This window comes from Lactuca saligna, chromosome 3 (assembly GCF_052625555.1).
Source record: "Lactuca saligna cultivar CGN05327 chromosome 3, ASM5262555v1, whole genome shotgun sequence".
NCBI classification, from domain to species: domain Eukaryota; kingdom Viridiplantae; phylum Streptophyta; class Magnoliopsida; order Asterales; family Asteraceae; genus Lactuca; species Lactuca saligna.
In genome coordinates this window covers 174,159,118-174,231,206 of record NC_136419.1, presented here as the reverse complement: position 1 = coordinate 174,231,206, position 72,089 = coordinate 174,159,118, and positions in this window count along the sequence as shown.

Genomic DNA, 72,089 nt, shown 5'->3' with positions numbered 1-72,089 from the left:
ACTTGTCTGACCAATACTCGAGTGCCACCAGTCGACGCACGCAGTGACGTCAAAGTACGCCCCGCGTAACCCGAGTATGCCCCGCGTACTGAGTACGCCCCGCATAATTTGAGTACGCCCCGCGTAATCCCAGACCCAACAGCCTATAAATAGAACTCGAATTCAGCCATTTTCTCTTGTTCAAACTCTTCCCTCTCTCTAAGTTTTGCCTCGATTTGCGTGCCGTTTATACCCCAAAGCCCCGGTAATATTCCCGAGCCCCGAAGTAAGATCCGAAGCCCCGAGGATCCCGAAGAGCGTTATTCCCGAGCCGAAACGCTGCCCGCGAGGAGCCCGGTTTTGTGAAGATCTTCCAGATCTACGGAGAAACACCTCTTCTGCAAGCCGTAGTGCTGCCCGATCATCTTTTGATCAAGTGAGTGTGTAGTTATTTTCATTCCAACGCAATATTATGAAGTATTTCATATAAAATACGTGTTAGGTGTATATATTTGGTTGTTATACGTGTGAGTGTATATTCACTCTCTTCTATCTTATAGATATGATGTATTCTCTATGAAATACGTGTTATGTGTGTATGCCTCATCTGTTATGTGGAATATGTATTGCTTAAAGCATGTTATACAGGTTTTTAAACTATGTATAAAAAACGTATATTTTTATCTACTAATATGTTGGGTAGAACATGGGTAGATAATTGGTGTGTAATAAACAGATGAGAGGCCTCGGTGTTATTGGTGTTATTCTAGTCATTCAGCAGAGTATGGATGACGACCACGGACTATTCTAGACTGTCCTGTGGAACACTAGCAGGCTCATTACCTGTAGGTGTTGTGAACGACGTGTTCACCGGTGTACTCTATCCCCCACATGGTTGCCTTTAGGACACTTATTGTTGAGGAAGCCCCTCTGCAGTGATGTCCGTCCCGACGAAAAATCCTGAAATAGGTTCCTTATAATAGACGTTATTTTTAGGAACGTAAGGTGAGGATAATGGGAATGGGTAATCGGGTTTATTGTTTATTGTTGAAATTAAATATAATTATTGTGGGTTGAAAACCCTATATGCTCACCAGGCTCCCAAGCCTGACCCACTCAGTTGATTTATTTTACAGGAAGTGGCGCAAGAGCTTAAGATGGGCGAACATCAAGTTGTTTTGTTTACAAGTCTGTATATGTATATATTTGTTGAATGACTTGTAATGCTATCGTTTATGCTTTATGATCTGTATCGGAACATGACATCCCGACTTTTGATTGTGAAATGAAATCATATTTCTTTATGAAATGTTTTGATAAATATCTATTTTATCATGTTTTGTTTTTGGGAACAAATTCCGCACCTCTTTTAAAATTAAAAGGATTTACTCTGAAAATTATTTTAAAAAGCATAAATGAAATCGGACTTTTCTGGCCGAGATTTTGGGGATGTCACAGTTGGTATCAGAGCATTAGTTTAAGCGAACTAGGAATTTGTAGGATTTCTAGACTTAAACTTAGGATTCTAAGTGGAGATTGCGAGGTGTGTGTCTATTGGATCTTAGACACAAGCACTAGTTTATTTTAGGAAAGTTGCCTAAAATGCTTTTATGTGCTAAATGTTATATGTTGCCATATATGATATTATTTGTTCGGATCTATGGTTTGTTGCCAACCGGATCTGAAGGTTTATGTGTTTAGGATTCTAAGCGTATGTATACGATATTAGAACTAGCATGTAATCGTTTGGAGTAATAAGGTGAAATTATTCGGTGTATAGATCAAAATGGTGAGAACAAGAAGCGGAGTTGGAAATGCTAATGAAAACAGGAATCAACCGCCTATAATCGAACAAGTACCTGTCGTAGCTGCTGCACCTGAGCCGATAACAATGGCTGGTGTACAAATGATGTTGGATCGTCAGATGGAAGAAACAAGACGCCTGCTTAGGCAGAATCGTGAAGAACCGTCAATTCAAGCGGAAGAGCCCGAGGAGAATGGAGGGCAGTCTGAAGGAGAAAACTTTAGTGGGATCATTGGTCAAGACGAACAACCAGTGGTTAGACGCAATAACCAGTATGGAGGAAATGATGGTCGTGGGTGCAAGTATAAGGATTTCATGGCATCCAAACCACCATGCCTATCCGGAAGCCCGACGCCGGTACAAGTTATGGACTGGGTCTCTGAAATGGAGACTATGTTTGAAAGTTGCGAATGCAGCAACAGGCAGAAGACCGCTCTTGCGATCCCTCTGCTAAAATCTGGCGTGTTGAGTTGGTGGAAGCTGTTAGTTGACTCTATGCCCAAGGGAGAAGCAAGCAAAATGTCTTGGGAAGACTTTCTGGAACAACTAAAACTGCAATACTGCTCCGAGCAGGACCTTCTGGAAATTTGTAATGAGTTTCAGAATTTGAAGAAAGGAAAATTGAGCGTTACTGAATACGCTACAAGTTTCACGGAAAAGATGAAGTTTATCCCATATTTGGTGCCTACAGAACTCTCTAAGGTCAACAAGTTTTCCCTTGGACTACCAGCGGACTATGGTCCAATGGTTAAGCAAGCAACCACATTGAAAGCCGCCATCTGGGCTGCTAGAAATGTTGAGACCCAGATCAGGGAAAAAGGTCTAGAAAGGTCAGAGGTTGGTGAGAAAAGGAAAATCGATGGATTTTCAGGGTCCAGCAAGAAAAGTAAATTCTCGAAGTCTAGTTCGAGAGGAAGTGGAGGAAAGGTAGAGGCGAAATGGTGCGACAAGTGCAAGAAGAAGCATCATGGGAAGTGTGGCGGGGAAACCACATGCTACAAATGTGGAAAGCCAGGGCATTATGCCAACGAATGCACCTTCACCAAGAATGTTTGTTATGGTTGCGGTGAGGAGGGGCACATCTCAAGGGATTGTCCAAAGAAGAAGGAGGCAGCAAGACCCAACATTCCGCCAAAGCCAAAGGCGAGAGCATTCCAGATGACACTGGAAGCTGCTAAAGATGAAGCTGATGTCGCTTCAGGTACCTTTCTCGTTAACAAATTGCCTGCCCAAATTTTATTTGATTCTGGAGCCAACTACTCCTTTATATCGCATGAATTTGGTAGAAAACTAGCTTTGCCTATTGTGAGACTAGATAATGCTTTATTAGTCGAAGTTGCTAGTGGCAAGATTGTACCTGTTAGCCATCGTATGAAAAACATTTTAATTGATTTGAATGGGAATAAGTTCCACGAGGAATTATTACCTATAGAACTTAATGGTTTCGACATCGTTTTGGGAATGGATTGGCTTAGTGCCAATGATGCCGAAATTTTATGCAAGAAGAAAATAGTGAAAGTAAATCCGCCTGGAAAGGAATCGTTTATGGCGTATGGAGATAAACGCAGAGTAAATTCTGGAATCATTTCTCTAATGAAAGCCAGAAAATGTTTGACCAAGGGGTGTACATCATACTTAGCATTCGTGATCGATGCTAAGAAGGAAAAGAAGGTGATGCAAAATATTCCCGTTGTGTGTGATTATCCGGAAGTATTTCCCGAAGATCTTCCTGGATTACCGCCCGATCGACAAGTAGAATTTCGTATTGACTTGTTGCCCGGAACAACGCCAATTGCAAAAGCACCTTATCGATTAGCACCGACGGAGATGAAGGAGCTAATGATGCAACTTCAGGAGTTATTGGACAAAGGTTTCATTAGACCTAGTTCATCACCCTGGGGAGCTCCTGTGTTATTCGTAAAGAAGAAAGATGGAAGCATGAGGATGTGCATTGATTACCGAGAGCTGAATAAGGCAACAATAAAGAATAGATATCCGTTGCCGAGGATTGATGACTTGTTCGATCAGCTACAAGGTTCAAGTTATTTCTCAAAGATCGACTTGAGGTCAGGATATCATCAGCTAAAAGTAAGAGAACAGGATATAGAGAAGACCGCATTCAGAACCCGATATGGACACTATGAGTTTTTGGTTATGTCGTTTGGACTAACCAATGCTCCAGCAGCATTCATGGATTTAATGAACAGGGTTTGTAATCCGTTCCTTGATAAATCTGTGATAGTGTTCATTGATGACATTCTGATTTATTCAAAAAGCCAAGAGGAGCATGGCAGACACTTGCGAGAAGTTTTGGAAGTCTTGAAGAAGGAGAAGCTGTATGCGAAGTTCTCTAAATGTGATTTTTGGATTCGAGAAGTCCAATTCTTGGGTCACGTGGTCAACCAAGAAGGTATAATGGTTGATCCAGCAAAGATTGAAGCTGTAATGAAGTGGGAACAACCGAAAAGTCCCACGGAGATTCGAAGCTTTTTAGGATTAGCCGGATATTACCGAAGGTTTATCCAAGGCTTTTCTTCGATTGCTAGTCCATTAACAGCTTTGACCCACAAAGGAGCTACTTATGCTTGGAGTGATAAGCATAAAGAAGCATTCGAGAAGCTAAAGAAGAAACTATGCGAGGCACCGATACTTTCTCTACCCGATGGAGTTGAAGACTTCGCTGTTTATAGCGATGCATCTGGTGTTGGATTGGGTTGTGTTTTGACCCAAAGAGATAAGGTGATCGCGTATGCATCTCGACAGCTGAAAGAGCATGAAAAGAACTACCCGACTCATGATTTGGAGTTGGCAGCGATAGTTTTCGCTCTGAAAATATGGAGGCATTACCTCTATGGCACGAAGTGCAAACTTTTCACTGATCATAAGAGTCTCCAATATCTCTTTAGTCAGAAAGAATTGAATATGAGGCAACGACGCTGGCTGGAACTACTTAAAGACTACGACTGTGAGATACTTTACCACCCCGGTAAGGCCAATGTTATTGCTGATGCTCTCAGTCGGAAAGTCAATCTTGAAAAGCGAAGGCCAAGAGCGTTGAGAATTGAAGTTGTCTCAACCATTTTAGAAAGTATAAAGAAAGCTCAAGAGGAAGCTTCGGAGAAGAATGACCGGAAGGAGGAACGTTTGGGCAAAACATTGGTGTTCGGTGTAAACAGTCACGGACTGAAGGTGTTCCAAGATCGGATTTGGATACCTAAGACAGGAGGAGTCAGAGATCTTCTGATGGGAGAAGCTCACAAGACCATGTACTCAATTCATCCCGGTAGCACTAAAATGTATAGGGACCTGAAACCCTATTATTGGTGGCCGACGATGAAGCTCGACATTGCGAAGTATGTGGCCGAGTGTGTGACTTGTGCAAGAGTCAAGGCACAACATCAGAAACCGTACGGGAGTTTAGAACCATTGCCTGTGCCTATGGGTAAGTGGGAAGACATTACTATGGATTTTGTCACTAAACTGCCCAGAACAAAGAATGGTCACGACATGATTTGGGTGGTCGTCGATCGATTCACTAAGAGTGCGCATTTCATAGCAGCCAATGAGAAATGGTCTATGGAAAAGCTTGCGAATTCTTATGTGAAGGAAATTGTGAGACTTCACGGTGTTCCGCTAACAATTGTGTCGGATCGTGATAGTCGTTTCACCTCAAGATTTTGGAAAAGTCTACAAGAGGAATTGGGTACCAAGTTGTGTTTAAGTACAGCTTACCATCCGCAAACTGATGGTCAGAGCGAACGGACGATACAAACACTTGAAGATATGTTGAGAGCGTGTACCTTGGAATTCCTAGGTAATTGGGATGAACATTTACCTTTGGTAGAATTTTCCTATAATAATAGTTTTCACTCGAGCATAAAGATGGCACCTTATCAAGCCTTGTATGGACAGAAGTGTCGTACGCCGTCTTGTTGGCTTGAGGCTGGGGAAAAGCAGTTTATGGGGCCAGAGATAGTCCATCAAACTGCTAAAAAGTTGAAAATAATTAGGGAGAGAATGTTAGCAGCTCAGGATCGTCAAAAGAGTTATGCTGACAAAAAGCGAAGACCGGTGACTTTTGAAGTTGGAGATTCGGTTTTGCTTAAAGTCTTGCCGTGGAAGGGACTTATAAGATTTGGAAAAAGGGGAAAGTTAAGTCCAAGGTTTATTGGACCGTTTAAAGTTCTTCAGAGGATTGGGAACCAAGCTTACAAGCTCGAACTACCAGAAGAACTGAATGGAATTCATAACACTTTCCATGTATGTTATTTGAGGAAGTTCACGGGAGAAGTTCCTGACATAATTCCACTTTCAGAGTTGAGAATCGACGAGAACAAAAGGTTGATTGAGGAACCGGAGGCAATTGTTGACCGAAAGACTAAGAAATTGCGACGTAAGATGGTGGAGTTAGTGCTTGTCCGATGGAAACACACGAATGGGCCAAATCTCACCTGGGAGACGGAGAGTGACATGATGAGTCGCTATCCGCATTTGTTTGCTGGTGTGTGATTCCGGGGACGGAATCATTCTAAGGTGGAGAGAATTGTAACGCCCGTGTTTCTAGGCTTGCCATTTTTAGCAATTTAATAGTCTAGGTTAACCTTGTAACTCAACTTGAAATAATAAGAATGTATTATTTGTGAATTATGTGTTTATTTTCTTGATTTTTATAATTTAATGAATTAAGAATAAAATAAGCATTAAAATTAAAGTGTGAGATAATCCCGATATCTTTGCATAAAGTTGTAGTGGTCGAAACAAGGATTTCGGAGATATAAGGAATGCCAAAATCCGAGTTATAACGAAGAAGTTATGACCTGTCGAAGTTTCGCGACAGAACCGACATGACGCCGAGTGACGTAAAATATGAATTTAAGATAGAGCGATATTTAGCCTTAGCGATCTAAACGAAAGTCGTAGATTTCGTTAAACCGAGAGCATGCATAAAAGGAACGCCCAAATCTGACTTCGTATGAGGAAGTTATGATTTTATGAAGTTTCGACTTAGCAGTATACAGCCCGAATACTCGATTTGAGATCGAGCGGTTTTTAGCTGAAACAATCTAAATGAGAATCGAAGATCTTGTTGTTAGTAGCGAAACGATGAAAAGTTAGGTGAGAACGGACGTCAGACGAAGAAGTTATGAATTTATAACGAAGTTTTTCTGTCCCGGCCTTCTAAAAATAAATAATAAAAATAAAAGTCAAAATTTGCCGACGGAGTCTAAATGAAAGTTGTAGAGTATGGTTTGACCTTCACGTGGATATAAAGAACGTCGAAAACGGAGCTCGTATGCGAAAGTTACGCAATTTAGAAGTTTGACAAGTCAATTACGCCCCGCGTAATTTGAGTACGCCCCGCGTACTCAGTCGGATGCAACTTGTCTGACCAATACTCGAGTGCCACCAGTCGACGCACGCAGTGACGTCAAAGTACGCCCCGCGTAACCCGAGTATGCCCCGCGTACTGAGTACGCCCCGCATAATTTGAGTACGCCCCGCGTAATCCCAGACCCAGCAGCCTATAAATAGAACTCGAATTCAGCCATTTTCTCTTGTTCAAACTCTTCCCTCTCTCTAAGTTTTGCCTCGATTTGCGTGCCGTTTATACCCCAAAGACCCGGTAATATTCCCGAGCCCCGAAGTAAGATCCGAAGCCCCGAGGATCCCGAAGAGCGTTATTCCCGAGCCGAAACGCTGCCCGCGAGGAGCCCGGTTTTGTGAAGATCTTCCAGATCTACGGAGAAACACCTCTTCTGCAAGCCGTAGTGCTGCCCGATCATCTTTTGATCAAGTGAGTGTGTAGTTATTTTCATTCCAACGCAATATTATGAAGTATTTCATATAAAATACGTGTTAGGTGTATATATTTGGTTGTTATACGTGTGAGTGTATATTCACTCTCTTCTATCTTATAGATATGATGTATTCTCTATGAAATACGTGTTATGTGTGTATGCCTCATCTGTTATGTGGAATATGTATTGCTTAAAGCATGTTATACAGGTTTTTAAACTATGTATAAAAAACGTATATTTTTATCTACTAATATGTTGGGTAGAACATGGGTAGATAATTGGTGTGTAATAAACAGATGAGAGGCCTCGGTGTTATTGGTGTTATTCTAGTCATTCAGCAGAGTATGGATGACGACCACGGACTATTCTAGACTGTCCTGTGGAACACTAGCAGGCTCATTACCTGTAGGTGTTGTGAACGACGTGTTCACCGGTGTACTCTATCCCCCACATGGTTGCCTTTAGGACACTTATTGTTGAGGAAGCCCCTCTGCAGTGATGTCCGTCCCGACGAAAAATCCTGAAATAGGTTCCTTATAATAGACGTTATTTTTAGGAACGTAAGGTGAGGATAATGGGAATGGGTAATCGGGTTTATTGTTTATTGTTGAAATTAAATATAATTATTGTGGGTTGAAAACCCTATATGCTCACCAGGCTCCCAAGCCTGACCCACTCAGTTGATTTATTTTACAGGAAGTGGCGCAAGAGCTTAAGATGGGCGAACATCAAGTTGTTTTGTTTACAAGTCTGTATATGTATATATTTGTTGAATGACTTGTAATGCTATCGTTTATGCTTTATGTTCTGTATCGGAACATGACATCCCGACTTTTGATTGTGAAATGAAATCATATTTCTTTATGAAATGTTTTGATAAATATCTATTTTATCATGTTTTGTTTTTGGGAAAAAATTCCGCACCTCTTTTAAAATTAAAAGGATTTACTCTGAAAATTATTTTAAAAAGCATAAATGAAATCGGACTTTTCTGGCCGAGATTTTGGGGATGTCACAGTTGGTATCAGAGCATTAGTTTAAGCGAACTAGGAATTTGTAGGATTTCTAGACTTAAACTTAGGATTCTAAGTGGAGATTGCGAGGTGTGTGTCTATTGGATCTTAGACACAAGCACTAGTTTATTTTAGGAAAGTTGCCTAAAATGCTTTTATGTGCTAAATGTTATATGTTGCCATATATGATATTATTTGTTCGGATCTATGGTTTGTTGCCAACCGGATCTGAAGGTTTATGTGTTTAGGATTCTAAGCGTATGTATACGATATTAGAACTAGCATGTAATCGTTTGGAGTAATAAGGTGAAATTATTCGGTGTATAGATCAAAATGGTGAGAACAAGAAGCGGAGTTGGAAATGCTAATGAAAACAGGAATCAACCGCCTATAATCGAACAAGTACCTATTGTAGCTGCTGCACCTGAGCCGATAACAATGGCTGGTGTACAAATGATGTTGGATCGTCAGATGGAAGAAACAAGACGCCTGCTTAGGCAGAATCGTGAAGAACCGTCAATTCAAGCGGAAGAGCCCGAGGAGAATGGAGGGCAGTCTGAAGGAGAAAACTTTAGTGGGATCATTGGTCAAGACGAACAACCAGTGGTTAGACGCAATAACCAGTATGGAGGAAATGATGGTCGTGGGTGCAAGTATAAGGATTTCATGGCATCCAAACCACCATGCCTATCCAGAAGCCCGACGCCGGTACAAGTTATGGACTGGGTCTCTGAAATGGAGACTATGTTTCAAAGTTGCGAATGCAGCAACAGGCAGAAGACCGCTCTTGCGATCCCTCTGCTAAAATCTGGCGTGTTGAGTTGGTGGAAGCTGTTAGCTGACTCTATGCCCAAGGGAGAAGCAAGCAAAATGTCTTGGGAAGACTTTCTGGAACAACTAAAACTGCAATACTGCTCCGAGCAGGACCTTCTGGAAATTTGTAATGAGTTTCAGAATTTGAAGAAAGGAAAATTGAGCGTTACTGAATACGCTACAAGTTTCACGGAAAAGATGAAGTTTATCCCATATTTGGTGCCTACAGAACTCTCTAAGGTCAACAAGTTTTCCCTTGGACTACCAGCGGACTATGGTCCAATGGTTAAGCAAGCAACCACATTGAAAGCCGCCATCTGGGCTGCTAGAAATGTTGAGACCCAGATCAGGGAAAAAGGTCTAGAAAGGTCAGAGGTTGGTGAGAAAAGGAAAATCGATGGATTTTCAGGATCCAGCAAGAAAAGTAAATTCTCGAAGTCTAGTTCGAGAGGAAGTGGAGGAAAGGTAGAGGCGAAATGGTGCGACAAGTGCAAGAAGAAGCATCATGGGAAGTGTGGCGGGGAAACCATATGCTACAAATGTGGAAAGCCAGGGCATTATGCCAACGAATGCACCTTCACCAAGAATGTTTGTTATGGTTGCGGTGAGGAGGGGCACATCTCAAGGGATTGTCCAAAGAAGAAGGAGGCAGCAAGACCCAACATTCCGCCAAAGCCAAAGGCGAGAGCATTCCAGATGACACTGGAAGCTGCTAAAGATGAAGCTGATGTCGCTTCAGGTACCTTTCTCGTTAACAAATTGCCTGCCCAAATTTTATTTGATTCTGGAGCCAACTACTCCTTTATATCGCATGAATTTGGTAGAAAACTAGCTTTGCCTATTGTGAGACTAGATAATGCTTTATTAGTCGAAGTTGCTAGTGGCAAGATTGTACCTGTTAGCCATCGTATGAAAAACATTTTAATTGATTTGAATGGGAATAAGTTCCACGAGGAATTATTACCTATAGAACTTAATGGTTTCGACATCGTTTTGGGAATGGATTGGCTTAGTGCCAATGATGCCGAAATTTTATGCAAGAAGAAAATAGTGAAAGTAAATCCGCCTGGAAAGGAATCGTTTATGGCGTATGGAGATAAACGCAGAGTAAATTCTGGAATCATTTCTCTAATGAAAGCCAGAAAATGTTTGACCAAGGGGTGTACATCATACTTAGCATTCGTGATCGATGCTAAGAAGGAAAAGAAGGTGATGCAAAATATTCCCGTTGTGTGTGATTATCCGGAAGTATTTCCCGAAGATCTTCCTGGATTACCGCCCGATCGACAAGTAGAATTTCGTATTGACTTGTTGCCCGGAACAACGCCAATTGCAAAAGCACCTTATCGATTAGCACCGACGGAGATGAAGGAGCTAATGATGCAACTTCAGGAGTTATTGGACAAAGGTTTCATTAGACCTAGTTCATCACCCTAGGGAGCTCCTGTGTTATTCGTAAAGAAGAAAGATGGAAGCATGAGGATGTGCATTGATTACCGAGAGCTGAATAAGGCAACAATAAAGAATAGATATCCGTTGCCGAGGATTGATGACCTGTTCGATCAGCTACAAGGTTCAAGTTATTTCTCAAAGATCGACTTGAGGTCAGGATATCATCAGCTAAAAGTAAGAGAACAGGATATAGAGAAGACCGCATTCAGAACCCGATATGGACACTATGAGTTTTTGGTTATGTCGTTTGGACTAACCAATGCTCCAGCAGCATTCATGGATTTAATGAACAGGGTTTGTAATCCGTTCCTTGATAAATCTGTGATAGTGTTCATTGATGACATTCTGATTTATTCAAAAAGCCAAGAGGAGCATGGCAGACACTTGCGAGAAGTTTTGGAAGTCTTGAAGAAGGAGAAGCTGTATGCGAAGTTCTCTAAATGTGATTTTTGGATTCGAGAAGTCCAATTCTTGGGTCACGTGGTCAACCAAGAAGGTATAATGGTTGATCCAGCAAAGATTGAAGCTGTAATGAAGTGGGAACAACCGAAAAGTCCCACGGAGATTCGAAGCTTTTTAGGATTAGCCGGATATTACCGAAGGTTTATCCAAGGCTTTTCTTCGATTGCTAGTCCATTAACAGCTTTGACCCACAAAGGAGCTACTTATGCTTGGAGTGATAAGCATAAAGAAGCATTCGAGAAGCTAAAGAAGAAACTATGCGAGGCACCGATACTTTCTCTACCCGATGGAGTTGAAGACTTCGCTGTTTATAGCGATGCATCTGGTGTTGGATTGGGTTGTGTTTTGACCCAAAGAGATAAGGTGATCGCGTATGCATCTCGACAGCTGAAAGAGCATGAAAAGAACTACCCGACTCATGATTTGGAGTTGGCAGCGATAGTTTTCGCTCTGAAAATATGGAGGCATTACCTCTATGGCACGAAGTGCAAACTTTTCACTGATCATAAGAGTCTCCAATATCTCTTTAGTCAGAAAGAATTGAATATGAGGCAACGACGCTGGCTGGAACTACTTAAAGACTACGACTGTGAGATACTTTACCACCCCGGTAAGGCCAATGTTATTGCTGATGCTCTCAGTCGGAAAGTCAATCTTGAAAAGCGAAGGCCAAGAGCGTTGAGAATTGAAGTTGTCTCAACCATTTTAGAAAGTATAAAGAAAGCTCAAGAGGAAGCTTCGGAGAAGAATGACCGGAAGGAGGAACGTTTGGGCAAAACATTGGTGTTCAGTGTAAACAGTCACGGACTGAAGGTGTTCCAAGATCGGATTTGGATACCTAAGACAGGAGGAGTCAGAGATCTTCTGATGGGAGAAGCTCACAAGACCATGTACTCAATTCATCCCGGTAGCACTAAAATGTATAGGGACCTGAAACCCTATTATTGGTGGCCGACGATGAAGCTCGACATTGCGAAGTATGTGGCTGAGTGTGTGACTTGTGAAAGAGTCAAGGCACAACATCAGAAACCGTACGGGAGTTTAGAACCATTGCCTGTGCCTATGGGTAAGTGGGAAGACATTACTATGGATTTTGTCACTAAACTGCCCAGAACAAAGAATGGTCACGACATGATTTGGGTGGTCGTCGATCGATTCACTAAGAGTGCGCATTTCATAGCAGCCAATGAGAAATGGTCTATGGAAAAGTTTGCGAATTCTTATGTGAAGGAAATTGTGAGACTTCACGGTGTTCCGCTAACAATTGTGTCGGATCGTGATAGTCGTTTCACCTCAAGATTTTGGAAAAGTCTACAAGAGGAATTGGGTACCAAGTTGTGTTTAAGTACAGCTTACCATCCGCAAACTGATGGTCAGAGCGAACGGACGATACAAACACTTGAAGATATGTTGAGAGCGTGTACCTTGGAATTCCTAGGTAATTGGGATGAACATTTACCTTTGGTAGAATTTTCCTATAATAATAGTTTTCACTCGAGCATAAAGATGGCACCTTATCAAGCCTTGTATGGACAGAAGTGTCGTACGCCGTCTTGTTGGCTTGAGGCTGGGGAAAAGCAGTTTATGGGGCCAGAGATAGTCCATCAAACTGCTAAAAAGTTGAAAATAATTAGGGAGAGAATGTTAGCAGCTCAGGATCGTCAAAAGAGTTATGCTGACAAAAAGCAAAGACCGGTGACTTTTGAAGTTGGAGATTCGGTTTTGCTTAAAGTCTTGCCGTGGAAGGGACTTATAAGATTTGGAAAAAGGGGAAAGTTAAGTCCAAGGTTTATTGGACCGTTTAAAGTTTTTCAGAGGATTGGGAACCAAGCTTACAAGCTCGAACTACCAGAAGAACTGAATGGAATTCATAACACTTTCCATGTATGTTATTTGAGGAAGTTCACGGGAGAAGTTCCTGACATAATTCCACTTTCAGAGTTGAGAATCGACGAGAACAAAAGGTTGATTGAGGAACCGGAGGCAATTGTTGACCGAAAGACTAAGAAATTGCGACGTAAGATGGTGGAGTTAGTGCTTGTCCGATGGAAACACACGAATGGGCCAAATCTCACCTGGGAGACGGAGAGTGACATGATGAGTCGCTATCCGCATTTGTTTGCTGGTGTGTGATTCCGGGGACGGAATCATTCTAAGGTGGAGAGAATTGTAACGCCCGTGTTTCTAGGCTTGCCATTTTTAGCAATTTAATAGTCTAGGTTAACCTTGTAACTCAACTTGAAATAATAAGAATGTATTATTTGTGAATTATGTGTTTATTTTCTTGATTTTTATAATTTAATGAATTAAGAATAAAATAAGCATTAAAATTAAAGTGTGAGATAATCCCGATATCTTTGCATAAAGTTGTAGTGGTCGAAACAAGGATTTCGGAGATATAAGGAATGCCAAAATCCGAGTTATAACGAAGAAGTTATGACCTGTCGAAGTTTCACGACAGAACCGACATGACGCCGAGTGACGTAAAATATGAATTTAAGATAGAGCGATATTTAGCCTTAGCGATCTAAACGAAAGTCGTAGATTTCGTTAAACCGAGAGCATGCATAAAAGGAACGCCCAAATCTGACTTCGTATGAGGAAGTTATGATTTTATGAAGTTTCGACTTAGCAGTATACAGCCCGAATACTCGATTTGAGATCGAGCGGTTTTTAGCTGAAACAATCTAAATGAGAATCGAAGATCTTGTTGTTAGTAGCGAAACGATGAAAAGTTAGGTGAGAACGGACGTCAGACGAAGAAGTTATGAATTTATAACGAAGTTTTTCTGTCCCGGCCTTCTAAAAATAAATAATAAAAATAAAAGTCAAAATTTGCCGACGGAGTCTAAATGAAAGTTGTAGAGTATGGTCTGACCTTCACGTGGATATAAAGAACGTCGAAAACGGAGCTCGTATGCGAAAGTTACGCAATTTAGAAGTTTGACAAGTCAATTACGCCCCGCGTAATTTGAGTACGCCCCGCGTACTCAGTCGGATGCAACTTGTCTGACCAATACTCGAGTGCCACCATTCGACGCACGCAGTGACGTCAAAGTACGCCCCGCGTAACCCGAGTATGCCCCGCGTACTGAGTACGCCCCGCATAATTTGAGTACGCCCCGCGTAATCCCAGACCCAGCAGCCTATAAATAGAACTCGAATTCAGCCATTTTCTCTTGTTCAAACTCTTCCCTCTCTCTAAGTTTTGCCTCGATTTGCGTGCCGTTTATACCCCAAAGCCCCGGTAATATTCCCGAGCCCCGAAGTAAGATCCGAAGCCCCGAGGATCCCGAAGAGCGTTATTCCCGAGCCGAAACGCTGCCCGCGAGGAGCCCGGTTTTGTGAAGATCTTCCAGATCTACGGAGAAACACCTCTTCTGCAAGCCGTAGTGCTGCCCGATCATCTTTTGATCAAGTGAGTGTGTAGTTATTTTCATTCCAACGCAATATTATGAAGTATTTCATATAAAATACGTGTTAGGTGTATATATTTGGTTGTTATACGTGTGAGTGTATATTCACTCTCTTCTATCTTATAGATATGATGTATTCTCTATGAAATACGTGTTATGTGTGTATGCCTCATCTGTTATGTGGAATATGTATTGCTTAAAGCATGTTATACAGGTTTTTAAACTATGTATAAAAAACGTATATTTTTATCTACTAATATGTTGGGTAGAACATGGGTAGATAATTGGTGTGTAATAAACAGATGAGAGGCCTCGGTGTTATTGGTGTTATTCTAATCATTCAGCAGAGTATGGATGACGACCACGGACTATTCTAGACTGTCCTGTGGAACACTAGCAGGCTCATTACCTGTAGGTGTTGTGAACGACGTGTTCACCGGTGTACTCTATCCCCCACATGGTTGCCTTTAGGACACTTATTGTTGAGGAAGCCCCTCTGCAGTGATGTCCGTCCCGACGAAAAATCCTGAAATAGGTTCCTTATAATAGACGTTATTTTTAGGAACGTAAGGTGAGGATAACGGGAATGGGTAATCGGGTTTATTGTTTATTGTTGAAATTAAATATAATTATTGTGGGTTGAAAACCCTATATGCTCACCAGGCTCCCAAGCCTGACCCACTCAGTTGATTTATTTTACAGGAAGTGGCGCAAGAGCTTAAGATGGGCGAACATCAAGTTGTTTTGTTTACAAGTCTGTATATGTATATATTTGTTGAATGACTTGTAATGCTATCGTTTATGCTTTATGATCTGTATCGGAACATGACATCCCGACTTTTGATTGTGAAAGGAAATCATATTTCTTTATGAAATGTTTTGATAAATATCTATTTTATCATGTTTTGTTTTTGGGAACAAATTCCGCACCTCTTTTAAAATTAAAAGGATTTACTCTGAAAATTATTTTAAAAAACATAAATGAAATCGGACTTTTCTGGCCGAGATTTTGGGGATGTCACAGCACCAACATCGGCCCATTGAATTACGTCATAGTGTGTTAGTTGTCCTTGTGACTCTTGCATGTATTATATGTGTTTGTGTGTATACTAGGCGGGGCCTGCTGGATGTACCTGGATGTACCAGGCGGGGTCCAATGTATGTATGGTATGAGGTATTTTGGGGAACTCACTAAGCTTTATGCTTGCGGTTTATGTTTAACGTGTTTCAGGTACTTCCAATTCCAAGGGGAAGGGTTTGGTTTGATCACATCGCACACACCCATGATTTCTGCATGTTGACACTGATGTATTTCTAGATGATTGTCGTTATACTTTGATTTTCACTAAATGGTTATTTGTAAACGATGAATGGTTGTTAGTTTTATCTAACTTAAAAACGAAAATTTTGTTATGAATTTTTGGGACGTTACAAGTTGGTATCAGAGCATTGGTTTGAGGGATTCAAGCATACTCTCGGGTGTGTCGGAACTCAAACTGAGGGTTTGGAAAAGTTTTCATAAAAAGAAATGTTTTAATTAAAGAATTACCTAACAAAAGAAGAGGTGGGGTGCATGCAATCAACCGAGCTCAAGTAAGTTTTCCCAAAATACCCATACATGTTCTATATGATATGTTTTGAATTTGTGAACTACATGCTAGAACAGGGTTAAGGATCTGCTCATGACTTTGCATTGTATAATGTTAGGTGGGATGTCTTTTATGCCTATTGTATGAACTTGTAGACTTGTATACTAGTAAGGATCAGTCAGTGATAACATAGTTGGGCCTTGATGATTATGAGATACTGGACCATCAGAATGGCAATTGTTTGGACTATAATAAATGGTTGGGCCTTAAGGTAATACCATGTAGAGGTTTGGGCCCAATTTGGAAAATTGGGCCATATGTTGGGCCTTGGTTCATTGATTGGTTTTTGGGCCTTCAGGGTGTTTGTTTGGACCTTGGTTTTGGACCAAGTTAGGTTAAGGGTAAAATAGTCTTTTTACCCCAAGCATAGACTTATTGTTATGTATTGGAACCCAATTATTAATTAGGTGTTGTTTTGATGTCGAAAGTTTGGGAATCTCTAAACCAACACTAGAGTTTTATCCGCGGGACTTTAGCAGTGCGAGGCGAGTCTCCTCACCATACCAATGGGTCGATGGCGGTAAGGTCGGCCCATTCAGTTAGTTGAGATGATTATTGTAGAATCATTATTGATATGCCTAATATGTATGTGAATGTGGTAGTACTTTGTTGGTTAGGCATGAAAGACCCCGAGGGGAGCTCGTGGCAGTTGGATATTAGACCATAGGGGGAGCCCATGGCATTCCAGGTAAAGACCATGAGGGGGAGCCCATGGCATATAGGTATAAGACCCTGGGGGGGGGGGGGGGGAGGGAACCCACGACATCCTGGAGTAAGACCTTGGAGGGAGTCCACAACATCCCTATATGTTTAGATATGTGTTATGTAGTATGATATTTATTTATGTGATGTATGGTATGCCTGTTGACTCTGTGTCATTTACATAGAAGACCCTGGGGGGAGCCCATGTCAATTGGATATTAGACCATGGGGGGGGGGGGAGCCCATGGTATTCTAGGTAAAGACCATGAGGGAGCCCATGACACATAGGTATAAGACCATGGGGGGGCATGACATCTTGGAGTAAGACCTTGAAGGGAGTCCACAAAATCCTTATATGTTTATATGCATTATTTATGTGATATGTGGTATACTTATAACATCCCAAAAATCATGTGACCAAAAATTTTGTTTTTAATTGTATTTCTTATCAAACTTTTTTATTGAAAAACATCATCGATAACGTATCAATTCATAAACTCATAAATCAAAAGTCATAAAACATGTCATGGAATAATAATAATATATCAGAGTACAATCCCCATGATATCATAATGCGGAAATCATGTGTCAGATGCGGTGCTATAGTGTCGGCTCCTTCCCCTTCGATGAAGAGGTACCTGAAAAAAATTGAAAACTGTAAGCAAGAAGCTTAGTGAGTTCACCCATCATACCAAATACCATACATAGTGCATACTGTCAGGCATATCTGGGTGCCGGCCTCCCTTCGCTCTATTCCAACCGAATATCTACCTAGCATATCTGGGTGTTGGCCTCCCTTTCAGTCAATTCCAACCGGATAACTGCCTAGCATATCTAGGTGTTGGCTCCCCTTCGGTCTATTCCAACCAGATAACTGCCTAGCATATCTGGGTGCTGGCCTCCCCTTCGGTTTATTCTAACCGGATAACTGCCTAGAATATCTAGGTGTTGGCCTCCCCTTTGGTTTATTCCAACCGGATAACGGGGACTATTTAACCCCTACCACTACCACATAGCATCATAGTATACAAGCACATAGAACATAACGGATAGTGGCATACCAAAAAATTATCACACAGACAATCATCTAACTACAAACTCTTACTAGTGGGCCGACATTGTGGCCTTTGACCCATTTCTACTAGAAGGTAACTCACTTTAGTGTCATGAAGTATCTGAACTGTCCTCGTTGTCGGGATCAACTCCTCTCAAATCCTACATATAATTATCTTCATGAGTTACCATTTCATGCTTAACTTAGGTCAAAGTCAAAGTCAACTTTCGGTTAACTCGCCGAGTTGGTCCACCAACTCGTCCAGTTCCATGATACAGATTCAGGACCCTTCGTAAGAGACTCGACAAGTTTATCCTTTGACTCGTCGAGCCCATCTTCATGATAGTTGGGACATTTAGTCCTTGACTCTTCGAGTTCCTCACAAACTCTTCGTGTTCATCTTCATGCAAGGTGATGTTCTTAGTATTGGACTCGCCTAGTTCTTCCTTGACTCGCCGAGTCCATCTTTATATTCTTGGGCCATAGCCTTGAACTCGTCGAGTTAGTTCATACACTCGTCGAGTCCCATGATTTCCAGGTCGTTAATGAGCTCAACTGACCGAGAGTTCTTCTAAATTAACACATGGTCCATTAACAGAAGGGATTTGGTGGGAAATGTGACCTGAATCGTCGAGTCACATGAGTGACTCGCCAAGTCCCTCTACGTCCAAAACTAGACAATCGATTTCAGTTCGTCTTAATGTATCCAAAACATATATCTGACCTCCTAGGGTCCATAATACACGTAAAGTCCCAAACTTGACATCCATGCACGAGGCATTTGGCCCAAATGGCCCTAAAATGGGGTCTACAAGATGCATGGGGTGCTTATGGCAATAAAGTTGGCACCTTTATGCCATAAGAATCCTCAATGGTTCTAGATCTGAAGTCATGCCCTCATAGAACCACACAATCTCGAATATGACTCTATAAAGTTTAGAAAATGAAGGAATGAACCCTAACTAGAGATCTAAGAGCTAAATGGTCAGGATTGAAGCTTTTTACCTCTAATAAGCTAGAAATGGGACACAAAATCTGTATCTACTAGCTTCTACTTGAACTCCCAAGCTCCTTCTTCCTTCTCAAGCTTCACAACCACCGCAAACACACAAAAATGGCTCAAGAACACCCAAACAATGTTGGGGATTCAATTTAGGGCTTTCTGGACACAGGGAGGCAATGAGGGAGACCAAAACTGGAGAGTTAAGGCATTTAAATAGGGTGCACACCCTTAAATTAGGGTTTCATCCAGACAAGCCTACTCGTCGAGTTAGGGCATCCAACTCGTCGAGTAGGTTCTTCTTCTCGCGTCCAGATTTAACCTCTACTCGACGAGTTAGGGCCTCCAACTCGCCAAGTCCCAGAAAAAATGTGAAAATTTTATATATTTAAATTACATACTAGGAATCGGGCATTAAAATCCCCCCCCCCCCCCACTTATTCTAAACTTCGTCCTCGAAGTCTGCCACTGCATAAGGAAAAGCTCGGGGTAGTGCTCCCTCATCTCTTCATCTGGACCCCAAGTCCATTTTGAGCCCTTGCGGTGCCGCTATTGCACCTTCACCAGCTCAACCCTCTTGTTCCTCAGGTTCTTCGACTTCCTATCGAGGATAGGTACTAGCCACTCGATGTAGTTTAGACTGTAATCCACCTGGATATCCTCTAGAGGCACCACCGCTGAATCATCTGCCAGTCACTTCCGTAGCTGGAAGACATGAAAGGTGCTATGAATCTGGCTAAGTTCAGCTAGCAGGTCCAGCCTATACACCAGCTTGCCCACCCAGGCTGCAACCCTAAAAGGTCCAACGTACATGGGTCCCAACTTGCCCCGCTTCCTGAATCGGATGACACCTTTCCAAGGTGACACCTTCAGGAGGACCATATCCCTAACTTGGAATTCCAGGTCCGAACGACATTTGTCGGCATAAATTTTATGCCAACTCTGAGTAGGCTGAAGCCTGTTTAGGACCTGCTGGATCCTCTCCGTCGTGCTGAGTACCACTTTAGTACTCCCCATGACCCTCTGCCCAACCTCATCGTAGCATATCGGGGTCCTAAACTTCCTCCCATACAACAACTCAAAGGGAGGACGGTCAATACTCACGTGGTAGCTATTATTAGAGGAAAACTCTGCCAAGGGAAGGTAGGTATCCTAGTTACCACCAAAATCTAGTACGCACACCCGCAACATATCCTCCAAAGTCTGGATGGTCCGCTCGCTCTGATCATCCGTCTACGGGTGGAAAGCAGTGCTAAAGTGCAGACGAGTACCCAAATCATCATGAAATTTCTTTCAGAATCTTGACGTAAATCGCATGTCTCTATTAGAAATCACGAAGACTGGCACTCCGTGTCGGGCTACAACCTCTTGAATATAGATATCATCCGGCTTCTCAGCCGAAATGCTCTCCTAGATCGGTATGAAATGGGCACTCTTGGTCAATCGATCCATGATGACCCGTATGGAATCCACTCCCCGTGCGGTCTTGGGAAGCTTGGTGATGAAACATATGGTAATATCTTCCCATTTCCACATGGGGATTTCCAATGAATGCGTCTTGCTGTGAGACCGATGATGCTCTGCCTTGACTTTCCTGCATGTCAGACACCTCTCTACGTACCAGGCCACAACCTGTTTCATGTGGGGCCACCAATAGTCTAGGCGAAGATCTATGTACATCTTCGTTGCCACAGGATGGATAGAAATCCTGGATTTCTGGGCCTCATCCATCAAACACTATCGTACTCCTCCCCAGTACGGAACCCAGAACCTCCAATGCAGGGTCAGCAGCCTGCGACTATCATAATCAAACGAGGCCACCTAGCCTATGATCTGCTCGCATTTCCGGCACTCCTCCTTCAAACCCTCGACCTGCGCCTCACTGATCTGCTCCAACAGTGGAGTCACTACCGTCATTCCCAAACAAATATCTCTGATCGGGGCTGCCTTACTGTAATGCCCGTGTTTCTAGGCTTGTCATTAATAGCGATGTAATAGTCTAGGTTAACCTTTGTAACCCGTCATGGAATAATTAATATGTATTATTTGAGTATTATGTGTTTTGTTCTTAAATGTGTGACTTAAATGAATTAAGGATAAAAATATGAGTTAAAATGAAATATTAGATAAGCCCGATATCGATATTTGAAGATGTAGTGGTCATAACAAGCTTTCCGAATATATAAAGAATGCTGAAATCCGAGTTATAACGAAGAAGTTATGACCTGTCGAAGTTTCACAACATAACTGACACGACACTGAATGACGTAAAATACAAATTTAAGATAGGGCGATATCTAGCCTCAGTAATCTAAATAAAAGTCTTAGAATACGTTAAACCGAGAGCGTACATAAAAAGAACGTCTAAATCTGACTTCGTATGAGGAAGTTATGATTTTCTAACAGAGTTTTCCTGTTCCGGCCTACTAAAAATAATATAATAAATATATAATAAAAATAAATTCAAAATTAGCCAATAGAGTCTAAATGAAAGTTGTAGATGTTGTTTTTACCTACGCGTATAAAAAAACAACATAGAAAATAGAGCTTGTATGCGAAAGTTATGAATTTCTGAAGTTCGGGGCGCGAACCCCAACACTGTGTCAGAGTTCACGACGTGAAAACAGTGTTCACGACGTGAACTCAGTACTGACGCCTTCCGGAGCCTTACAGAATAAGTGGACTGATGACAAACGCAATGACGAATGCCTGACTAAACTCACGACGTGAATTTTGATATTTCGTGACGTGAATTCAGTATTTCAGCCCTATAAATAGAAATCGAAGGGCAGCCGATTTTGGTTGCTATTCCCTTACTCTCCCACTCCCGATACCAACTCTAAGCCCTATTTTAACGCCCCGAAGCCCCAGTATCATCTCGAGACCCGAAGCGAGTCCCGAAGCCCGAAGATCCTGAGAAGAAAAGAGTTTCCGAGCCGAAGTTCTGGCTGCCTGCGAGAAGCCTGGTGTGTGAACATCTTCCAGATTTACCGAAGAAGTATTACTCTTAGAGCCATAGTGCTGTCCAATCATATTCTGATCAAGTAAGTGTATATTCCTTTTCTTCTAACACATAGATATAAAGTATCTCCGAGTGAATACGTGCTATGTGTATATAGATATATATTATATGTTACTTGGAATAAATCTGTATATTTCGAATGAGTATTAAATGAATATCTTATGAGTTTTTAAGTTGCATATGTATGCATATGTAAATTTTTATCTTCAAAATGTTGGGTAGAACTTGGATAGATAGTTGATGTGTGATAAACTGATGAGAGGCCTCGATGTTGTTGTTGTTGACCTAGTCATCTAGTGGAGTATGGATGACGACCACGAACTCTTTGTAGACAGTCTTGTGGAACGCTAGCAGGTTCATAACCTGTAGTTGTTGTGAACGATGTGTTCATCGGTCTACTCTATCCCCCTCATGGTTTCCTTTAAGACATCTATTGCTGATGAAACCCCTTGCAGTAATGTTCATCCCGATGAAAATCCTAGATTAGGTCCCTTGTAATAGATGTTGTTTTAGGGACGTAAAGGGAGGATAACGGGAATGGGTAATCGGGTTATTGTTGGTTGATGAAATTAAATATAATTATTTGTTGTGGGTTGAAAACCCTATATGCTCACTAGGCTCCCAAGCCTGACCCACTTAGTCTTATTTGTATTACAGGAAGTGGCGTAAGGGCATAAGATGGATGAATCATCAAGTTGTTTTGTTTATGAGCCTGTATATGTATATAACTGTTGTATGGCTTGTAATATGTCGTTTATGCTTTTTGGTCTGTATCGAAATATGACATCCCAAATATTTTTATATAATGAAAATGCATCTCTTGATGAAATGCTTTGATAAACTTTATTTTATCATATTTTGCTTTGGGAACAAATTCCGCAACTCTTTTAAATCAATGGATTTACTTTGAAATTATTTTAAAAGAATAAATGAAACCGGTCTTTTCTGGTCTTGATTTTAGGGATGTCACACTTACGACTGAGCGTGTCGGCCACAACGTTGGCCTTCCCCGGGTGATAAAGGATATCACAATTGTAATCCTTTACCACATCTAGCCACCGACGCTGCCTCATGTTCAGACTTGGCTGATCCATGAGGTACCTCAAACTCTTGTGGTCCATGTAAATGGTACATCAGACCCCAAAGAGGTAGTTTCAACAAATCTTGAGGGGGAATACAACCGCCCCCAACTCCAAATCATGCATCGGGTAATTCGCCTCGTGAGGCTTCAGCTGTCTCGAAGCGTAGGCGATAACATTCCTCCTTTGCATCAGCACCGGACCCAAACCTGAAATAGACGTATCGCAGTATACCACAAAATCATCCACGCCCTCTGGCAGGGCGAGAATCGGCGCCTCGTATAATCTCCGACTCAAAGTCTCAAACGTTGCCTACTGCTCAGCCCCCCATCGAAATACAATGACTTTCTTCGCCAGCCAGGTCAAGGGCACGACTATCTTGGAGAAGTACTGAATGAACCTCTGGTAGTAGCCTGCCAATCCCAGGAAACTCCAAATCTCAGATGGAGACTTCGGAACCTCCCATCTCATCATGGCCTCTACCTTGGCCGGGTTAACCAAAATCTTGTTCTGGTTGAGAAGGTGCCTAAGAAACTGCACCTGGCGCAACCAGAACTTGCACTTGGAGAACTTGGCATACAAGCTCTCCCTCCGCAGGGTATCCAATACCTCCCGCAAGTGCTCCTCATGCTGCTCCTATGTCTTGGAGTAAACAAAGATGTCGTCAATGCAAACTATCATAGACCGATCCAACATCGGTCTGCATATGCGGTTCATGAGGTCCATGAATGCGGCAGGAGCATTAGTGAGCTCAAAGGGCATCACCACGAACTCGTAGTGGCCATAGCGAGTCCGGAAAGTAGTCTTCTGTACGTCCTCATCTCTGACCCTCATCTAATGGTAGCCTGACCACAAATTTATCTTTGAAAACCAAGATGCCCCCTGAAGCTGGTCGTAAAGATCATCAATCCTCGGGAGTGGGTAACGGTTCTTCATCATTACCTTGTTCAGCTCCCGATAGTCTATACACATCCGATGCGACCAATCCTTCTTCTTCACAAACAAAATTGGGGATCCCCAGGGCGAACTGCTCGGTCTAATGAATCCATTGTCAAGCAGTGCATGCAGCTGTATCGACAACTCCACTCACGCACCAATGGCACATCACTCACAGTCGCCTTACCCGCCTCCCGGGTATCCATAACATAGGCAACATACCCTGTGCAACCCTGCTGAAGGTAGCACCTAGCCCTCGCTACTGAGAAAAGGGATGGTCGTCGTTGTGGTCTCTCGCCCTGAATCACTAGCTCTCCCCCACTTGTGGTCCTGATTCGGACCAACTGTTGTGCTCAGTCGATCACTGCCCAATTGGGGCTCAACCAATCCATGCCTATAATAACCTTGTTCCCACGCAATGGAATGGAAACCAAGTCTACAAGTTAGCGCTCCTCATACAACCTCAGAACGCCTCAGAACACAATCTCTAAAAACCTCTGATGCTCGTACTTATCGGTCGTCTGTAATCTCGACCTCCAGAGGGCAATCCAACATGCCTGAAGAATCAGGGAACCTCTTGCTAAGGGCAAGAGAGACAAATGATCAGGTAGCCCCTGAATCAAACAACACCTGAACTGGAATATTGTTCACATGGAATGATCCTAAACGGCACAAAAAATATATATACATATAGTAAGCAATATAAAATAAGAGCTAGGGAGAAGAAAACATACCCGTCACCACATCAGGTGCGGCGCGTGCCTCCTCGGTAGTCAACTAGAAGGCTCGGCTCCTCACCAATGGAGCCTCTGACTTGCCCTTCCAACCATTAGTAATCCGCAGGGTCACTGGAGCTGGCGCCGCCACTGGCGCTGCTGCTGCTACCAACCTAGGGCAATTAGCCTTTTTATGGCCTTGCTGGTTGCAGTGGAAACACAACAACTCTGACGTCTGAATAGTCGGGGTAGGGGCAGTACAATCCCTACTTATATGCCCAATCTTTCCACATTTGTAGCATCCTGATCCCCCTGCCTTGTAGGGCCCCTAATGCTACTTGCCACGTTTCCCATAGCGGCCCTAGCCCTACTGGTCCTTCGACCTAGCGTCGAATCCCTTGGGTTTCTTCCTCGAAACCCCTGTAACCTGCTTGGTCTTTGCCTTCCTCTTCTGTAGGTGCTTAATGTCAATCTCTCTCTCGCTCCCTCGTGCTCAAAATCATATCATCCAATGTCGGGCACGCCGAGTAGTTGACATGTTTCTGGATGTCAGCCCTCAACATGTCGTGATAGCAGGTTTTCCGTATCTCCTCATCCCCCGCATACCGAGGCACCAATAAGTCCCTCTCCTAGAACTTGGCGGTAATCTCCGTCACCGTCTCTATCATCTACCTCATATCTAGAAACTCTATGACCAGCTGCTGAAGCTCCACAAAGGGTGCAAAATCAACCCTAAACCAGGCCACAAAGGATGACCAGGTCATAGCCTGAATAGCTGAGGCTTCCAAGGAATCACTAATCTACTCCCACCAATCTCTATCCCTGTCCCTCAAACATACAGCTGCATACCTGACCTTCGACCCCTCGAGGCAGAAGCTCGTCAACTGAGCAGACTGCATCTCTGCAATCCATCGTCTGGAAACAATGGGGTCTTTCACCCCGTGGAAGTCTGGTGCACCACATCCCCGGAAATCCTTAACGGATAGTATGAATGTCCCTGTCTGGCCAGATGCAATATCCCTCCTGAACGCCCTGAGGTGATCCTCCATCAAATCTATGAACCCTTCCTTGATCAATCCAAAGATAACCAGGGTCACCTGAATCCACCTCTGGTGATCTCTGACGTGATGAACTCGCGTAGTCTCTCATCCACTGGCTCGAAACCCGAACCCGAACCTGATCTTGATCCCGATTCTCTTGCTCCGTGATGCGTAATCATCACCATTTTGAAAAATAATACATAAGTGTCAGGGTCATACATAATCTCAAGAGATCTTACACACTCTACAAGTTCCTTAGTTCTATCTCGGACCTCCTTGACTCGAGTACGGATCCTCTTTTTTCAGTAGTACGGGCCCATACTACCTTCCACATTTATCCCTACTTTCCTTAAGGGTTGCTTTGACTTCACCAAGTCCCTTCTACTATTACTGCTCGCTGCACTAATCTCATCCTAGGCTTACCCTAGGGTAACTCTCCAACCTACTATCTGCCATCAGCTGCACAAGAAGTCCCTGTCATCTCTCCCTAACTAGCTTATGAATACTATTACATATTACTAAGACCAGATAATTCTTTGAATGAGAAGTCTCTCCCTACAACGCTTAGAATCAAACAAGAGTGGCGAAATATGGCTAAACCTAACCTTCTGAAATTATTTAGTCCTCATAATATGCAACTTAACATATTTGTTTGCTGGTTCATTAAAGATATATAGGATCCCTAATAGCACAAACTAGCAACATTCGGGTATTGAGTAACCCAAACCAAGCATATCGTATTCATGCTATCATATTACTATCTAATCAGTACTATCATGCAGCTCATTAAGCACATACACCAAGCATATCAGGCATCTCCCTAGATCCTTAGCCCTATTCTAGCATGCAGTTCTCATACACATACAATAGGCATAAAAGGCATCCTTCCTAGACCCTTAGCCCTAATCTAGCATGCAGTTCTCATAATCATATCATAACATAAAATGTATGGGTATCTTGGGGAAAACTTACTTGAGCTCGGCCGGTAGCACGCATCACACACCTTGTTCTTTTCAAAGTTCCTTTCTCTTTTTAGGTTCTTTTCAAAATTCCTTTTTACAAAAATGATTTTCTTTGAAAATTCTCACACCAATCTCTTAGTTTGAGTCCAGAAACACCCGAGAGTGCGCCCGAATCCCTCAAACCAAGGCTCTGATACCAACTTGTAACATCCCAAGAATCATGACCAAAAATTTTGTTTTTAATTGTATTTCTTATCAAACTGTTCACTGAAAAACATCATCGATAACGTATCAATTCATAAACTCATAAATCAAAAGTATTAAAACATGTCATGTAATAATAATAATATATCATAGTACACTCCCCAGGACATCTAATGCGGAAATCATATGTGTGATGCACTGGTACCATTTCCGCTCCTTCCCCTTCGACAAAGAGATACCTGAAAACTATAAGCACGAAGCTTAGTGAGTTCCCCAATCATACCAAATAATATACATAGTGCATAACGCCAGCCATATCTAGGTGTCAGGGTCCCCTTCGATCTATTCCAACTAGATATCTACCTAGCATATATGGGTGTTGGCCTCCCCTTCGATCTATTCCAACTGGATATCTACCTAGCATATATGGGTGTTGGCCTCCCCTTCGGTCTATTCCAACCGGATAACTGCCTAGCATATCTAGGTGTTGGCCTCCCCTTCAGTCTATTCTAACCGGATAACTGCCTAGCATATCTGGGTGTTGGCCTCCCCTTCGGCCTATTCCAACCAGTTAACTACCTAGCATATCTGAGTACTGGCCTCCCCTTCGGTATATTCCAACCGGATAAATGCCTAGCATATTTGAGTGCTGGCCTCCCCTTCGGTATATTCCAACCATATAACAAGGACTATTTAACTCCTACCACTACCACGTAGAATCATAGTATACAAGCACATAGAACATAATAAATAGTGGCATACCAGATAATTATCACACAAACAATCATCTAACTACAAGCTCTTACTAGTGGGCCGATATTGTGGCCTTAGACCCATTTCTACTGGAAGGTAACTAACCTCAATGTCGTGAAGTGTCTAAACTGTCGTCACTGCTAGGATCAACTCATCTCAAATCCTACACATAATCATCTTCCTTAGTTACCATTTCATGGTCAAATTAGGTCAAAGTCAACTTTCGGTCAACTCGCCGAGTTGGTCCACCAATTCGTCGAGTTCCATGATATAGAGTCGGGACCCTTTGCAAGTGACTCGACGAGTTCATCCTTTAACTCACCAAACCCATCTTCATGCTAGTTGGGATGTTTAGTCCTTGACTCGTCAAGTTCCTCATGAGCTCGTCGAGTTCATCTTCATGCAAGGTGATGTTCTTAGTGCTGGACTCACCGAGTTCTTCCTTGAATCGACGAGTCCATCTTCATATTCTTGGGACATAGCCTTCAAACTCGCCGAGTTAGTTCATACACTCACCGAGTCCTATGATTTCCAGGTCCTTAATGAGCCCAACCGACTGAGTATTCTTGTAAACTAACACATGGTCCATTAATAGAAGGGATTTGGTTGGAAATGCGACCTGACTCACCAAGTCACATGAGTGACTTCTGAGTCCCTCTACATCCAAAACTATACACTCGATTTCAGTTGGTCTTAATGCATCCAAAACATAGATCCGACCTCCTAGGGTCCATAATACACGCAAAGTCACAAACTTAATGTCGATGCATGGGGTATTTGGCCCAAATGGCCCTAAAATGGGGTCTACAAGATGCATGGGGTGCTTATGGTAATAAAGTTGGCACATTTATGCCATAAGAACCTTTAATGGTTCCAGATCTGAAGTCATGCCCTCATAGAACCACACAATCTCGAATATGACTCTATAAAGTTTAGAAAATGAAGGAATGAACCCTAACTAGAGATATAAGAGATAAATGGTAAAGGTTGAAGCTTTTTACCTCCAATGAGCTAGAAATAGGACACAACCTCTGGATCTACTAGCTTCTACTTGAAATCGCAAGCTCCTTCTTCCTTCTCAAGCTTCACAACCACCACAAATACACAAAAATGGCTCAAGAACACTCAAACAAGGTTACGGTTTCGATTTAGGGATTTCTAGACACAGGGAGGCGACGAGGGGGGCCACAACTGGACAAGTCTACTTGTCGAGTCAGGGCATCCGACTCGTCGAGTAGGTTATTCTTCCCGCATCCATTTTTAACCTCTACTGGGGACTCCAACTCGCCGAGTCTCAGAACAAATGTGAAAATTTTATATATTTAAATTACGTACTAGGAACTGGGAGTTACAATATTAGTTGTTTATGTGGTGTGTGGTATACTAGTTGTTTATGTGATGCGTAATATGCTAGTTGTCTTTGTGATACTTTCATGGAAGACGCCAGGGGGAGCCTGGGATAGTTGGATATTAGACCATGGGGGAGCCCATGGCATTCTAGGTAAAGACCATGGGGGAGCCCATGACACATAGGTATAAGACACTAGAGGGAGTCCACGACATTCTTATATGTTTGTATGCATGGCTTATGTGGTTTATGTAGCTGATATAACTAATATGATTTATGTGGTTATGTGGATTGTGTGGGGTGTGCTATGGAGAACTCACTAAGCTTCGTGCTTACAGTTTTGTTTATGGTTTCAGGTATCATTGGTTTGGAAAGGAAGGGCCCGGCTTGATCGCAACGCACACACTTGTATTTCTACAATATGTGATTTTGGGATGAACTCTGATAATTTTTTAATTAAGCAATGTTTTTGAATGATTGGATGAAGTAGCACATGTGTTTGACTATAATGAAAAATGAAAATTTTACCCCTGATTTTGGATCGTTACAAAAATGCTGAAAAATAAGCCTATAAATGTTTAGTGAAATAACTTGTATTTTTACTCAGGTAACCTTATCATCCAACTAGAAATCATTTATCATGTATTCTCCCCCAAACTCGAATGTAACACCCAAAAATTCAAGCGAATTTAAAACTTTTTAAACAACCCAAAAACTATTAGTTATTACAAACTTGTTTTCAAAATGTAGAATATCAGAGTATCCCAGAAACAAAGTCATAAAAAGTGAGGAGTTGTACGACCACGCCTTTACCCTGCCACGATCCTCTAATGCACCTAAAACAATAAACTAAAACTGTAAGCCTGAAATCTTAGTGAGTTACCCCCAAAATATCGATAGACATACAGTCCACATAACCATGTCAGCAATAACATATCATAACAAACTGAACATAACAACATGTAACGGGTCGACACCTTTACAGACTGGAATACCCATGGGCCCACAGTGTGAGTATAGAATGCTTACCGTGCCCTCAGCTAACATATGGATTGCCACCAAGCCCTCAGTACGAGTCTGGAATGCCTACCGGGCCCTCAACTCGTATCTAGAATGCTCCCAAGTCCTCAGTATGAGTCTGGAATGCCTACCAATCCCTCAACTCATATCTAGAATACTATGGGGTTTGTTGGCTACTGCACGGAGCAGCACAACCTCAAACCATCCCACTTAACATGTCGACATGTAATAGATAAATGCACATATAGGTAATCAATCAGCATCACAGGTAGTCGTACAGACCTACCCTCTAGCATATCAAACTAGCATGCGTAACTAACTCATACTCAACATAATACAACTACTAGGATATCATATTCAGTGGGATGACCTTGGTGCCTTAGACCCCTTAGTATTGTGAGGATAACTCACCTGGCACTATTGAATTCCCGCAGGTGAAGCTCCCGCTGCTGGTTGACAGACTCCAGAATTGTACACATCGAACAATACCCAATTAATAATTGGGTTCCAATCCTAAGGTCCAACTCACACTACAAAAGAGAAAAAGTAAAATAATGGGACAAAGCCCAAGATTTGGCCCAATTTTTTAAATTGGGCCCGAGCCTATTCATGATCTTATTCTAGGCCCAACACCATATCGTCATTATGGTCCAAAATATGGCCCATCTATGGCCTAATTTTCCAAATTGGGCCCAACCCCTTACATGGACCTTACCCTAGGCCCATTAAATTATTTTAGCCCATTTGCTTGTTCTTGGATGACCCATTATTATCCCAATCATCAAACCCCAATAGAAAGGCCCAACTTAAGGCCCAAGTGAAATTAGGGTTTCACATAAAATGATGATTTGGGTTAAGTTTCCTACTTAAACCATTAAGGACGTAATCCATCAAGGACTTAATCCATTAAGTCCATTATTGCTAAGTTAGTTTGCCAATGTTTATAATTTAATATTTAAGATTATTAAATAATTCCCGTGTGTGTGTGTCTCAATCGATTCCCAAAACTAGGGTTTCAAGGCATTAGGGTTTTCCAAACCCTAATTAGGGTTTCCAACCCAAATACTAGCCCATTAATCAAATGGTTGGGCTTTTAGGTCTATTAGGGCTTTATTGGGCCTTTTAGGCCCAATAGAATATCATTAAGCACATTAGGGTTTTATTGGGGTCCATTAGAGTCCATTAGGGTTTAAAAGGCCCATTAGGGTTCCATTGGGCCCACTAGGGTTTCTTTGGTTGGGCCCTACCCACTACCACCTCGGGTAATAGTGGTCAACGGTGGCTCACGGTGGCGGCCACCACCTAACGGTGGTCTAGACGGATTTTCTTTTATTATTCCAATCAATACAATGTTACAACGCGATAACCAAGAACTGCACACAGACAAAAACACCTACACACGAACTAATATAGACTCGCACACACACAGCTACACTGTGGTGGCAGACGGAGGTCGGAGGTGGCAGCCACCACCTCACAGTGGTGGTGATGGCTCACTTTTATCCCAAAATACACAACACACACATACTTTGTAACATCCCAAAAACACAGTCTGAAAATTTCGTTTTAAATCACTAATAAAACCATATTCATCAATGTCATATAAGAATCATAAACAATGTATGTTAAAATATCATAACAACTGTCAAACATATCAGAGTATAAATATCCCAGGCTGAACAAATGGGTGTGCACTGCAATCTTCCCGAGCTCCTCTTTTGAAAACTGAGTACCTGAAACCAAAACTAAAACTGTAAGCACGAAGCTTAGTGAGCTCCCCCAAACTACCACATAACATACAATAACGTATAAACACATATTGGGCCTTGCCCACTACATCGGACCGAAGTCCGGAACTGATTGGGACCCCGTCCCCTGCATCGGACCGAAGTCCGGAACTAACTGTATCGGACCCGAAGTCCGGAACTAACTGCATCGGACTGAAGTCCAGAACTAACTGCATCGGACCGATGTCCGGAACTGACTGGGACCCCGTGGCCTGTATCGGACCGAAGTTCGAAACTGAATGAACATAGCATATCATAAACATATCAACTAGCATGAATACATATAGTGCATACTGCACCAGATCAGAGTCCGGAACACATAACACAAAACATGCCTAAATCACAAAGACATCAAGCACCCTAACTACTGCATCGGACCGAAGTCCGGAACTAAGTAAACCTAGCATAACATATACTGCATACTGCATCGGAACATAGTCCGGAACACATAACTCATCTGTATCACAAAGACACCAAGCATAATGAACTACTGCATCGGACTGGAGTCCGGAACTACTGCTAATTAAACGGGTCGGCATTGTGGCCTTAGACCCGTTCCTACTGGAAGGAAACTCACCTCACACTACTGAAGTCCCGTAGACACAATCCCACACTGATGAAGTCCCGCAGATTCAACCCCAGCTGCTGGATGACAGATTCCCGAACTGTCAACACCAAAATAACACCCAATAAATAATTGGGTTCTAACACATAACTATAAATACATGTTTTGGATAATTACTACATTACCCCTAGCTTGGCTTACCCAAGCCCAAGGCCCAATCCATAGGCCCAAGGTCAACTAGGGATCAAAGCCCAACATATGGACCAATTTTCAAAATTGGGCCCAAACCTCTACATGGACTCCCCTTAAGGCCCAGTTGTCCAGTTCAGTCCAATATGTCTCATTCTAGGGGCCCAACATCATACAACCATCTATGCCCCAACTATGGCCCAATTTTCCAAATTGGGCCCAATCCTTCATATGGGCCTTACCCTAAAGCCCAACTAATTACTCTAGTCCATTTAATTATTCTTGGATGGCCCAATACAAAGCCCAAGTGAAATTAGGGTTTCACATAAAATGAAAATTAGGGTTAAGTGTTTCTCACTTAACCCATTAAGGGCTTATCCCACTAAGTACTTAATCTGTTAAGGACTTAATCCATTAAGTCCATTATTGCTTAGATTAATTTCTGCCAATGATTGTTATTTAATATTTCACTTATTAATTAAGTCTCGTTTGCGTCCTGAAAAATTCTCAAATATTAGGATTTTCTCAATTAGTCCATTAAGGACTTGATCCATTAAATTCATTTACTCTACTATATAAATGGCATGGAATAATTGGGGCTTAATTCACAATCCAATCCAAATGGCCCAAAAGTGGGTCCAAATAAGTCCAAGGCCCAAATACTCATAATTAGGGTTTTACACCCAAACATGGCCCAATAGGCCCAAAACCAATATCTAAGCCCATTAGGGTTTGCTAGCGGGGCACCACCCACTACCACCTAGGGTAGTGGTGGTTGATGGCGGTTCAGGGCGGCGGCCACCACTCTACGGTGGTGGTTTTGATTCTTTTCATTAATCCAAAATTCAAGTTACATTTTACAAGGCTAATCTTAATTAACCATACACACACACTAACTAATCACACACACACACATAGCCACACCATGGTGGCCGACGGCGGTGCTTGGCGGTAGCCACCACCTCACGGTGGTGGCGGTGGCTATTCCCAGTTTTCCGATCAAACAATCCCAATCATACATTACTGAAATAACACACACACACCCTTATTCTTGGAAAAGTAACACAACCACCACCTGGTGGCGCTTGACGGCGGCAGAACCCCGGAGAGGCGGCGGCAGCAGCGACTTTCGCAATAACAGCCACCACCTCACGGTGGTGGCGATGGTTTCCCAAGGGCATCAGTCCGGAACATACAAGAGTGCTCTGCCCGAATGCATCTAACCACCTCCACCCTTGCGGTAGCAAGCAGCGGAAAGGAAAAGAAGAGAGATACGGAGGGTAGCGTTCCAAAATAGCTACAACCATCTCGATGGTTGATATGTGAACCCTTACAATGGCGGCGGCACCCAAGATATAGCAGAGAGCCACCGTAGGAAACGACAGCGGCATCAACGGAAACTAGAAGAAGAAAGACGGTGTCTGATGGTTGTTTGCGGCCCTTGCCAGCGACGTAAGTCATGGCGAAACTTGACTGTCGGCAGCTTCCAATGGCGGCAGCGACGTTGGCATGAAGTTGGCGGTCGATTGGCAGCCATGAGTGACCGGAGGGTGGAGGAAATAGGTGGTGTCGGCTGAAGCGGGTGCTACTCGGTAGCTGAAGATATGAGTGGCGGCCGATACCCCTGTAGGGTTAGGGTTCCCGTAAAGGATATATACCCGGGTCTCCCAAAAGTTAATCCCATAATGACACTAACGAACCCCCCACTTCCATATTTATTTTCAAACCTAGTCCATAATTTACCAATTCGACCCTGACTTCAAGAATATCTTCATAATAGGTCCTAAAATTACCATTCAGCCCCCTAAGCCTTCAAATCATTTCAAATTAATTCACAATAATTACCACGGGGCCCTTGCCTTCATAACTATTTACGAAACTAACTCAAAACTTACATTTTAACCCCTACCTTCTATAATTATGACCTTTAACTCCTCAAAATTAACGCCTTGCTCAATTATTATTCATTTTAGGGCTTCTATACATTTATTTATTTATTTTATAAACGGGGTGTTACATACTTAATGCATTACAATACATTACACACACACACAAACACACACCCCTAAATACTTATCAAAAACTGCACACATCTACCTTCCATGCTGGCTAGTGGCGTCAGGAAGGCGGCAACATCGACGATTTGCGAAGACAACCACGGTGGTGGCAAGTTTTCTTCGCTGCCAAGCAACACACATCCACACGAGCACCCAATGTCACGAGCATAACACTGATATGCACTCTGATCTCAGCCACACTCGAGGTGGCGCAAGGTAGTCGGGAAAGAACACCAGCCACAACAGTCGGTGGAATGGCGACATTAGCGACTGAGCAACAACAGAAGAAGATAGTGAGGAGTGATGCGGTTTGACCGGTTGTTGGAAGCGGTGGTGACAGAAAGGAAAAGAAGAAGATGCCTGCTAATGGCTCTTGTCAGTGGCTGGACAGCGACGACCAAAGGACCATGGCGGCGACTCAAACGTTGGCTAGACAATGGTTGAGAAGAAAGAGGATGTCGAATGTCTGGTGGTCGCTGTTGTCGCTCGTTGATCGGAACAGGAGTCAAAGGAGCGGGGTGGTGGCGGCCGGAGGGAGGCCTCATAGTGAAGGTGACGGCTGTAGTTTCCTTAGTGTTAGGGTTTAGTGGGTTATGATGAATATATATGAAGGTTAACATGGGTGATGGGTTCACCCATATCCTTCTTCAACCATTTGAATAATTTACACATTCAGTCCCTCTCCATAAGAGATCTTATCAAATTTAATCCAATATTTACAATTTAAACCCTGAATAATAAAATCCATTACACTTAGGTACGGAAATTACCAAACAACCCTCCCCCCATTTTCCATAATCTCTTCAAATGAAGTCCTAATAATTACCCCATAGACCCTGCCTTCACAATCATTTACGAAACTAGTCCGAAACTCACATTTTAACCCTCGAAAATCAAAAGTATATTATTTGGTACCCCGAAACCAACCCTCAACTAATTATTATCTGATTTTGGACAATAATTACATATAATAATAATAATAATAATAATAATAATAATAATAGTAATAATAATCGCTTTTCGGGGTTCCGGGTTTATTATTAAATTATTATATTTTAAATGGGATGTTACAACTCTCCCCCACTTAAATATGATTTCGTCCTCGAAGTCGTTTCTTCTCATTCCCTTGACGCCGACCAACTTGAACTACAATCCCGAGCTTAACCCTAGCCTTTCCAAGGCAACCGTAACCAACCCTCGCAAGGTTCCAAAACCTAAAAACAAATGAATCCCTTGCAATATAATCACATTTACTAAATCTGTAATTTGAAGTCTCGAGATGGTCTGGCTCCCTGACAGACTGCCTATATTGGATCATTGTCGAAAGCATTGCACTTAACTCCAACTTGGTTGCTCAACTTATGATAACCTGAGGTTCCCACTAGAAAATAGAATCACAAATCCCACACTGCTAACTATGATCCTTTAGTTCCTGAACCACATACATATAATTACCGGCTCGTAAGCACAACTACTCGTACGTGGCCCAATGAGCCTCGGCTGGAATACCAGACATGCCTACGATGGGTCCAGTCATCCCTAGGATGGAATATCCTCGTATCATGCACATGTTTGGTCCAATCAACCCTCAGGTTGGAATACCAAACACGTTAGGTCCACACAATCGTAGGGTCCGGTCATCCTCATGATGGAATACCCTAGATTGGAATACCACTATATACATAACTCGGGTCTAACCCATAACTTGAAATCCAAGGACCTATCCTCACATCTAATCCACAATCCTCCGATTCGCCACAACCAAGTGACACTCATCCGAAATACCGGGTTCTGGCCCGATCGTGTAGCTAAAGGTCTCCCATATAGTTGCCTCTCACGACTTTCAAACGAAATCCTTCCATGGAACTAATTGCTACTAGTTATCATGCAGTGCGTCTATTACAACTTTCTGATCCAACTGATCGCATCGATGCATCAAATCCTGATGTCATCAAATCCAAGGCTAAAAGTTATTGCTACCTAACCAACGGTAGTCTTATATCACAAACGACCTTAAGCAACTCCTTGATTCCTTGATCTCTCAACTATAGTGGTGTTCCTAGAGTCTTTTTGATGGCTTAACCGGGTCTAATCCCTCTAGGGAAACCCATAAACCCGTCCGTGGATTTCCATATGCTCACTGCTACACCCAAACTGGTGGTTACTATTGTCCCTTTCGCGTCCTAGCAACGTGCTCATGCTATGTACCAACCTAGTGAATGTTACAGCTACACCCACCGACTTACATCACTCTAGCACTATCTGTTGCTAGTGAATGCTAGGCTACCCCCATAGTTTTACAACACTTTCCATACCGGTCGACCACACGCTCTACCTAACACACCACTGAACTTAATTCATGGCTAGAATCCCAACCTGATTTCCTAAGTTCTGCTATCATGAACCGAGAAGATGTGATTCACATGCTGAGGAGTCTTTCCGAACTAAAAACTTACACAACACTCAAACCAAGTAGCCACCAGGGTTGCCTTCCTTCCTAACAAAGATGCGAAATTCATCCCATTTCAAAATTGATCCTGCTTCTGCAATTCCGAGACGATTCTCCCGCACTTAGATTCAACTAAGTCTTCACAGTACATAAAAAATTGAGGAATTTCCAATCCTTCTAACTTTCCAACGGTCGATCTGATGACAACCAGAACCTTCCCACTAGAACTCCTTTAATAGCCAACCACAAACGATCACACGCTTTTAATAACTAGATGAAAACTTCCTGAATCCCCGGGAAACCAGCAGTCCCTAAAGCCCGAATGATCCCACACCCAAATCTTGAAGTCCAAAAATAGATGCTCCAACTAATGTCACCACCACAAGCTACTTCTCTACCTGTCAATAACGGTTACTAAAACCACTGAATCTTGAAAATGTTGAATAACCATCACGTGGAACCCGGTCCACAGACCTGCCACATGATACCCTTCTTTCCAAAGTGTTGCAGTAATCCTCCCGCAGTTGGCTGTAGAAATCATATCATTCAGGGCCTCACACCCTCTCTCACTCACCAGGTCAATCATCCACAGCTGAACTGTACCACCCGCAAATCCGAGCTAGTCAAATTAGAGGCAATAGGGGTCAAAAACGACTTTTCAACAAAAGATTATTTAGAATAAATAATCTTAACCAAGTTGCAGTATATGTGACGAGGTTTCCGTACATATAAAGAACGCCGAAATCCGAGTTATAACGAAGAAGTTATGACCCGTCGAAGTTTCGCGATAGAACCGACACGATACCGGAAAGCGTAAATAGTGAATTTACGATAGATCGAGATTTAGCCTTAGTGATCTAAGCGGAAGTCGTAGAATATGTTAAACTAAGAACATCGATAAACAGAACGCCCAAATCTGACTTCGTATGAAGAAGTTATGATTTTTCGAAGTTTCGGACTAGTAGTGTACAGCCCGAAATTCGAATATTTGATCGAGCGGTTTTTAGCCGACACGACCTAAACTAGAATTGAAGATCTCGTTGAGAGTAGCATAACAAGAAAAAGATGGGCGAAAACGGATGTTGGATGAAGAAGTTATGAGGATTTAAACGGACCAATCCTGTCTCGACCCGTTAATAATATAAAATTTAAAATCGAGCCAAAATTTGCCAACAGATTCTAAACGAAAGTTGTATAGTACGTTCCCACCTTCGCGTGGATATAAAGAACGTCGAAAACGGTGCTCGTACGCGAAAGTTACGAATTTTTAAAGTTGGAAAGTGAAATTGCGAAATCTGATGCTAGAACGATGACGTGGCAAGATCCTGACCGTCGCTTGCTGATCACGGCTCACTTCAGATGGTCGACACTTCGCCTCTCGGACGCCTAGCATTCGCTTCGGACGCCCAGCGTTCTCCTTACGCGCCGCGTGAAAGGACGGAACGCCTCGCGTACTTCAGCCTCCTGCGGTCCAGCTTGAGCCACGTCGCGCCCTTCGGAGGATGCCACCTGCTGATCTTATCCGAGCCATTATGCCCCACGTAGGTCCGAGGTACGCCCAGTGTACCGAGGCCTCGCAGGACTATAAAAGGAGGCCGATGGTTCATCATTTTTCACACCTTTCTCTCTCTAACTTCTTTCTCTTTCTAAGTGCTATAAACCTCCCCTAAGCCCTAGTTAAACCCCTAGCACCCTAAGGAAGCCCCGAGGCTCCAGGATTCCCGAGAAAAAGGAATTTTTCGGTTTCAAAACGCTGCTCCAATTAAGTTCCGGTTTTCGATAAAATTCGCTGTAAGTGTGCTACGCTTACGCAATTTTTAATATAGCTTTCAAATAATTATAGGAATGTTATTAGGTCCTTAAAATAATTATTTGGGCTATTATTATGAGTTATATTGAGCATTATTAATGCTTAATAATAGTCAAACTGATTAATGTGTCGCGGTTATTTTTAAACTAAACCCTAGTGGTATCGGTACTAGGTTTTATCGAAGGAATATCGTTTTGATAGTATCGAAGTGCTGTCCGAGTGCTGAGTCACCACCTACTCAGGTGAGTGCATAGTTACTTTCAGATTATACATAGATATGAAGTATTTTATATAAATTACGTGCTGTGTGTGTATATTATCTGTATACTTGCTATCTTTGCTGGATGAACGTTTTATACATGTTTTCAATGATTTAAACTGTATATGTATTTTATATCTACAAAATGTGTTGGGTAAAACATGGGTAGATGTATTAGTTGCTGTGTGATAAAATGAAATAATGAGATGCCTCGTTATAGATGTTCTTGATGATCTAGTCATCTAGTGGAGTATAGATGACGACCACGGACTATTCTAGACAGTCCAGTGGAACACTAACATGCTCGCAACCTGTAGGTGTTTATTCGAACTATGTGTTTAACCGAACTGTGTGTTTATTCGAACTGTGTGTTTATTCGAACTGTGTGAACCGTGTGCTCACCAGATATACTCCATCCCAATGATATTCCTTTGACTAGGTCCCTTATGTTAGATGTTTTAGGGACATAATGTGAGGATAACGGGAATGGGTAATTGGGTTGATTGTTTGATGTTTAAAAATAATAATTATATTATTGTGGGTTGAAAACCCTATGTGCTCACCAGGTTTCCCAACCTGACCCACTCAGTTTATTTATATCACAGGTGTTGATATGAAGTCACAATACACTGAGAGATTTAAAGAGATGTAGATCAGTAGTGTAAATAATTGTAGGTTCTATTTATGTTTATGTTTCTGTATTAACGATAACATCCCAAACGTTTTAAATTGAAATAAATACGTTTCTTCGAAAATGTTTTAATAACGTATTTACCATGTTTTTCTGGGAACAAATTCCGCAACATTTTTATAAAATGAAGTACTCTGATTTTTATAAAGCATAAACAAAATCGGTCTTTTCTGGCCGTGATTTTGGGGATGTCACAGTTGGTATCAGAGCATTAATTTAAGCGAACTAGGAATATTGATTTATTTCTAGACTTAAACTTAGAATGCTAAGCAATGATTGTGAGGTGTGAGCACTAGATTATTTTAGGAATTGTGCCTAAAATGCTTTTATGTGCTAAATACTTGTGCCTGATATGCTGTTATTTGTTCGGATCTATGGTCTGTTGCCGACCGGATCTGGAAACCTTATGTGTTTAGGATTCTAAGCGTTTAACTACGATATTAGAACTGGCATATAAACATTTCGGAGTGATAAGGATGATTCAACCGTCAATCCTAACTAAAGGTCTAGATTCACCTTATTCGGTGTATAGATAAAGATGGCAAGAACCCGTAACGGAAACGTGAATGCAAATGGGAACCGAAACCAGCCCCTAGTGATTGAGCAAATACTGGTTGTGGTAGCCGCTGCTGAGCCAATAACAATGGCCGGAGTGAAAGCGATGATCCAAGCGATGTTGGATCGTCAAATGGAGGAAACTAGACGTTTGCTCCAGCAAAATCGTGAGGAAGCCACTATTCAGATCGAACAGCCTGAGTTGAACGAAGGGCAGACTGAGGAAGGAAACTACAGTGGGATTGTTGGTCAAGTCAACCCACCAATAGTTCGACAAAACAACCAAGATGACGAAGTCGAGAGGAATGGATGCAAGTACAAGGATTTTCTGACTTGCAAGCCATGGACTTTCACTGGAAAGGAGGATCCGATCGGGGTCATGGATTGGATCTCGGAGATGGAGTTAGCCTTCATGACATGCGGTTGTAGAGGGAAGCTACAGACCACATTTGCAGTGCGTCAGTTTCGAGGAGGCACTGTACGTTGGTGGAATACCTTGGGGAAGACTCTGAGCCCTAATGAGCCCTTGCAACTGACATGGGCAGAATTTCTGGTGCAATTCAAACGAAAGTACTGTTGAGCTCAAAACCTGCTTGAACTAGAGAACCAGTTTCTAACCCTGAAGAAGGGAAGCATGTCAATCGATGAATACACGAACAACTTCACAGAAAAGATGGAGTTTGCCTTGCGTCTTGTTCCGGATGAGCTGACGAAAATCGACATGTACGCAAAGGGACTTCCATGGAGTATGCGGTGCCAGTGCGTCAGGCACCTACTCTGGAGGCAGCTATCTGGGCTGCCAAGTCTGTGGAAGATATGATTAAGGGAAGAGCTACCAACAAGATTGAGGTTGGCGAAAAGAGGAAGTTTGAGGAATCTACGAGGCCCAATAAGAAGATCAAGTCTGGTTCAAAGGAGTCTAGCGGAGGAGGAAACAAAGTGAAATGGTGCGAGAAGTGCAAAAAGAATCACTTTGGGAAATGTAGCGAAGAAGTGACTTGCTACAAGTGTGGGAAGACCGGACATTACGCCAACGAGTGCAAAAGGGTGTGTTATGAATGCCGTGAAGAAGGGCATGTTGCTAAGGATTGCCCGAAAAAGAAAGAGGCGGAAAAACCAAACATTCCGCCAAAACCGAAGGCAAGAGCATTCCATATGATCCTAGACGACGCAGATGACAATGCGAGGATTCAGGAATGACGGCTTGACATCCAAGGATGCGGCTAGTTGAGTTGGGTAAGGCATAGCTTGTTTTAGAATTTAACTCTAAGAGACCTAAGTCTAAGTGTTGCAACATACGATGATAGGTCATTGGAACATGACACATCGATCTATGGTAGTAATAAAAGAACTTATCTTAAGTCTGTATCCAGCAAGGATCGAGATTGTGACTTGAAGGTCATAATTTGGAGTCTAACCTGAGGTAGAGAGCAGGTGCACGATCGAGTACTCTTACAATCAACGAGTTTAAGATATAGAATTGAAGGAATGTAGAAGTTATAATTATTACCTAGGATGAAGAGATGATGTATGAAGTCATTATACGAACCTGTTTCATTGATGATTCCGGGACGTAATCATCCTAACGGGGAGATAATTGTAACGCCCGCAAATCCGAGCTAGTCAAATTAGAGGCAATAGGGGTCAAAAACGACTTTTCAACAAAAGATTTTTTAGAATAAATAATCTTAACCAAGTTGTAGTATATGTCACGAGGTTTCCGTACATATAAAGAACGCCGAAATCCGAGTTATAACGAAGAAGTTATGACCCGTCGAAGTTTCGCGACAGAACCGACACGATACCGGAAAGTGTAAATAGTGAATTTACGATAGAGCGATATTTAGCCTTAGGGATCTAAAAGGAAGTCGTAGAATATGTTAACTAAGAACATCGATAAAAAGAACGCCCAAATCTGACTTCGTATGAAGAAGTTATGATTTTTCGAAGTTTCGGACTAGTAGTGTACAGCCCGAAATTCGAATATTTGATCGAGCAGTTTTTAGCCGACACGAACTTAATGAGAATCGAAGATCTCGTTGAGAGTAGCGTAACAAGAAAAAGATGGGCGAAAACGGATGTCGGATGAAGAAGTTATGAGGATTTAAACGGACCAATCCTGTCCCGACCCGTTAATAATATAAAATTTAAAATCGAGCCAAAATTAGCCGACTGATTCTAAACGAAAGTTGTATAGTACGTTCCCACCTTCGCGTGGATATAAAGAACGTCGAAAACGGTGCTCGTACGTGAAAGTTACGAATTTTTAAAGTTGGAAAGTGAAATTGCGAAATCTGATGCTAGAACGATGACGTGGCAAGATCCTGACCGTCGCTTGCTGATCACGGCTCGCTTCGGATGGCCGACACGTCGTCTCTCGGACGCCCAATGTTCGCTTCGGACGCCCAGGGTTTTCCTTACGCGCCGCGTGCGAGGACGGAACGCCTCGCGTACTTCAGCCTCCTGCGGTCCAGCTTTAGCCACGTCGCGCCCTTCGGAGGATGCCACCTGCTGATCTTATCCGAGCCATTACGCCCCGCGTAGGTCCGAGGTACGCCCAGCGTACCGAGGCCTCACAAGACTATAAAAGGAGGCCGATGGTTCATCATTTTTCACACCTTTTTCACTTCTCTCTCTAACTTCTTTCTCTCTTTAAGTGCTATAAACCTCCCCTAAGCCCTAGTTAAACCCCTAGCACCCTAAGGAAGCCCCGAGGCTCCCGGAGTCCCGAGAAAAAGGAGTTTTTCGGTTTCGAAACGTTGCTCCAATTAAGTTCCGGTTTTCGATAAAATTCGCTGTAAGTGTGCTACGCTTACGCAATTTTTAATATAGCTTTCAAATAATTATAGGAATGTTATTAGGTCCTTAAAATAACTATTTGGGCTATTATTATGAGTTATATTGAGCATTATTAACGCTTAATAATAGTCAAACTGATTAATGTGTCGCGGTTATCGTTAAACTAAACCCTAGTGGTATCGGTACTAGGTTTTATCGAAGGAATATCGTTTTGATAGTATCGAAGTGCTGTCCGAGTGCTGAGTCACCACCTACTCAGGTGAGTGCATAGTTACTTTCAGATTATACATAGATATGAAGTATTTTATATAAATTACGTGCTGTGTGTGTATATTATCTGTATACTTGCTATCTTTGCTGGATGAACGTTTTATACATGTTTTCAATGATTTAAACTGTATATGTATTTTATATCTACAAAATGTGTTGGGTAAAACATGGGTAGATGTATTAGTTGCTGTGTGATAAAATGAAATAATGAGATGCCTCGTTATAGATGTTCTTGATGATCTAGTCATCTAGTGGAGTATAGATGACGACCACGGACTATTCTAGACAGTCCAGTGGAACACTAACATGCTCGCAACCTGTAGGTGTTTATTCGAACTATGTGTTTAACCGAACTGTGTGTTTATTCGAACTGTGTGTTTATTCGAACTGTGTGAACCGTGTGCTCACCAGATATACTCCATCCCAATGATATTCCTTTGACTAGGTCCCTTATGTTAGATGTTTTAGGGACATAATGTGAGGATAACGGGAATGGGTAATTGGGTTGATTGTTTGATGTTTAAAAATAATAATTATATTATTGTGGGTTGAAAACCCTATGTGCTCACCAGGTTTCCCAACCTGACCCACTCAGTTTATTTATATCACAGGTGTTGATATGAAGTCACAATACACTGAGAGATTTAAAGAGATGTAGATCAGTAGTGTAAATAATTGTAGGTTCTGTTTATGCTTATGTTTCTGTATTAACGATAACATCCCAAACGTTTTAAAATGAAATAAATATGTTTCTTCGAAAATGTTTTAATAACATATTTATCTTGTTTTTCTGGGAACAAATTCCGCAACATTTTTATAAAATAAAGTACTCTGATTTTTATAAAGCATAAACAAAATCGGTCTTTTCTGGCCGTGATTTTGGGGATGTCACATGAACTGCAAAAAACCTTTACCCCAAACCGGGCTACAACTACTCCCAAGGCATAGTCTCCAATCCCAAAAGTGCAATAGATCGCACAATCAATCCTTACCGTACGATGTAAGATATCCAAGGTGAATTAGATCTTAGCTCCTATGGGTTAGAACAATAATCGCGTACACATCACAAGATACTCATGTCGCATTGGCCCACCTGCGCTCACCAGCACCGAAATACTATCATCAACCCCTGCGACTAACTGACCTCGAGCTGGAATACAACCTAATCCAGGGATCTCAAGCCTGCTCACTACTTTGAACTTGTAAAGCTGAAAGGGCACAATCCTTACCCCAAAAAACGAAATTCCTATCCATTAATGAACCATTCTAGTTCCAGCTGCAAAATCCCAGCTGAACATAATCATCACTCCTTTCTGGAGTCCCCGTTACTCACATTCCGGCCTCGAGCAAAACCCTCGAAGCCTCAATTCTAGAAACGCATGTGATAAACTCTCCCGCTTACCAGCAGAATGTAACAAGTACAGATCATCATCTTGATCCCAGATCTCTACAGCCCTTTGCTCATTAGAATATGTACCAATAACAAGTCCCGGTACCGAAAAGCTCGACCAACTCTTGCCCTTGTCGTCGTTACAGCTGCTAAAGCTGCTGCGGCAGCCGTATCAGCAATGGATGCGTAGCGCTCGTCAAAATACTCAACCATGACGGTCTTAATAGACCCGAACATCTTCGATAACTATCCCTAGATAAACTTGATCACCTCCTCCCGGATGATATCACTGACATGTTCCCTTGACAATGTTGGCCTATCCTGGCTGCCAACTCCCGATCCTAACCTAGATCTGGTCTCAAGCCGTCTTGTAACCACCATTCTGGTAGACACCAGAAAGATCCCTGATAATCCATATAATGACAGGGGACCAACTCCCAACCCAACCCTAGGGATTGTGACTTACTTGACACACATATGGGTCCTGTGCTTTTAGTAGTATGGGTCCCTACGACCTTCCACACCTACCCATATTTGTCTCAAGTATCACCACAACGCCCTAACTGAATACACAACATGGCGAGCACTCAATCCTCACTCCTAGAGGGATGCTAAATATCTCATAACTAGCTTCCCGGCCTCACACAACCCACCCATCCATGAAAATTCCACCAACCCTGCAGCACTAGTGTATTCTAGCCATATATAATGCTGGACCTTATAGACTTTCGAATATTCAATCCTACCCTAAACTCCCAATCAAACAAGAACAGAACATAAGGCCGAATCAAACATTCTTAGGCTATAAGATCTTAGTTATGTATAACCGTGATGCATACACTAAGCAACTACAATAATGATGTCAATCTCATATAAAGGAGACCCTCGGCTAGCAAGCATCATGTAATCAGGAAATTCTATCATGCAATTCATGAAGATCCCTATCCTAGTACTAACATGTTGTTCTAACATATATCATAATCGAATAACTTGTATGGTATTTTAGGGTGTACTTACTGGCTTTGGTTGATCGTACACCCTGCATCCTCATTTACTTATTTTGAAAACCTTTTTGAAAAATCGTTTTGAAAATACTTTCCTTGATTTGAGACTGGAGTTACATGCATGTTCCTCCGATTCACTCAAACCAAGGCTCTGATACCAACTTGTAACACCCAAAAATTCAAGACAATTTAAAACTTTATAAACAACCCAAAAACCATTAGTTATTACAAACTTGTTTTCAAAATGTAGAATATCAGAGTAACCCAGAAACATTGTCATAAAATGTGAGGAGTTGTATGATCACGCCTTTGCCGTGCCACGATCCTCTGATGCACCTGAAATAATAAACTAAAACTGTAAGCCCGAATGCTTAGTGTTTTACCCCCAAAATACTGATACACATATAGTCCACATAACCATGTCAGCAATAACATATCATAAAAAACTGAACATAACAACATGTAACGGGTCGACACCTTTACAGACTGGAATACCCATGGGCCCACAGTGTGAGTCTGGAATGCCTACCGTGCCCTCAGCTAACATCTGGATTGCCACCATGCCCTCAGTACGAGCCTGGAATGCCTACCGGGCCCTCAGCTCGTATCTAGAATGCTCCCAAGTCCTCAGTATGAGTCTGGAATGCCTACCGGGCCCTCATCTCATATCTGGAATACTATGGGGTTTGCTGGCTACCGCACGGAGTAGTACAACCTCAACGCATCTCACTTAACATGTCGACATGTAACAGATAAATGCACATACAGGTAATCAATCAGCATCACAAGTAGTCGTACAGACCTACCCTCTAGCATATCAAACTAGCATGCGTAACCAACTCATACTCAACATAATACAACTACTAGGATATCATATTCAATGGGCCGAGCTTGGTGCCTTATACCCCTTAGTATAGTGAGGATAACTCACCTGGCACTGCTAAATTCCCGCAGGTGAAGCTCCCGCTACTGGTTAACAAATTTTCGAACTGTCCACATCAAATAATACCTAATTAATAATTGGGTTCCAAGTCCAAGGTCCAACTCACACTACAAAAGCCCAAAAGTAAAATAATGGGCCAAAGTCCAACATATGGCCTAATTTTCCAAATTGGGCCCAAGCCTATTCATGATCTTATTCTAGGCCCAACACCATATGGTTATTATGGTCCAAACTATGGCCCATCTATGGCCCAATTTTCCAAATTGGGCCCAACCCCTTACTTGGACCTTACCCTAGGCACATTAAATTATTTTAGCCCATTTACTTATTCTTGGATGGCCCATTATTATCCCAATCATCAAACCCCAATAGAAAGGCCCAACTTAAGGCCCAAGTGAAATTAGGGTTTCACATAAAATAATGATTTGGGTTAAGTATTCTACTTAACCCATTAAGGACTTAATCCATTAAGTCTATTATTGCTAAGTTAGTTTGCCAATGATTATTATTTAATATTTAAGCTTATTAAATAATTCCCGTGTGTGTGTGTGTCTCAATCGATTCCCAAAATTAGGGTTTCAAGGCATCAGGGTTTGCCAAACCCTAATTAGGGTTTCTAACACAAATACTAGCCCATTAAACAAATGGTTGGGCTTTTAGGTCTATTAGGGCTTTATTGGGCCTATTAGGCCCACTAGAATATCATTAAGCCCATTAGAGTTTTATTGGGGTCCATTAGAGTCCATTAGGGTTTACAAGGCCCATTAGGGTTCCATTGGGCCCACTAGGGTTTCTTTGGTTGGGCACCACCCACTACCACCTTGGGAAGTGGTGATCAACGGCGGCCACCACCTAACGGTGGTGTTGACGGATTTTCTTTTATTATTCCAATCAATACAATGTTACAACGCGATAACCAAGAACTGCACAAACACAAAAACACCTACACACGCACTAATATAGACTCGTACACATACAAACGCACTGTGGCGGAAGGCGGTTGTCGGAGGTGGATGCCACCACCTCACGGTGGTGATGATGGCTCACTTTTATCCCAAAATACACAACACACACATACTTAATGCATTACAATACATTACACACACACACCTAAATAGTTATCAAAAACCGGACACATCTACCTTCCATGTTGGCTAGTGGCGTCAGGAAGGCGGCAACATCGACGATTTGCAAAGAAAACCATGGTGGTGGTGAGTTTTCTTCAATGCCAAGCAACACACATCCACACGAGCACCCAATGTCACGAGCATAACACTGATATGCACTCCGATCTCAGCCACACTCGTGGTGGCGCAAGGTAGTCGGGAAAGAACACCAGCTGCAACAGTCGGTGGAATGGCGACATTGGCGACTGAGCAGCAGCAGAAGAAGATAGTGAGGAGTGATGCGCTTTGAACGGTTGTTGGAAGCGGCGGCGACAGAAAGGAAAAGAAGAAGATGCATGTTGATGGCTCTCATCAGTGGCTGGACAGCGACGACCAAAGGACCATGGAGGCGACTCAAACGTTAGCTGGACAATGGTTGAGAAGAAAGAGGATGTCGAATGTCTGGTGGTCGCTGTTGTCGCCTGTTGATCAGAACAGGAGTCAAAGGAGGGTGGTGGTGGCGGCCGGAGGGAGGCCTCATAGTGAAGGTGATGGCTATAGTTTCCTTAGGGTTAGGGTTTAGTGCGATATGATGAATATATATATGAAGGTTAACATGGGTGACAGTTTCACCCGTATCCTTCTTCAACCATTTGAAAATTTTACACATTCAGTCCCTCTCCATAAGAGATCTTATCAAATTTAATCCAATATTTACAATTTAAACCTTGAATAATAAAATCCATTACACTTAGGTACGAAAATTACTAAACAGCCCCCCCCCCCCCCCCCCCCCCCATCTTCCATAATCTCTTCAAATGAAGTCCTAACAATTACTCCATAGACCCTGCCTTCAAAATCATTAACAAAACTAGTCCGAAACTCACATTTTAACCCTCGGAAATCAGAAGTATATTATTTGGCACCCCGAAACCAACCCTCCACTAATTATTATCTGGTTTTGGAAAATAATTACATATAAAAATAACAATAATAATCGCTTCATGGGGTTTTGGGTTTATTATTAAATTATTATATTTTAAATGGGATGTTACAACTCTCCCCCACTTAAATATCATTTCATCCTCGAAATTGTTTCTTCTCATTCCCTTGACGCTGAACAACTTGAACTACAATCCCGAGCTTAACCCTAGCCTTTCCAAGGCAACCGTAACCAACCCTCGCAAGGTTCCAAAACCTGAAAACAAATGAATCCCTTGCAATATAATCACATTTACTCAATCTGTAATCTAAAGTCTCGAGATGATCTGGCTCCCTGACAAACTGCCTACATTGGATCATTGTCGAATGCATTGCACTTAACTCCCATGTAACACCGTAAAAATTTTGAACAATTTTTCACTTTTCTAACCCATAAAATATCATTTAAAAACATAAACAAATTGTTATATCAACATTGTATCAACACAAAACCCAAGATCAAAATACATATAAACTCCGGTATGCGTGTGTACGGATCATGCTAGCGCCTTCCCGTGATTATCGTTGGTACCTGAAACACATAACACATAAAACTGTAAGCATAAATGCTTAGTGAGTTCCCCAAAACACCACTATAACACATAATAGCCACTCGAGGCTGAAACTCTGTTGACCCTCAGGTCTATGTGTCTTAGTGGGGCCCTCCAGCCCCAACTCTCTATGGGCCCTCTGGCCCTGACTCTGTGGACCCGAAAGTCCTAACTCTGTGGACCCAAGGGTCCTAACTCTAAATCATACATAGCACATATCACAATAAATCATAGCACATAAATAACATGCAATTACACTGGCATATAGATCTAAAATACTCTATCACATAAATCTGTTACCACACTAGGTAAAGTATAGTGAGAAGACGAACCTCAGGCGTCTCGGTAAATCTCTGACTTGGTGGGAATATTGCCTAATCTTCGCCTGTTCACATAAAATAAATACTCTTTTAAATATAATTCTCAAGACTAGACTCAACCTGCCTTTGTGCACCCTCAGAAGGGAAAAAGGCTATTTTACCCCCCTCTCAACACAAGTGCTCCATTGACCAAACCCTAAAAGTCAGCGGTCACACTTTGACCCTACTCGGCAAGTTCACACATGTCGTTTAACACTTTTTCCCTGCTTGGCACGCCGAGTCCCTCCCTATGCTTGACAAGTCATACTAGGAATGAATCGCGGGGCCACCACAACTCAACTCGCCGAGTCTTAAGAACAACTTGGCGAGTGCCGCCTTGAACTCCAGTCTTCTAACTCCTTTCTGACTCACTGAGTCATCCCCTAACTCAGCAAGTCTATTTACTGAGCAATTTACGTGCAACCCTAACCCTACTCACTGAGTCTCAAGAACAACTCGGCGAGTTCATGCCATGCACAAACTCTACTGGCCTCCTGAGGTCAGATCTGTTTCCCTAAATCAAAGATATGGCTTCCCAAGCATGAATGTCACGTAAAGCTCGAAACTTGATGCTTGTATAACAACAACAAGGCATCAAAAGAAGATTTAGTCCCAAAAATGGCAACCTAAGTCCAATAACCCCAAACTAATCCATAAAGCTCCAAGGGTTAAGGTCTCTGGACCTCTTTGAGTCCAGATCCAAGGCACAAACTCGAAGAGGGACCATTTGCTCAACATAATCACTCTCCAAAGGGATTTGAAAACCCTAACTCTATAGATCAACACCAAAAATGAAGGAGGTTCGAACTATTACCTCAAAATGAAGTCTTTGAATCCCTGGAACTACTAGAATCGCACCTCCCCCCTTGCTCTTGCACCTCCTTCTTGCTAAACCAAAGATACAAGGATCAAAAGTGTCTTCTTCTTCCTTACAACGATTTGGCTCTCTTAGGGTTCTCTCAAGGGACTGGTAGCCGCAATGAGAGGCTATAAGTGCCCTTATATAGGCTCCAAACCTAGGGATTTAGGGTTTCATTAAACAGCGTGGACTCGCTGAGTCCACTCATGGACTCGCCGAGTCCAAAGCAAATCCGGATGAATAATCACGACCATACTCGGCGAGTCTACGCATCAACTCGCCGAGTTCCTTCTCATAATTCAAAATAATTAAATAAAATGATATACATGGAAACTCGACTGTTATAATTCTCCCCCACTAGAATTGGACTTCACCCTCGAAGTCTCACTCTAGAAATAACTCCGGATGCTGCTCACGCATCTCACGCTCCAGCTCCCAAGTCAGCTCGGACCCCTTCCGTGTTGCCACTGAACCAAAACCAGAGGCACTTCCTTGTTCCTCAAAACCTTGATCTTCCGATCCCTGATCGCCACCGGTCTCTCGGCATAATTCAGGCTCGCATCCACCTGAATGTCATCCAATGGCACCACTGCCGACTCATCCGCTATACACTTTCGCAACTACGATACGTGGAAAGTGTCATGAATCTGACCCAACTCTGTAGGTAGCTCCAAGCGATACGCTACCCTGCCCACCCTCGCGATTACTTTAAATGGCCCAAGATACCGGGGTCCCAGCTTGCCCCTCTTTCTGAATCGGATCACTCCTTTCCAAGGAGATACCTTCAGAAGCACCAAATCGTCGACCTGAAATTCGAGTTCGGATCGTCGCCTATCATCATAACTCTTCTGGCGACTCTGATTGGTCAACAACCTCTGCCTGACTTGTTGGATCTTCTCAGATGTCTGAAGCACTATCTCTGTACTACCCATCACACGCTGCCCCACTTCTCCCCAACAAATGGGGGTCCGACACCTCCTCCCATACAACAGCTCAAAGGGTGGCATACCAATGCTCGAATGATGGCTGTTGTTGTAGGAAAATTCCGCCAAGGGTAAGCACGTGTCCCAAATCCCACCGAAATCCAACACACATGCCCGGAGCATATCCTCGAGCGTCTGAATCGTCTGCTCACTCTGTCCGTCAGTCTGGGGGTGGTACGCGGTACTGAAATGCAGTCTAGTACCCAATTCCTCATGGAATTTCTTCTAGAATCTAGAGGTGAAACGCACATCTCGGTCTAAGACAATCGAGATCAGCACTCCATGCCGTGCTACCACTTCCCTCACATACATCTCCGCCAACCTCTCCGCGGAAGAGATCTCGCTAATAGCGAGGAAATGAGCGCTCTTCGTTAATCGATCTGCAATCACCCAAATTGCATCGACGCCCCTTGCAGTCCTTGGCAATTTGGTGATAAAATCCATGGCGATCTGTTCCCACTTCCACTCGGGAATCTCCAATAGCTGCAACTTGTCGTGAGGTCTCTGATGCTCGGCCTTAACCCTGCGACATGTTAGACACCTCTCCACGAACCATGCAACGTCCCTGTTCATACAGGGCCACCAATACTCCCTTTTTAGGTCCAAATACATCTTAGTGGCCGCGGGATGGATCGAGAACTTCGATCGATGAGCCTCTTCCATCAGAATGGTACGCGTTCCACCCACATGCGGTACCCAGATCCAACCCTGAAACGTCATAAGCCCCCGACCATCGGTGACGAACTTTTATACTTGCCTGACAACCCGCTCTCTCTTCCGATTTTGCGGCCTAATAGCCTCGGCCTGAGCTCCTCGAATGGTGTCCAACACCGGAGTCATCACCATCAACCTCATACAAATGTCACGCATCGAAACACTCTCCGCCCTACGACTCAAGGCATCGGCCACTACGTTGGCTTTTCCCGGGTGGTACAGGATCTCGCAATCATAATCCTTTACGACATCTATCCATCTCCTCTGTCGCATATTCAGGTTGGGCTGATCCATCAAGTACTTCAGGCTCTTGTGATCCATGTATATGGTACACCGGACCCCATATAAATAGTGACGCCAGATCTTGAGGGCAAGCAGTACTGCCACCAACTCTAAATCATGGGAAGGATACCTCACCTCATGAGGCTTCAGCTGCCTCGATGCATACGCTATCACATGACCCCTCTGCATAAGTACTGCTCCCAACCCTGATATCGACGCGTCACAATATACCACAAAGTCCTCCATTCCCTCTAGAAGGGTTAACACCGGGGCTTCACATAATCTATGGTGAAGCGTCTCGAAGGAGGCCTGCTGCTCTAGACCCCAAGCAAAAACTACACCCTTCCGGGTCAACTTGGTGAGTGGCACGGCGATCTTGGAGAAATCCCTGATGAATCTCTGATAATAGCCTGCCAGCCCTAGAAAACTCCTGATCTCCGTGGGCGACCTCGGCACCTCCCAACCCATCACCGCCTCAATTCAGGCGAGGTCAACCAAAATCCCTTTCTGATTAACGAGATGTCCCAAGAACCGGACCTCTCGTAACCAGAAATCACACTTGGAGAACTTGGCGTAAAGCCTCTCCGATCTCAGAACCCCTAGGATCTCTCTCAGATGCTCCTCATGCTGCTCTCTAGATCTCGAATACACCAAAATTTCATCGATGAATACGATTACCGAGCGATCCAACGTCGGTCTGCACACCCTGTTCATGAGGTCCATGAACACCGCTGGTGCGTTGGTGAGTCCGAAAGGCATCACCACGAACTCGTAATGCCCGTAATGAGTCCTAAAAGCTGTCTTCTGAATATCCTCATCTCGCACCCTCACCTGATGATATCCAGACCTCAAGTCGATCTTGGAAAGCCAAGATGCTCCCTACAACTGATTGAACAAATCGTCAATCCTCAGTAACGGGTAACGGTTCTTGACCGTTAATTTCTTCAACTCCCGGTAGTCAATGCACATCCGGTGTGAACCATCCTTTTTCTTAACAAAAACGATAGGAGCTCCCCACGGTGAACTACTCGGCCAAATAAATCCCTTCCCCAGCAGATCCTGTAGCTACAAGGATAGCTCCTGCATCTCTGGAGGCGCAAGGCGATAAGGCGCCTTGGCGATAGGCGCGGCCCCCGGAACCAAATGGATACTGAACTCCTCCGGCCTCACAGGAGGTACGCCTGACAGCTCCTCTAGAAATACATCCGGGAACTCATGCACTATCGGAACCTCTTCCACATACCTCGGTCTCTCTGAATCAACCCTCGCGTCCATAACATATGCTATGAATCCCTTACATCCCTGTTGAAGGCTCTGCCTCGCCCTGGCGGCTAAGCAAAATGTTGAACCGGATCATGTACCCTCGCCGTACACCGTAAGGACTCCCCCACTAGGGTCTCGCATGGTCACCAGCTGTCGCTCGCTGTCGATGATCGCTCCAGATCTACTCAACCAGTCCATGCCCACGATGACACAGACATCCCCCATCGCAATAGGGACCAAATCTATCGGAAACTCAACCCCGAAAATCTCGAGTACACAACCACGTATCACCTCGGCAGCATACACCGCTCTCTCATCCGCTATGGAGACTCTCAGGGGTCGACTCATCGCCTCTCTACTAGTACTGATGTGTCGGCTAAAAGCCAACGATACAAAAGATCGACTCGCACCCGAGTCAAATAACACTAGAGCAGGTACAGAATTCACAAGGAAGGTACCTACGCATAACATAATATAAGCACAATCATCACAGAATGTAAAAGAATACATGAAAGAGTACATACCGGCCACGACATCGGGCGCTGCGCAGACCTCTTCTGCAGTCAACTGGAAGGCTCTCCCACGTGCCTTCGGTGCTTCAACCTTCGCAGGCTGAACCTTTGCAGCTCTCACCACAGCAGGGGCTGATCCTAGAAATGCACCCTGCGCTGAACCCCGCAACTGTGGACATTTTGCCTTCCAGTGTCCAGTCTGGTTGCAATGAAAACAGACTGAAAAACCCTTAGGGCAATCCTTGGCCATGTGCCCCTCTTTACCACTCTTGTAGCAAGACCCTGCTCTACAAATCCCCCCGTGGCTCTTGCTGCACTTGCCACAAGTGTGGCCCTTCTGGTTCCCAGATCTCGAATCAGCAGATTTGACCCGCTTGGCTGCCGGCTGAGACTGAGCCGGCCGCCGATCCTTTCCCTGAGACTCAGCCTCCTCCCTGGCTTGGGTCTCCAACTCTATCTCCCTCTTCCGGGAATTTTCCTGAAGCTCGGTAAATGTCCGGTATGTCAAGTTCGCCACGAACTCACGTATATCCTTCCTCAGAATGCTCAAATATCAGCTCATACGTGCCTGCTCGGAGGACACTTGCTCTGGGCAGAACATCGCCAGCTCATGAAACATCCTCGTAATCACTGTAATAGACTCAGTACCCTGCTTGAGGGTCAGAAACTCTTGGTCCAAACGCTCCCTCTCCACCTGGGGAACGTACTCATCTCGAAACATAATGGTGAACCTCTCCCAGGTCACCGCAACAAGCTCAACAGGTGTAAGGTGCGCAGTCACAAACTTCCACCAGTCCTTCACTCCCAAGTGAAGCTGATTCAGCGCGAACCGGACTCTCAAATTCTCTGGAGATGAGCAAGTAAAGAAACACCCCTCTATGTCAGAAATCCATCTCATCTCCACGATCGGGTCCTGGGTCCCATCAAACGCCGGTGGTTTTGTGTTGCTGAACTCTCGGAACAACAACACATCACCACCCTACGGCCTAGTCGCAGCTATAACTGCAGTGGCCGCAGCAACAGCAGCCTCAGAAAGAGCAGCATATCTCTCATCAAATGTCTCCATTAGAGTGGTCTTGATAGACCCGAACATCTCTGGTATCTCTGCCCTGATGGTCGCAGCCACCTCCTCCTGGATGATCCTATGGATCTCATCATCACTCGAACTGCCGATTACTGGTGTGTGGCGCGTCCCAACCATGGTCTCCTTCTGAAATACTACATATGAATATTAGAGACCCTTTTCGAGTACAAATACACTCGATAACTCCACCCTACTCGTTCCTTGGTGCCCAAAGGATTCTTACTTGGGCTGCGTACCAACCCGGTATCTTCAGTAGTGCAGGCCCAATACTACCGTCCATACCGCGTTGGCAATCATCCCAAGTCCTCCTCCTTGAGCCTCAAATCCCAAGTACTCTACTCTTTCTATCATGTGCTACGCACTAACAAAACTCTCATAAGCACCTCGCTGCTATCTAATTCACTCTTAAGCATCTCTAGCAGCAAAACCCCTAGACTAAGGCATCATATATCAGGCCACTCTAGTCCTAATAAGAATACCTAGTCTACTCTAGCATGCATATTGTAACTCATCATATAGCTTACATAACATATCTGATAATCACTTATTAGGAGGGTATTTTGGGAAATCACCGTTCGGGTGCTGGCTGATCGTACACACGACTCTGCTCTGTTTGTCTCAAAACTCTTTTTACTCCTTTTTAAAAAAATATATATATTTTTTATTATTAAAAGTTTCCTCAAATCGCCAGTTTGAGTTCAGATACGCTCGAAGATATATCCGAATCCCTCAAACCAAGGCTCTGATACATACTTGTAACACCGTAAAAATTTTGAACAATTTTTCACTTTTGTAACCCATAAAATATCATTTAAAAACATAAACAAATTGTTATATCAACATTGTATCAACACAAAACCCAAGATCAATATATATATATATATATATAAACTCTGGTATGCGTGTGTACGGATCATGCCGGCGCCTTCCCACGATCATCGCTGGTACCTGAAACACATAACACATAACACTGTAAGCATAAATGGTTATTGAGTTCCCCAAAACACCACTCTAACACATAATAGCCACTCGAGGCTGAAACTCTGTTGACCCTCAGGTCTATGTGACTCAGTGAGGCCCTCCAGCCCCAACTCTCTATGGGCCCTCTGGCCCTGACTCTGTGGACCCGAAAGTCCTAACTCTGTGGACCCAAAGATCCTAACTCTGAATCATACATAGCACATATCACAATAAATCATAGCACATAAATAACATGCAATTACAATGGCATATAACTCTAAAATACTCTATCACATAACTCTGTTACCACACTAGGTAAAGTATAGTGAGAAGACTCACCTCAGGCGTCTCGGTAAATCTCTGACTCGGTGGGAATATTGCCTAATCTTCGCCTATTCACATAAAATAAATACTCTTATAAATATAATTCTCAAGACTAGACTCAACCTGCCTTTGTGCACCCTCAGAAGGGAAAAATGCTATTTTACCCCCTCTCAACACAAGTGCTCCATTGACCAAACCCTAAAAGTCAACGATCACACTTTGACCCTACTCGCCGAGTGCACTCTGGTGACTCGGCGAGTTCACACATGTCCTTTAACACTTTGTCCCTGCTTGGCACGCCGAGTCCCTCCCTATGCTTGACAAGTCATACTAGGCATGAATCGCGGGGCCACCACAACTCAACTCACCGAGTCTCAAGAACAACTCGGCGAGTGCCACCTTGAACTCCAGTCCTCTAACTCTTTTCGGACTCACTAAGTCATACCCCAACTCAGCAAGTCTATTTACTGAGCAATTTACGTGAAACCCTAACCCTACTCGGCGATTTCATGCCATGCACAAAGTCTACTGGCCTCCTGAGGTAAGATATGTTACCCTAATAACCTTGAATCTATGTTTTCTCTATATACATGCAAATTTCTTTTTCAAGGTTATTTCCTAACTAGCATGGCATGGGGATTACATAAAACATAAAGAACTAGTAGAAATACGTACCTAGTTGTTGCTTGGATTCCTTCAAGACTTTGTGAGCCTAGCACCCCAAATGTTGTGCCTCAAATGCTTCACACAACACCACAAAACTTGGAATAACTTGAGAGAATATTTCTTACACTAAAAAATCAGTTATGCCCTCTCTAGTAACACTAGTATCGATTTTGCATGCTATAGGGTTTCTTTTATAGTGTGTCATAATTAGGAGTTACAAATGTAAACCCTAATTGTCATGACTCTTCATTTCTCATGACCCATGGGTTTGTAACTCCCATGGACTATCCATGGAGCTCCATATGGTTATAACCAAACCCATAAACCATGGATCATTAATCCACCATAAAAGAATTGATGATTGTCATAATCAACCCTATATATTTAATTAGTCTCACTTTGATCACCAAATTAATACTAGATTAATACTTGATCAAATACTAATTAAATAATACTATTATTAATATATTAGAACTTATAATATATTAATAATCATAAGTGCCTTATTCTCTCATTTAGTCTATCTAAGTATTGCAATGCCATGCAACCCAAATGGACCATGCCGGGTCGGGTCAAGTTCATACCAAATAAAGTTATGGACTTAGACACTATATCCAACAGTCTCCCACTTGGATAAGTTTAATAACTATATTTTCAAATATGACTTCAAAATCCGACTAGCAATCGTAGCTCTTTCAAAGTCTCTCGGAACTGAGATGATGATGATACGCCATTTAAGATAAGTGATCATATAATCCTCTGTTCTCATGATATCAGCCGGACAAACACATGGAACATGGTCTTACTTATTGTCCAACATTTGTTTCTTGATCTCCGATTTGTTTCGACATAGAACTAAATTGAACACATCAATTAGGTTCTGACCGGGCCCGGTACATAGGTCAAAACCAAATCATCGAGGGGCCCAGATATCGCTTCTATTTCTAGAAGGAACAGATAAACTTCGACTGATATGCTTGTACTAACTACTTATTGAATTATTCACAAAGGCACATTTTATAACATCGAGTTACCAATGCGTTTTCGTACAATCAATGAATAACCAACTCATAGTCAACAACTCATATCTCTAGGTTTGAAGATTTATATGATATTACCATCTCACGATCACTCGAGATAAATTCCATGAAGTGATACAAGTGAGCGTGGGTTGAATCCAATACTCAGCCCTTATGAGTACTCATGAATGTTGTAGCAACCATTGCATTGTCTAAAGCACTTTAGACAAATCATACAAGCCAAATGCATGACAGTCTTGATGCATATCTACTTACAACATATGAATGACTGTGGATGGTTTGAATAATATGATATATACCATAACATAATTATTCTGGAAGTCAAAACATGCAAAGTGAAACACAAGAATAATACTTAATCCTATATGGTCCCAACACTTTGGTGTAAATAAAACAACTTTTATCTAAGCACCATATTGATTACTCATTATTTATGTTTCGATTAATCAACTTTATGCTTGAATTAAAACATTAGTTGTCCCATGCTCCAAGCACACTATGTTTTTCCAAACAACAATTATGCCATACTCCAAGTGTGCATACTATGTTTACATATGGTCCTCTCTTTGTGAAATAGATCAATTGTCAATATTCCAATGATGCTCATTTCACAATTCCAATCCTTGTTGTAAATGCAAGAATACCAAATTCTTGCCATTTACTATAATCTGTTAGATTCGAAACTTATATGCAATGATCCCCTTGTAATGACTATGCACAGAAGTCACAAAGAGTTGGCAACAGACATTACAAAGCATTCCAATGGAAAACAATTCCATGGAAATGAAGTCTCAAATTCAAAGTACATTCCTTTGAACATCCTTCTTAGCATTAAGTTCTTTAATCTTACACGAATTTAAAGAATAACTTCCACCTATGGAGACAATTCCCTATTACCATTTTGACCATCACTTCTGAACAAGAGTTACCGCTTTTCAAAATACGTCAATATGGTCCTTACTCTGTACTTCTAATTGTCCATGAGCAACCAATCTTTGGTAAACCTCAGATTGTCCTCGACAATTTTGCTTAATCATTTTAGTCATTTCCAGTTCTATTCCTTTTTCCATCTTAATGCCCTAGGCATTTGGAAAATTTAGAATGGATGAATATTATAGCATATTCAATCGATCCTATATCCGAAGCATATGGGACACGATTCATGCTATAAAATTTTTATTTGCCATGCTCTCACAATTCGAACTGTGAAGAGGTATGCCGTAATCATAATCGAATTTTGAGATCGCAACATATACAGAATTTCCTTATGTTGAACCATTCCAGCATAACATTCATATATATTCTTGACTAAAGTAAATTAAAATATCAATCTAAGCTTGTAGAATTTGAGTGAAGTATAAAATCCTCTCCCTTAATTATAGCAAAACAACTTTTCAAAGTAAATTGAAACTTTTGTTTTATATAATTAATATTGCTAACTTGCAACACTTAACATAATCACCATGCTCCTACTAGCATAATGATTACCAGCATAACACTTTATGCTTCCACTAGCTTTGACATGTACTCAGAAATTAGTTGGACTTCTAGAAATCAATACTTTATTGACTTTCTTACCAAAGTTCATATTTCTGATTCTAGATTGCTTTGATAAGACTTTATCAAAAATATACACATTTCCGTAGATAGCTCACATGTTTGTCTAGACCTTTTGCAATTCCCACTAGTTAGTGTGCCGGTTAACCACACATGCTCCACTAACTATATGAGAATGCAAATATCACAACCGCTATCTACTTAAAATCTTCTTAGTGGAAGCGTTTCCTTACCATCATTTTCATGAATCGAAGAGAAACCTTATGACACTTAGATTTTATGGTGTATGTATTCTTTTCCATGTGAATTTTGTCAAAACCATAATCATAGGACTAGGTTAGTGACACTTCCAAATTCATATGGACTGAACTTGTGAATCTTAATTTCTTGCCACCCGGCAGCACAAGGGCCTACCATTGCTTCCAGATTGTTAGGCAAACAGTCGAGAACTCTCAGAACTCCAATGCAAAGCCAACCTTAACTGGGATGAGCACATAATATGTCAACACGATAGGTTACAAACCTCAAGACGTGGGCTAGTGATTAACAAAACTCTTGATTAGTTCTTGAAACTATTTCAGAATCTTTTAGACTCCCACTGTCCTCTTGACATATAAGACTTATCTTTGTCAAGAACCATTCCTTGACAATACAAATATTCAAGAGCTAGTGCGGATTCTTATCAAGTAAAACACTTCCCATAATTGGACTTAGTTGTTCTTTGTTTTATCCAAAACATCACAACTAACCAACCTCAAATGTACAAGAGTATGACACATCTTACTCTACATTTAATAAGTGTTATAAACTTTCTAAAGATTATGTCACTCAATGGCTCAATCTTGGAGTATCACTCTAAGATTTGATGTATGATTTATCTTTTGATTTAACCATTTCAACAACTCATGATTCCTCTCCTTAGCCAAACAAATGAACTAAGGTGTCCTTAGAGGATCAATTGTGATCTGGTTTCATAATCACTTAGATAATCATAAAACAAAATACACAAGTACTCTCCCATCTCTTCAGATTGGAGAAACTTTTATCTTTCTGCCTTATTTGATTCTTCTTATTCATTCTGCCATACATTGAAACTTTTCCAATGTTACAAAATTACACTTAAACTCGTAAGCATAACCATATTTACTAAACTTTAGTAAATCATAATGAATAATCTTATCAACCTTTGTGGTGGACCTGACCAGCACACAACCAAGTGTACCCAATCTCTTAGTCCTTTGCTTGACTCACATGTGAATGTGAACAAGGAATTAGTCTTAATTTACCAAAGATGAAAATTCCCATTCATCACACAATACAACTTGCATGATTCCAAGTTTCTATCCAACTGAAACTTGGGTGATGAGAATCTTTCCTTATTTGGTAAATTATGATACTACCACTAATGAAAGAATCAAATCCATTTACCCATATTGCTTATCAATGGAAACATATAAGCAACAACCTTTTTCACAAATGCCATTGTAAGGATACTTAAAATAAATAAAATCAAAACCATTTTCTTTTATTTTAAAAATTTGCGGAAAACTTATCCTTATAATCCATATGGAAAACTTGTTGTTATCCTTTCCTAAGAAATATATCTAACTCTTAAGTAACAACTCAAAATTCTGATCACCGAACCATGCAATCGAAATCCATCTTCACAATCAGAATCAGCATATACTTCCTTTAAGCTTCTTCACTCTTCTTTGATTCTTAAACATCAATATGTGACCCAGTCACAACATGCAATAAGAATCTCAGAATAGAAACTTAATAGAGTTAGACAATGGACTTTACCTGAAGTAGAGTCAAACATTTAACTTTACTATCCTTATGGACTTTTAGGTAAATTTGGCAGCTTCGCAACCAATGCCCTTCCTTTGGCAACAGAAACATATGGACTCTTTGGAAACGGTACACGGGACTATCACAGACTTAGCCTTTCTCTTTACCATTTGGTCAACTGAGTTGACTATGGCCAATCCCTTTCAATTGGGAAGAGAAAGGTTTTCTGGACTTCCAATGTTACCATTGTCAATGTCCATGGAAGTTTGGGAAGTTGATCTTCCAATCAAATTTTGCTTTACCAATGCTCCAAATCATTGCTGATTCAGCATCATCAAGCAAATAGGTAAGATCATTAGGGGTCATGTCGTGATCTGTCATCAGGGAGTGACCAAGTTAACAGCCAACTACCTTGAGACTTCGACACTCGAATCTCTCGGCTTGTCAATATGTGACTTAATCTCCAAGACCTAAGCACATATAGACTTTGTTTGCCAATAGGGATTGAGTGACTTAGAACTTATCAGGTCTTGAAACTTGTAGGATAGGGAGATTTATTGGAGGAGGTGAAGGAAGTGAAGTATGATTTTCAGTCCCACTAATGCACAACAAAGGGATTGATCTTTCACCTTGATTGCCATTCGGGATATCATCTTCATTAGGAAGCTTCTTCCTAAGATTTGGGAAGACCATAACCGTCTAAACTAGACATCTATAATGGGAGAAATTCAAGTTAGTTGATTTAAAGTCGTTAATATAACACCCAATATGAAATATTAAGGCTAGGACCCAATAACCTGTTTATAACTGGAAGAGGGATGCCGTAATCCAAATTATAAAATAGTTAAAGGTAGATAAATGACGATTTACCAATTTCCACCATGAAAAACGAAATATAATTAATTTTTAATTGGATTTGAAACTCCTAGATCTTTTGAGATGCATTGAACTTTCAATGGCATGTTTGAATCTCGATTGTGCCCTCTCAAGTTTGTGATTGGGATGCCGAGGATCACAAACAAGGTGTGAATAACCATACAAATTGACTTGGTACCCTCAACAATATTACCTAATCGATGTGCCGGTTAACCACACACACTCCACCGATCTATAATAAAGTCAAGTTACCCTTTGCCACTCTTACTAGTCCATGTTAGTATGTCGGTTAACCACACACGCTCCACTAACGACTTGGTAAGGTACAAAGTGTAATTTTATAGGCTAGTACCAATTTCACATTTTCCTAAAGTAACTAAGATTGGGAATTTATAATGTATAGTTACTTTATAATTCATTATACTTTTAATGAGTATTTAAAGTCGTATCCTACCCGTTCGGCTAACGACCTTCCATCGATCAAGGAAGCGGTGGGTGAGAGTGGACACCCATTAAGTCACCATTTTATAGGCAACAACCTTATACCCCTCTTATAGACCGGCTTCGTGAATGAGGCCTACTAACGGTAAGAATGACATATTCTTATACATATCTATATAATTAAAATTATAATAATAGTATAAGGGTGTATTTTAAACATTTAAAAAACTTGGTGGTATAATCTATTAATTAAATTATACTCTTAATTGAATTAAACTTAAACCATGTCTTTATGGAATTATTAACTCTTTTAATTAAACACTTTAATTAATTTAATGAAGTCCATAAAGTTTGAATTTTTTTTTAACTTTTAAAAAAATTTAATTTGGAATTAAAGTGTAAGACTTTACAAATTCCAAAACTTGAGGGCAAGAATTGAAACTATTCCAAGTCTCTTCAATTTGTAACTTATGAGTTTTAATGGTTCATAAAAATGAAGACTCTTCATTTTATGAAACCTACTATTCTTTAATGACAACTTTTAAAGAAGTGACTTTTGGTTATCCATAACTTGAGGACAAGTTATGGACACCATTATTGCCATTAAGATCATGAATTAAACACACATGGAGGTTACACATAATTCCTATGATCTTCTAAAAACTCATAAGAACACAAATTCATGTCAAGCAATTTCAAGAAATCATATAAACATATATAATACTTGTAAATTAATAAAAGTCATGTAAAATGGGTTAACATAATCATTATCATTTTGAAAAATAGATTTTACAAGTACAAAACATATTGGGATAATGATTTTAATCCATTTCCAGCAACAAAACACGAAAAGACTGCCCAACACGCACCTACTCATCGAGTGCATTATCCTACTCGACGAGTAGGATGAATTTGTTCATGGACTCGGCGAGTCCTCCCCATGAACTCGGCGAGTCCAGTTGTTAGAGAGCAGATTTTTGACTTTTTCAAGCAGTTTGCATCAAGTATACAGAAAACAATCCTAGGCTCTAATATCACTGTTGGGTTTTGAGCATTCTAACAATTCCTAAGTGTACATGCAACCCTAATAACCTTGAATCTATGTTTTCTCTATATACATGCAAATTTCTTTTTCAAGGTTATTTCCTAACTAGCATGGCATGGGGATTACATAAAACATAAAGAACTAGTAGAAATACGTACCTAGTTGTTGCTTGGATTCCTTCAAGACTTTGTGAGCCTAGCACCCCAAATGTTGTGCCTCAAATGCTTCACACAACACCACAAAACTTGGAATAACTTGAGAGAATATTTCTTACACTAAAAAATCAGTTATGCCCTCTCTAGTAACACTAGTACCGATTTTGCATGCTATAGGGTTTCTTTTATAGTGTGTCATAATTAGGAGTTACAAATGTAAACCCTAATTGTCATGACTCTTCATTTCTCATGACCCATGGGTTTGTAACTCCCATGGACTATCCATGGAGCTCCATATGGTTATAACCAAACCCATAAACCATGGATCATTAATCCACCATAAAAGAATTGATGATTGTCATAATCAACCCTATATATTTAATTAGTCTCACTTTGATCACCAAATTAATACTAGATTAATACTTGATCAAATACTAATTAAATAATACTATTATTAATATATTAGAACTTATAATATATTAATAATCATAAGTGCCTTATTCTCTCATTTAGTCTATCTAAGTATTGCAATGCCATGCAACCCAAATGGACCATGCCGGGTCAGGTCAAGTTCATACCAAATAAAGTTATGGACTTAGACACTATATCCAACATGAATGTCACGTAAAGCTCGAAACTTGATGCTTGTATAACAACAAAAAGGCATCAAAAGGAGATTTAGTCCCAAAAATTGCAACCTAAGTCCAATAACCCCAAACTAATCCATAAAGCTCCAAGGGTTAAGGTCTTTGGACCTCTTTGAGTCCAGATCCAAGGCACAAACTCGAAGAGGGACCATTTGCTCTACATAATCACTCTCCAAAGGGGTTAGAAAACCCTAACTCTATAGATCAACACCAAAACTGAAGGAGGTTCGAACTATTACCTCAAAATGAAGTCTCTGAATCCCTAGAACTACTAGAATCGCACCTCCCCCTTGCTCTTGCACCTCCTTCTTGCTAAACCAAAGATACAAGGATCAAAAGTGTCTTCTTCTTCCTTACAACGATTTGGCTCTCTTAGGGTTCTCTCAAGGGACTGGTAGCCGCAATGAGGGGCTATAGGTGCCCTTATATAGGCTCCAAACCCAGGGATTTAGGGTTTCATTAAACAGCGTGGACTCGCCGAGTCCACTCATGGACTCGCCGAGTCCAAAGCAAATCCGGATGAACAATCACGACCTTACTCGGTGCGTCTACGCATCAAATCACCGAGTTCCTTCTCATAATTCAAAATAATTAAATAAAATGATATACCTGGAAACCCGACTGTTACATCCCAACTGGCTGCTCAGCTTCTGATAACCCGAGGTTCCCACTAGAAAACAGAATCACAAATCCTACACTCCTAACTATGATCCTTTAGTTCCCGAACCACATACATATAATTACTGGCTCGTAAGCATAAATACTTATACGTGGCCCAATGAGCCTCGGCTAGAATACCAGGCATGCCTACGACGGCTCCAATCATCCTTAGGATGGATTAGCCTCGTATCACACACATGTTTGGTCCAATCAACCCTCAGGTTGGAATACTAAACATGTGAGGTCCACTCAATCGTAGTGTCCGATCATCCTCATGATGGAATACCCAAGATTGGAATACCACTATATACATAACTCGGGTCTAACCCATAACTTGAAATCCAAGGACCTATCCTTGCATCTCATCCAAAATCCTTCGATTCGCCACAACCGAGTGACACTCATCCAAAATACCGAGTTCTGGCTCGGTCGCGGAGCTAAAGGTCTCCCATATAGTTGCCTCTCACGACTTCCGAACGAAATCCTTCCCTGGAACTAATTGCCACTAGTTATCATGCACTGCGTCTCTAACAACTTTCTGATCCAACTGATCGAATCCATGCGTCAAATCTTGACGTCATCAAATCCAAGGCTAAAAGTGATTGCTACCTAACCAACGGTAGTCTTATATCACAAACGACCTTAAGCAACTCCTTGCTTCCTTGATCTCTTAACTATAGTGGCGTTCCTACTGATATGTGCATAATTAGTTAATTATTTAGCATATATTCTTAGTTATTTTTAATTAATTATGTGAATAATGTGGACAAAAGGTACTTAAAATGTTGTGAATTTTGTTTTCAGTCCAGAAGATATGCTTGGAAGTAAAAGGGAGCAAGGGGAAGCAGTTGAAGATCAAAGAGTGAAAAAAAGACCATCTACTCGGCGAGTAGGCGACTCTAATCGGCGAGTACACGACGATGTTCCAGAAGATAGCTACGATTCCTGATTCAAGACGGATAACTATGCACCTACTCGGCGAGTTGGTCCTGCTACTCGCCGAGTACACCCTGTTTTGGGATATCTATAAAAGCCGAATCCTTATCTAATGGGACGACATTCCTGGTGATTTTTGAAGGTTAAGCTGCGACTAGGAGCCCTAGAAGATGCTAAGGAACCCTAAGCTTCAATCTTTTGAAGAATTCAAGCAATTAGGTTAATTCTACCACTTAGATTTAGGAATTGAATATGTTTGCTTTAGTAAACCTTGTTTTTATGTTTGTTTCTACTGCAATTATGAACTAAATTCATTTTTGTTTCTGTTTGGGGAATACCAAGGAACTCCTATGGTTTAATTATTAGTTTTTGTTTGATTGTTTATTGGTGATATATTAAATTAAGTTTGTTAAGGAACCTTATGTATTAAGCACTAGTATTTTCTGTTAATTGGAAGGCAATTACGTTGTATGAACATCTCTTAGTTGTTAACCTCATATGTCTATGTGAACACTAAACCATATGCTTAGAGGTAATGATTATGAAACTAAGATTAATAAGACAATAGGAAGATTAATAAGTGACCTTGTTTGAGAAACCATCAAACAAGAGGTTAATTGAATTAATAACTTAATTGACCATTACAAATCTTATTTAATCCAAATCATTAATCTAGGGAATTCATTAGTTTAAACACTTGATCACCGCTTAAATTAGTTAATTGTCTAAGGGTTAGGAGTAATGAACATGAACCTAACCATTATAATTGGTAACCAATAGCAATTAATCTACCATAAATATAAATAACCATAGGAGTGAATTGGTTGAACCTAAATAGAAACATCTTTATCAAATTTGGTGAATAGTTGTTGCTTTAGTTAATTAGTTAATTTAGTGTGCCTAAGTTTCTAGTATTGCAAAACTAGAGAAAACCCTTTACTTTTATTAGTTGTTTTAGTTAAAATTAGTTATTAGTTTAATTTTCCGTTCCTTGAGTTCGACACCTTACTTACTAATCTATACCACTAAATGACATCAAAGTGTTTTCAAGATCTCTCCAATTTTCCACTTAATTCTCTTCATTCAAGCAAAAAGGTAACATCTTTACCCTTTAATTTCATGAAAGGTTGAACTTTTATCACAGATCTGTCCAGATTTGAAGTAATTTCGGATTTGGGGAGTTTTCCTCAAACTCTAGGGTTTTGATTTCGTCACGAATTAGATAACGTTAGGAGTATTTTCTTCAAGATCTATGGTTAGATAAGTAATTACAACAAAACCCTGTGAAAAATTTGGACTTTTGCACAGATTACACAGATCCGATCCCGATCTGTCATGGAGTTCATACTACTCGCCGAGTAGAGTCGAGTACTCGGCGAGTAGGTCGCAGTCAGATCAATATTTTTTTTTGTTTTAATTGTTGGGTGTTGTTTGTTTCTGTGTTCTTGATATGTGTATACAGGTAGCATGGCAAGAAGGGGCCAATCTTCGCGTGGGGGAAGCCATGGTGATATGCCATGGCTATCTTTTCAACAAATTACATCCAAATCATCAAAAACACGAGCTCTAAACAGATTGGAGGCACTTAGCCAGAAGGAAATTCACCTTCCAAATGCAGTGGATTGGGGATGGATGGGAAATGTTGGTTTGGAATAAGAACTCACCCCACACTTGGTAAAGGATTGCAATTTGGGATATGCCAACATCACTTGTGATGGTTGGTTGTAGTTGTTTAAAATCCAAGAGTTGGTTTACGCTGAGTTGTGCTGGGAATTCTTTGCTACCATCTCATTTCGAGGTGGTAGTGAGTTCTACAATCCTAACACAATCTTTTTCTCTTTGGGCGGGGAGCTGCGACAATGCAGCATGGTGGAGTTCTCATGGAGGTTGGGTGTTTATGACCAAGACATGGTGATGACGGATTATTTTGAAGCCTTCTTGGAAAATTGCTACAAAGAACTTCCCGAGGAGGTGGTGGCGTCTACATGGTGGAACACAATTGCCAACCGAGTCTACATTCCTTCCACCGCGCAAGAAGGTCACATTCGTTCTCCGATCCACCGACTCATTCACCGGTTTGTAGCAAGTACGATAAACATGCGGAAGGATGGGGACAAAGTTCCCACCCTTGACATCTTCTACTTGTGGAGCATCATCACTCCAGACGTTTTTTGCAACCTTCCTTACTGCATTGCCAAATTTCTTGCTGAGGGGGCGGTCAAAGAGAAGATAAATTCAAAGATAAATGGAGGCATGTTTATTACCCGACTTGCCAAGTCATTTGGGATCTTGGATTTACCACAAGCTCAAGCACTAACGGTTATCCACCCTCCACCATTCAACACTGCACTTTATAGGAGGGCACGGATAGTTGAAAAGTTTGGTGATTCCTTCACTATTCCAAATGAAGATGAGCCGGCGGTCCCCGAAGAGCCGGGAAGGCGGGTCCGACAAAGGAGCGAACGGGTGCGGGAAGATCCACTGGTTATTCCGGTGGAGGATAATGATGGTTGGAACCAAGTAGAGTACCGACACTACTTGGATGATATTGGGCAAGGGGTGAACTACACTAATCAATCTTTCGAGTACCTCTTTTAACAAATGCAAATTTTCCCGAGACCTGGACCCGGCTACCCCTATATCATGAATTGGGATGAGAGGATGCGAAGAAGAGATGGAGAGGGAGGAAGTGGAGCAGGAGGAGCTGGAATGGATGATGAAGATTGAAGACTTTGTTTTTTTTATTTATTTATGATGTTTTGTTCTAAAACAGTTGTTAACACTTTGGATTTTGTTTATGGTGGTTGGATTATTAGTGTCACTGTTAGTTTTTCTTTTCAGGGATTGAAGATAGGGAAGCATACTAACTAGTAAGGGTCAAGAAAGGAATGAGAGACTTTTAAGCAATTATGGAGTCTTGTCCTTAGGATTGAGTCGATGCGAGGCGAGAGTCATATGGAGTGTTGCTGCTTAGGAAATTCGAGTGAGAGTCAATTTACATTTCCGTTTCAACACCAAAGTTGAGAGATGCAGCAACTAGAACAGTTCTGGAAAAACACTCACTACTCGCCGAGTGCACTAACTCTACTCGGCGAGTACATACGATTTTACACGATCTGGTTTTGCATCAAGTCCTACTCGCCGAGTCCACGAGCTTACTCACCGAGTAGCCTGCTACTTGTAGAGTTTCAGAATTGCTTTGATCATTTTCAATGCAACATTCATACACTCTTTATGAAGGATTACTACTGGAGACTTTCTAACGACCTTGTTCCGTGGAATTTTCGAGCTATCAACCACACGAGACGTATGACACCCGTGCCATGGATGAGCTGTTCCCATGGCTCAAGTCAATAGAAGAAGGAGCTAAAGAGGAGAGTGTCAACCTAGCGACTGCTACCCCAGGGGAGTTTGTTCCAATTTTCCCTATATTTGCATTTTATTTTGCATAATATGCAATGAGGGCATTGCATAAAATAAGTGTGGGGTAGGGGGTTAGTCACATATTAGAAAACTTACAATCTTAATTTAGACTAATTTTAAAAATTGTTGCATACCAAAAAACACGCTTAGGATTTAATTTAGGAAATTTTGGTAAAGAAAATTAGGATTCCATGTTAGAATTGTGTTGATAATTGCATGAAAACCCAAATGTTTAGTTGAGCCTATATACGTTCTAGTGCATTTGTGGCTTCCTTATTTCAGTGAAATCATGAGATAAAAACACGACCATGCTCAGCCTGAGGGATGCAATATGTTTAGCAGCCTAAACCTGAAATGTATCCAGGAAAATTTTTATCGTTAGCCAATAAAGGTTGAGATTGAGCGCCCCTGCTTAAGCATGTAGGGAATTGAGTGAAAAAAAAAGTGAGGAATACATGTAAAAAAAAGAGAGAATTACTAGAAAAGTTGTAAGAATTTTGGAGCAAATGAAGTGAAGATATAAAGATCAAAATTCCAAGAAATCCAAAAAGTTGAAGATACCAAAAATCAATCAATACAAGGTGGTGAATTCAAAGATATCAAAGATCAAATTATCAAGAAAGTGAAGAATTCAAAGAGCTCCATAGTGGTATCAAAAAGTCGTAATTCTAGAATATGTATGCTTGGGTTGCTCAATTAAAAATACCTTGAGGGTAAAGAGGTTTTCTGAGGATGGATTCAGAGGGTTGCATAAAATGAGCATAGTTCGGGGTGAGTGGGCGAATGTTTATGAGGATTGTGTGTATTTGGAATATGGGGGGTTTTTAGGGAATTTTAGACACAAATGCATGCGTTGCGGTCTTGGCATAATGGTTGGGTTAGATTGGAGTTATTATATGTGATTCTAATATGATTAAAATTTAGTTTTGCTTGGGGGAAAGCAAAAGTCAAGTGTGGGGTATTTTGATATGTGCATAATTAGTTAATTATTTAGCATATATTCTTAGTTATTTTTAATTAATTATGTGAATAATGTGGAAAAAAGGTACTTAAAATGTTGTGAATTTTGTTTTCAGTCCAAAAGATATGCTTGGAAGTAAAAGGGAGCAAGGGGAAGCAATTGAAGATCAACGAGTGAAAAAAAGACCATCTACTCGGCGAGTACACGAGGATGTTCCAGAAGATAGCTACGATTCCTGATTCAAGACGGATAACTATGCACCTACTCGGCGAGTTGGTCTTGCTACTCGCCGAGTACACCCTGTTTTGGGATATCTGTAAAAGCCGAATCCTTATCTAATGGGACGACATTCCTGGTGATTTTTGAAGGTTAAGCTGCGACTAGGAGCCCTAGAAGATGCTAAGGAACCCTAAGCTTCAATCTTTTGAAGAATTCAAGCAATTAGGTTAATTCTACCACTTAGATTTAGGAATTGAATATGTTTGCTTTAGTAAACCTTGTTTTTATGTTTGTTTCTACTGCAATTATGAACTAAATTCATTTTTGTTTCTGTTTGGGGAATACCAAGGAACTCCTATGGTTTAATTATTAGTTTTTGTTTGATTGTTTATTGGTGATATATTAAATTAAGTTTGTTAAGGAACCTTATGTATTAAGCACTAGTATTTTCTGTTAATTGGAAGGCAATTACGTTGTATGAACATCTCTTAGTTGTTAACCTCATATGTCTATGTGAACACTAAACCATATGCTTAGAGGTAATGATTATGAAACTAAGATTAATAAGACAATAGGAAGATTAATAAGTGACCTTGTTTGAGAAATCATCAAACAAGAGGTTAATTGAATTAATAACTTAATTGACCATTACAAATCTTATTTAATCCAAATCATTAATCTAGGGAATTCATTAGTTTAAACAC